Raw genomic sequence first — 72089 nt, 5'->3', positions numbered from 1 at the left:
CTCCCAGTGCTTCACAGATGTTTTCTTATCATGCTACTGAGTGGTTATTTTTCAAGTGACTTCTCAGAGCAGATGTTCTACAGGCACGTGCTCTTTAGCCTTCTGTTGACATTATTTCTCTTATAAAAGAAGTGTTACTGCCACGCTGCTTTTAAAAAAAGGAAAAATAAACCCCAGAACTTCAACTAAACAAACAAATCATTGGGCTTTTTAAATACCTGCTTGATAGTATTATAACACAAACCTGATCAGCCTGGATATTGTAGTTATTGTACATTTCACAAAGTAGCTCTGTCAAAATGTCTCTTGCTCAGAAAGCTCTAGTCCCTATCTAGTTGCAGGACAACTCATTTAACACTTAGCAATAAAGACTACATGAGAAATAAAATGTGGAACACATGTTTACACTTTAGACACATACTATTTCACCACCATATTTTGATTATTTGTTTTAACAGAAAAGTCCCAAAATAAAATATGCATCATTTGGGTTTATGCCAGCAGATGAATTAATTCACACTCAGTGAACCCTGCCTCTGGTCCCTCCACCAAGTTCATGCACTGGGACATGTTCTTTTATTTACTTGGTCCTAGCATCTTTCTATTCCACTTTTAATATGGTGTTTCATTCCAGTTACTAATGCAGATATATTCACTTGCTGCAGTTGTACTCACGTTTTCACAGGGTGCTTGGAGGTGCTGCACTTACACCCAGCTAGTTCTCAGGTCAACGCTTCAAAATTAGCAAGGAAGAACTCATTCCAGAGAAGCATCATTGGAGGCTCAATTTCAAAGAAAAATGTGCAGCAAAGTAGTCATGTGGAAATAAAACTGGGTTGGAGGCACTATCTGCATGGAGAAAATAAACAAATACTGTATGAGTTTGGGAGGTACAACCAGTGGCCAGGTTTCCCCCAGAGAGTATAAAACTGGGATTGCTCTGTGAATTAAAGTTTGGTTTCATGGGAGCTGTGCCAGTTAAAACCAGCTGAAGAGATAGCTCACAGCCCACAGCTTTTGGGTTTGACCAAACTGCACATCCCACTATATGCCCTTGATGTGGAAGCATGGCCTTGAAGAATGAGCACAAGAGCAGAAAATCTTGACTTAAGCCACCTCGTGCCTCTGCTCTAGTTGGCCTTTCTATACAAGGAGTTCATTAAACAATACTTCAAGTGCCTGATTCATCCTCTTTTATGCCAGTGAAATTGTTGGATCCAAACCAGCATAAAACTGGAGCCACACGAGGCTCTATTAAGCCCAAGGATTTTGAAAGGGTTGATTAGCTAATGCTTTTTCAGTTCTTGTTAGTATAAACCACCAAATATGTTTTTCTTGCAGAGACTTTTCTGACTTCCAGAAACTTAGGACGTAGGGCTGGGGGAGAGCGGCAGTGTGACAGTGACAGGTAATCAGCGAATGGGTTTTGAGATAGTCTATCCACCAGGTAGCCTTCTGTAATTCTTTGAGACTTCTGCTCTGAAAGGCAGCTTCAGTCCTGCCCTCATCAGTTTAGGAAAAACAAATCCAACTTTTTCTGTTGACAGTCTCTCCCTCCTTAGCCTAACATCACTCCCTTCTCACTGTCCTACATACCACCAAAACATCTGGGGTGGTGGCCTGTGCCAGAACTCACACCAAGTTGTCCAGTTGGCCAGATGTCTCCAAGGATAGGACAAATGCCTCGTATCAGATGTCTCTCCATCCCACTAATAGTTTTGCTACACTAAGAAAATAGTGCAATGGTTTAAAAAAAAAAAAAAACCACCCCAAAACACAACAGTGGGATATAAGCAGTTTGGAAGCCAAGGTGAGGACAGAAAGAAAAAAAAGGCTAAATATAGTTGTGTGCATGCATGCATGCGTGTATTTACACACATACAGACACACAAACCATATATAACATTTTCTCAAAATACATAAGATGGCCGAGAAATTTCAAGGGTGAGCACAGAATATTACCAGAAAGCTAAAAGAAATAAAGTAGCTGACTTTGAAAAGAGTGGAAGGTACTTCTGATTGGATTTCTACTAACTGTGGGAAAGCTACTAGGGGAAAAGTGGGAAATGTTTAAGCAACTGTTGGAAAGAGTGCAGTTGAAATTCTTCCCACTTCAATCTAAACAGGGAAAAGTGCAACATAGGCCATTGTGGTTAGGTAAGGAATGAAATGCAAAGAGTTTTACAAGCAAAGAGCTGAAAGCTTTTAAAAAAGATAAACAAATCTGGTGCAGAGGATTTGGAGGCACTGTATGTAAAAATAAGCAGAAGTGAGTTAAAGGATCAAATTAAAGGAGCAAATGGAATTACTGAATGCTAAACTACATAATATTTCAACTGACAACAACGGGCTCTTTAGACATATTCACATTAAAGAAAAAGGAAAATATAATAGTGGTCTCCTAAAAATGCACAAAAAATGAGAAACAGGGACAAAGGAAATGGTCTAATAACAGTATAGAGAAGGAAGGGAAAAAACAAGGATTATATTACTGTTCCTGATTTAGAGCCCAGTCCTACAGGAATCGAAACGCACCTCTTCACTCTTTTAGGGGCAGGTCTTCATCTGCACCAGGTGGAGGCCAAGACATAAAAGGCAGGACAAAGTGCACCACTTTGTCCACCTTTTCTCCCAATTGTGACTATAGGGCTGCTTCAGGCTGCTGTGCTTGTAAGAGGAGGCATGAAACTCCTGCAAATTTTTGCCTGGCTACAGTGATCCTAAAGGCACCTTTCTGGTATTTGTGAATCACTGGGAGTTAGCTGTGTTCTGACCACTTTCTAAATTCAGCCCAACTTGATGCCAGATAGCAAGGCACTATAAAGCCATTGTAACAATGCTTTAACACCCTTTACTCCAGAGAAATCCTAATGCAGCTCAGCAACACTTATGTAACTCCCTACCTATTTTGTTTACCCCTTGTGTCCGTGAAAGGAAAAATGGATGCTAAGCTTTGAGACAATATTAAATCTCAGTATAACATAACAGGCTGTGAAGAGCTATGAACGACAGTCAGATAGTCCGCAGCCTGCAATTTTTGAACATGGAAGACTTACTTGCTTTACATGGCTCTCTTCTGTCATATGGACCTTCAAAGCAAGGCACTTATGCAGAGGAGGATTTACGGAGGGAGTGGGTTAGGAAGGCTATACCCCCCTTTGCATCAATATATGCTCATGCTGTTTGATGAAGAGAGGCACTGCACTGCAGTGGATAAACCAGTATTTTTCTTTCAAGCTCTCTCTCCCCATCTGGCTCCACACCTGTTATGTGTTAAGCTTATTTTCAGTGACGATGAAAAACATTTAGGATGACCTAAAAAATGTGTACAAAATAATGAAGGAAGTGATAATGATGCACATGGTAAAATATCCTCCCATCCAAGGGGCCCAACAGCCATGAAATGTGGCAGAAGCATTCTAAACATAAACACGAATAAAATCCAGTAAGAACCTTTTTCACGAAGATAAATAAACACCTGGAGTAAGTGGTCACACTGGGCAATAAAAACAAATTGCAACAGTGATTTAAGTATTTTCATACTGCAAATAAAAATATAAAACACTGGAAAGCAGGAATGAACTAATGTAACAAGAAAATAAAAAGACGACACTTGGACATGTCCATGTGCAGGCTGCATATGGAATAAAAGCAACTGTAAAAGAGCAACTGTTTATTCTTATTAGACTTATCATTACTTTATTCATTCTTCTGACACCAAATGTATGTGAAGCCAAAGCCAGATACTTACAGTGGAATTGTAAGTACAAACATGCTTACAAGGTTTGCAAGAACAAATCCTCATTTCTTATTTTGAGCTATCACTGTTGAAGATGTTGGCACTGACATGATATTATGCCTGACCACTCACGGAGGATGTTAACCTTTCGGGAGTAAGACCACTGTTACCAAGAATATTTCCTGCTTTGAAAAACCCACCTGACCTCTCAAACTGATTTGCTCTATTTAAAGTTAGCCCTGAACCTGAACCCCAAATCCAAAACCTTAAAGGTATGGTCCTGTCCCTAGATTTGAAACTTAGACCCTTATCTGGGCCTGGTTCTCAATTGCTTTATTGGTACCACATTCATTTACACTTACTGAGTGTGTGGTTCTCTATGTTTATTCCCTAAAGACGAGCTGAAAAAGTACACATACCCTGTGCCCCAAATACGTACGTTTTGACACAGCCTTTGAAAGTAGTGTTAAATCTTTCATATCGTTAAAAATATGGAAGTACATTCAATTTCTTCCTCAACAGCTCTACTCTCTCTCGGTTCTGCTAATTTTTGCCCTAAGGCACAGTGCTCACATGTTCGGATACTGCCCAAACATGCTGGACGACAACCCTCTGTTTGCACACAGGACAGCTCTCAGTCCAAGTTTCTCTTCTCAGTCCTCAGAAGATGTTTTCATGTTGTTCTCAGCGGACTGTGTCTCGGGGCAAGAAGCAACATGGTTTCATCATTGCTTTGCTCGGATGATTGGCAATTACCACCCACTATGGATATGGGGGTTTGTGCTGTGTTTTGGTCCAAGTGTGCTGCAGCTCTTGCCCCATATCCCACAGCCACACCAGCAGAAGATGGTGATGGCTGTCACTCCCCATTGTCCTCTGCCAGCTTGGAAACCAGCCACTGAGAAGCTGCACTTCATTACTGCTGCTGGACAGTGCTGAGCCGCATCTGCGTACAGTGATTAATTCAATGAGTTTGGCATGCAGAAAAGAAATGTCTCAAAATTGCATTATTCCAGTGAAAACACCTGGATACCCTTAGGAAACAAATATAACAAAACTAGTATTGAGAAAAAAGAATCACTAGGAATTTTAAAAGGGGGAAATAATTTGAAGTCACAGCTTTTATGTATCAGAACCAGCTTGGTAAAACAGATCCTTTTGTAGTGTTATCAAATGCTCTAGCACATGGATGACATGCAAACTGCAGGTTTCCCATTCTACTAAAATACTAGGGCAGGACTTCATTCACTGAAGGGTTTGCTTTAATATTAAAAATTTTGATAGGTGTTTTCTATGCCACTACAAAACAAAACCATATCAAAAGGAGTTATACTTGTATGCCACATAAATTAGATCAAAATCCACAATTTTGACTCACGGTCAGTAACGCCTCTCTCCTCCTTCCTCCCCCAGCTTTTTGACATGGGAAGGCACTGGAGAATTTGAGCATCACTCAGTTTTCTTGCTTCTCCTTTAATAAAATATAGTAAAATTGAAAGCTTTAGTAAATCCACACACCCCACCCTCATGTATCAAAAGGCTGAAAGGTACTGGTAAAACTCAGAAGCCAGGGTGTCTAAATCAGTAACTCTTCTACATCATCATCACAAAGGCTCTAAGATTAAGCGACTTCAGCTGATTCAAAAGTGTCATAGCGGCCCAGATTTTTGGCACCTGTCTAAAACTGAAGTTCAGAATTAGAAATGGTCATACAATGCAAGAATCAGCAAAACAGCTTTGCCTAGCAGTCCCATTTAGTATTTCAAATAGTTACCATTCAGAATGGCAGTGACCAGGACAGAGAGGAGTAGATGAGAATTTCACCAAAAAACCTACTCAATAGGATTTCATTTGTTGTTTTAATTAAAAAGAATAAAACCCTGCATTCCTAAGCATTGGCACCAGATACATAACAATTGCATGTACTCTGAGATTCCTGCTATGTATCTCTGTTACTGATTTGAGGACAATACAACCTAATTTCAGTAGTCTGAGCTAATCAAACCAGGGTGAGAGGGGCAAGTGTTCCCAGTACTTTTCTGTTGAAATCTCTCATGGCCCATTCTATTAAAAGAAAGTGAGATTCCTTTTAAATCTATAATTTCTGTATTCAGTCATTAGACCTAAGTTCATATATGACCTCACAGAACAAAAGAAAGGGAATGTGATGATGTGACAAAGGTATTTATTTTCCACGCTCCATTGCTATGAAGTCCTATCTTCTCAAGCTCACTGCCTATAACATCAATTTAAATGAGATATAACAGGACAATTCATTCTCATTCTGCAGCTTTCACCTGGCTTGCAAAATCCTTTCAGTACTTCTAATTCCTTATTTGCTTTTCTGAACTACTTTTTCAATTCACTGGTGTGATGGAAAGAGCATCTTCTTCATACCAATGGTCTCTAGACCATTTCTCCACACTCACAAATTAAATAGGATCAACCATCTTTGATAAAAATACAAGGGTTCAAAACCCACAGTATTTCTTTAACTGAAGTACAAGAACAATTTGGACTTACAGTCACTGCGACAGCATACCAAAGGTGTTATGTGTACATATAAAATACACCAGAATCTGAGTTGCACCAATCTTGCCTACACAATTGTACCTACGTCTATAGATGATAAATGCTGGCACCATGTTACAGACCTCAGGACTTTTTCATTCGCTGTATCTGAAGAACAAAACATGATATAAAAGCCATATCATGATTAGTAACCAAAGCTAAGCTCAAATCCTTACAGAATCCAAGCTGCTGTTTGAGCACTTGTAAATTAGTATTTGCTTGTTCAAGATCTTACTGCAATATTTTGGATGAGACTCTTCAGTATAAAATACTGATTTTGTTTATTATAAAAGACGACCATGACAGAAATCTCTTACCTGATCCTGTACTGAACTTTTGCTTAACTTAAACAAAACTTAGATAGCAGCCACTTTTGCTTCCACAGTATCTCTAATAAATAAATACGTTCATTTGAAAAAACTTCACCCCAAGTTTGTCTTGGTCCTCTTCTTAAAAAAAAGGTGTATTTTTTCTTCCTGACCTCTTGCCTAGCAAAGACAGATAGGTTGTGTGCAGAGTTTATTACGAGATTGATCAAGATAATTGAGGTATAATTTTCTCAGCTATTTCTGTCATCATTTTTAAAGGCAGAGATGATTATGTTTCTCTTTCACCCATCTGGGAAAACACTGTGTTCTCATGTAATTTGAACGTTTCAGCAAGGATGTGAGACCATCTTTTTGGATGTAGCTAATAGCTCTGCCATTAGGCCATCCTCCCTCAAGACTTCATTTTTCTTATTAATAATTGTCAACACTATCTCTTTTTCAGAAACAACCAACCACACCTAAGTCTTCTCTTCCTCTCTGGCACAACACCAGCCAATACTAAGTCCAAAATGTGGCTATGGTTCTGAAGATCCTTAAAGATTCACTTGATCCTTATGAAAATCTTCATAGACAATCCCTTTTCTACAGCACACTTTTTCTTTTTAAGAATGATTATTGAATATTTATGTGAAAACAACCTTCTTTTTTTTTTTTTAAGGTCACCTCAGAATAAAACTCCAAGTCCCATATTTTTGCTGGAGTGACCATACACAAAATTCTCTTCTCATTTATGCCAATCTTACAGTGCCATAATTTAAGTGAATTACTCTTAATTGCATCTAACCTTTCAGAGAACAAGATCCTGACTGTCTGCTTTGTTATTTTTAATTCGATCATTTTTTCCCTCTGTGCTATTCTGTTTCTGGTAACTGTGATATCAGTTACCACAAGAAGCATTCCTGTTGTGAAGTACATTTTTTTTGATCCAGTATTAGATAATTTTCCGGATCTGTAATTATAACACTCTGTTTCACTGTGATCACTTATATTTCAATCTATTTTAACCACCAGTTTTTTACCCAGGAATTTTATATCAGTCACCTCCAGTCCTTAATGCTTGATAAGGTTAAGACTTCAAGTCAAAGTTTTTGCCTCTGCTTACCATTAAGGTAAAACCAAGACATCAAATAGGTTAACAACACATGCATGAGTGTATATTATTGTGTATATAGTTTGTACTAGTGGTTTGAACCCTGAGTTTGTTATTTTTCTAGAACTGACAGTGATAAAACGTTCCTACTGGATTTAAAACCAGTGATTTCCAAGTACGTTTGTGACATAAGCATATCTAAGCTTCAGTGTCCACACCATATCTAAGCATCTGTGTCCACATTAAACATTCTCGTTTATATATATACACAGAAACTTTGATGTACCTTGTGCACCAAATCCAGTCATTTTATAAACATAAGCAAATACAGTTGCTTGCTCTGCATTTGACTTAGAGGAATAATATTAATAAATTTATACTGTTCCAGCTTACTCTTTAACAAGTTTTTTTCTCTACTACCAAAATTAAGGCATTTGAACTAAATTGTTGTGTGAAAATAATTACAAAACTAAAAAATAAAATCAAATTAAATGGTAAACTTTGAAAATTTGGATCATAATGGTGGCTTTTAGTTAAGCAGCACTTTTTTCAGGACTGTCAAAATCTCTTTTAAAATGAATCGCAAATTATTCACTATCTATCTGGAAAAGTTCAAAGCACTTCAACATTTTACCCAAGAGTTTGCCTGTTCTGACTGGCAGCAAAATAAATATGATGGGTGGTCTGTTTAAGGCACCTGTCCAAGCCCAATCACATTACATTTTCATAGTATCAACATTTGAAAACACTATAGCTGTTGCATCAACAAAAGTGCATGGGAATATCTCCAAAGCAGATGGCAACTAGCACATCACAAAAACATGCAGATTCTTGAGCCAATTTATATAGCAAAACAGCATCTACCACAGAGCAAAGGGAAGAATAATTAGCATATTCAAATGTTCAGAACTTCCCAACATCACATGGCTTATGCTAAGGACCATGAAAAGTAATTGCTCTCACGTAATACTGGCTTTCATTTGGATAGGACCAACTTACAGCAGGGTTTATTCAACTGAGTAATTCCCTTTGAATCTGAAAGAATACACAATTCATTTGAAAATACTGGCTAAATTTTGCATAACAGAAATCACAGAAATCCAGACAAGGATCTTCTTAATTCAAACACTTAAGTATTTGGTGTCAGTTCTTTTAAAGCAGTATGGTTCTAATGTCATTGATGTATCAAATTTTACTGTAATTCACAGGTATCTAATAAAGGCCACATTTCAAGATAACAATGAGCAATCTGCACCTATATAATACATAATGCTTCATGATAGATTTGTACACATACTGCAGGCCTAGGCCTCTCTGCAATTGTTTCTGAAAACACTGATTATGTTACACAAATGCAACATACATGTTTCACGTTGTCTGAAAATCTAATTATTTAATTTTCTACATCATTCTCTCTGTGTTAATTCACTCAGAATGGAGTCATCCAGTTATCCACAGGTGGCCCGGTTTTGCAGTTTTCACATGTGTGAGAATTCATTCAGATATGTAATAGAAAAACTGCTCTACAGCTAGGTTTAGAGCAGATCCAACACCCCAGTGGGTAACCTTTCTACAGTGACCTGTTCATATTTTTCATACTCTAATTCCATAGTTCCTCTCCTGCAGGAAACAAAACAAATCCTTGTTATTGCTAGCTTGATGGTGCTGATTTTAAAAATGTAGGTACACTTCATATATGACAGAACTGGGTCATAACTATTTTGTTGTCACTCAGCCATCACACTCCCAACTACGAGAGTTTTCGGATCCAAACTGGGACCCAGTTAGACTTCTGAGAGACATAATTTTCAGTGGCCTGCTAATAATGGTATGGCCATGACCTGGATTCCAACAACACAAAACCAAAGTAGAAACTTAGGATGTGCTTAATCTCACCTAACTTGAGATGTCCGGACTTCAGATGGATAGAGCTGAGCCCATAGCCAGAGGCACCCTTTACAGACCATAGAGAAGACCCATTGCCTCTGTTGACTAGAGAAAAGGGCCAAAGCTACAGACCCAGAAAGATACCTGCGCCCTTAAAGTCCAATTAAACAAAATAGTAAGGACCAACCATATATCTTTTCCTTAGTACATACAAAAAATAGTACATCTAGAACTTATTATTAGAGATTGTAGAACTACTCTTTTGGGACATATTTAATTTTAGAAAAATAAATAAAACATAACAAATGTATATATGATAGTCACTCTGCACATTGGTTTTATATTCAATCATAAATTTATATGTAGGAAAAATGTATTGATGGATATCATATGTCCTTATACCATATCTGGTCTATGATGAAAAAGATACACCACAGTGTTTTATCTTAAGGCATCACAAATGCTATCTTAAAAGCTTGGAGTACATTTTTGCACCATTCAGCTTACCTCAATATTAATATTATGTATATATGTATATACATGTGTATATACATGTATATACACGTTGGATTTTCTGTTTTGGAAGAATTTGGTGCACCTACACTAAAATACTTTTAATACATAGCACAATCAATTTAAAGAAATGGGGTTTCCATTAATCCACTGTCTGAAAGTGGAACTATCTATCTTTAGGACACCCTCTGATTTCCAGTCTTCCAAAGGTCTTGGTGGTTGATCTTGTCAAATAGTCACAACATTGTACTGGAAATGGGAACAAGATACTCATTTTCCCAAATGAAATGCTATAAATTTAGGCCAATATAAACCTGTCAGAATTCTCCCTCTATAAGTTTCACACCAGGGTGTGGTGCTGCACAGCTGAGGAGCTGAGCTAATAAGTGTTGAAAAATGAAAAATGCTGCTTTATGGCATCACGTAAATTGGCACCAAAAAAAATGCTTGCACCTACGCCCCAGCTTTGACAAATAAATGCCAAAATGTGGGAGCCATCCAAACAAAGTCCCACTGGTATGAAAGCAGGAGGAAAGCAACAAATAGGTCTGTCAGGGACTTCTCTATTATATGTTTCCAGCGTTGATATAAATTTCTACATTTTACCTGCTCAGGCTCAGAAGGGGTAAATTAACCAAAACCAATGTGAACACAGATACTTTCTACTTGCAGATTAAAAAAGCAATTTCTGCCATTTCCATGTTCTAATGTCATTACAGGGTTGTGAGTCCAAAAGCTGGGTTCAGCTTATCTTTGGGTCAACCAGAGGGAGCTACTCCAGACTGACAGTAATGTAACCAAAACCAGATTTTAGCATTAAGAAAGCAAATTTAGATTTTGTTGTGACTGTATACAGTCTTGCCAATACATTCATATGAGCAAAGCCCTCTTTCAGACTTCCAGTTGATACTTTTGTACTCCAAATCGACACGAGATACTTTGGTTGGAGAGAGCTTGCTACCACAGCTATGTTATTTGAGAGTGCGGTATGTTTAACACACCCGATTCATGTACACATGAATGCAGAACAGGGCAGCACTGATCTGGGCATGCTCATTTATGAACTCCAGTGCAGTAATCTCACTCGAGCGCTCCTGTTAATTTCAAGAATTCATAATTCATAAATCAGAACTTAAAAAAAAAGTCAAAATTATGAGAGTTTTAAAATAGGAATCTTGGAGAGTTTTTCTTGTATGTCTGGATTTTAAGGTTCATGTTGTCACAGCTTCTTCCTCAATTCAGAGTGCTTATGTCCTTTTAAAGCAACAAGAACCTGAGATTCATATTCAGTAACATATATGCAAGAACACTGGTCCTCAAGAGAAATACCAAAACACAGAACGAAATCACAAGGTGTAACAAACTTGCCAGATACACAGTTTAAATTGACGAAGGATCCTTCATTCTGAGTCCAGAAATTTTACTGAAGACTGTAATAATATTGTGTACCAACAGCTTCTCACAGGCAAAGCTCCAATGGAGCCAAACCCTCCCATGGCACTTCAAACTTCCCCTAAAAGTCCTGAACACGCATCTCCCATGGCCAAGGTGAATTCACTACCCAGGGTAAGCATCTTTGAAATACTCTCTGATACATAAACGTGCTTTCCAAGCAACTGTCAAGTCAATGTAAAAGCAGTCATACCAGTTAGCAGCCATAGCTCTAATCACCAATGTATTAAATAAAAGGCAGACACCACCAGTCCACATATTAATAGAAAGCAGCTTCACTATTTGCTGAGAATACTGTTAATGTTTTTTTGGTAAGCCCTGAGCATGTCTGCGAGATTCCTTGGGGAATTCTGGTTGAGGAACACCTCTCCAGGCTCCAGCAGTCTATAAGCTGAACATGATGGGCCAAGGAGCTTGCCTGGGAGATGCCTGCAGATGCAGCAGCTGAGTGGACGTCCAAATGACTCAGAAGCAGCAAGGCTGCTGCAAAGAACAAGCAAAGGAAACACACAGGCACCAGTAACGTAGCCAAGCCTGGATTTGTTTTGGCAGGCTGTTGGCTAGCTGCAGGCTCAGATTTCTGAAGAAGGGAACTGCCTCCTGTTGTCCCTGGGACTGTGCCCTCATTTGTTTTTAAAGAAATTGGATGGCATGCAGTAAATATCTGGCTCCTGCTAGGAAAATTATCTCACAAGACCCTAAATACCAATTATCTCTAGGGCCAAAAAGAACACGATTTGTTTATTTATTACTTGTTTACCTTGCTGTGGTAACTAGAAACATTGGGTCCAGATCCCATTGTGCCAGACAGCATTCAGATGTAGAATGCAACTTGCTTTTCTCTTTGTGGACTGTTTTCCCCTACCAAACTCCATGGCAAATCATATCTGTGATGCACAATATGAGGGATGTAGCCTAGCCAGGGAAGTTTTTTTTCTAGTAAGGAACAGGAGAACTCAGCACCAACATATATTTCTGACTGGACAGGAAAACAACTTTTCAAAATCTACATATTTTGAACGTTGCTCATTTGCTAAAACCTCTTTTTTTAATTAAAAAATATGAATGGAAATACATTTTTCATTTGGCTTGGAGAGGGCATCAATAGCTTAGCATGACAAATGGACCACTAGGCTGTGTGCCTGAATAGCAACTTCTATGGCACTTCCTACCTCTACTGCAGCACTTGCACAGAGAACTGTTTACAAGAACTTTTTAGAATAAACTATGCTGAGATGTACACTGAAAGGGGAGACCTAAAAAATCCACATTCCATATAAATTCTGTGTCAAAGCACTGCCATTAATTTCAAATGAATGAAACCACCTGCAAATTTGAGGATAGTTGCTTATTTTTATCAGATTACAATAACTGGCATGATGGTCTTAAAAATAGTGGATAGACCCTTCAGCCTGTAAAAAACTGGGAGGATAGGAGGGGGAGGTGATGTACAAAACAGTCAAAGAGATTCAGCATTTAACTTTACTGCCTAAATAATGAAGAAAGCAAGTATAGGATGGCTATCACTCAGGCAATAAAGACTAGGTGTTACTGATGTGATTTTCTGATATGGTGACGATAATGTCATGATACCGAGAAAGAAATAAAGGGGGTGTGTGGAAAGATCCAAATACTTGATATTTTTATTTCCATGCCAAAATCCTTGCTTCTGTCAAAATCACCTAAATGTAAATATAATCAGCTTGAAATCAGATATACTTCTTTGTAAGCATCGATGAAGCATCTGTGGGTTAACTCACCTACTAAAAAACCCCAACAGTAACCATACAATACCTACAAACTATTTTTCAATGAGGGGTGCAAGAGCCTTAGCTCTGCTTATACAGTTATAGCAGTGTTTCTGGATGTTATATAAGTACATATGCTGGACATAAAAATTACTCTGCAACGTACTGTTTTCAGCTAAAGTTAATTTTAAAGTGCAAAGCCATTTTAAATGAGAAAAATATCAAAATGGTTGCAAGTAAATTAAACGCTTCTGGTTTCTTCTGAATAGAGTCAGTGTGAGAGAACAGAGTCAGAACAAGAGAGCGCTGTGAGAAAGAGCCTATCATATGGAACAAAATGCTGCTCACACTTAACATTTACTTTCTTTAGAAAACTTAACTATGGCCACATATTTACATTTATGTATTTATTTAACATTTAAGTCAAAATTTAATCTATTTATTTCATTAAGCCCAGAAAAAAAATTAAAAAGAGAAGCAATTTCAACAGAATATGTTTTTAAGGGTGTGGGAGGACATTTTATTGATGCTGTGAAATGTAATAAATTCCTTTTGGAGATGTTACATGTCAGCAGTGAAAGACTTGTAAAACACCATAAGCATCAGAGCTTAAGCATATGTTAGTTTAACAAAATTTGCAAGCTATTTTCATACTGCCTATAATTTTCTACAGTTATTAACATATTAACATACAGTTATTAACATACTGTTAATTCATTCAGGATAGTGCTTTCAGTTAGTAAGGCTAGGTTTTAGCAGCAGCCATGATTTTCATGGTTTTCATGGGTTACATCTGTCTGCTTCATAGGCTTCACGGGTTTGGCCCGGGGAAATAGTTGTAACACTTTCCTAAGTTCTTACTCCAAGCAAGAGTAAGAGTAACTCCTTCCCCTCCTTCTTTGGGTAGAAGGCAAAACTGGCAGGGGAGGGGACTCTATCATCCCTCTAACAACAGAAAACTCCCAGAAATTAAAGAATTGTCTCCTGGCCATTTCTGAGCACTTGATTCAGATCTGTCACAGTTAGAAGGGTTTTTTCTCCCTGTGTTTTTTTTTAATGTCATTAAAATACATTTTTAATATCATTAACATTAAAGATAATTAATATACTTTAAAAGACCCCAAGAAAAGGTTTTCCTCTGGTATAAATAACAAGTTATTACCATAAATTTGTTGTCATCAGAATTATAACTCACCTCTCTTCCATTTACGTTTGTTCAGAGCTCCTATTCTCTCTCAAGTTTCTATGTAGCTGTCTATTTTGTCTTTAATTTTTTAAAAATATCGGTCTTTCCCCTGAAGCCCTGGAGTCCTCTCCACTCAGGGAAAGGTAAAGATAGCCCTTTGCTTGTTTTTTAATGGAAAAGAAGGAATGAATCTTATGCCTTGACTGTTTCCCTTTAAAAAAAAAAAACACCACACAAAATCCTCCAAACCTAGAGTACTATTTTTGCACGGTCTGCTATTTTATCCTTTGTTTTGTTCCTGGCATCAAGCTTTATTTGTTGGCACAAGGAAATCTTGTACCTCCAAGCTTGTAACTCAGGGCAGGGAATGACAAACCATAAGCTTTAAAAAGGCTTGATCGTCGTTTGTTGCCATAACCGTGCAGAAGAGTTATTCCAAAGCCACACATCACCTTTGTTCAGTGATCCTTCACATACAATAGCCCTCAAAAATTACTATGCTCATGAACAACGGCAATGTAAATTAAAATATTACAAATAAGTATAATTAAATGAGTGACTATGTCCTACAATCATGATTATACTTTGCTGCTAAACTAATTTAAAAAAAAAAAAAAGCCTTGGTGTCTCAAATACCACACTTATTTTTGTATCCTGCAAGTCAAGTGAAAAGTAAGGCAAGACTCGGCTCTTAGGCATTGGCAATACTGACTCGTTCATGGAGACACTACTTTGCTGAGATTTTGTATTCTTGAACTGGGCAACTGAGACTGTAGGAAAATTTTAGCTATCTCTTTCATCACTCCCCACCATGCAATTTTCTTATTTCCCCAGCTATCAGATTTTTTTTCCTTCTATTTACCTCTTGGACCTGCTGCAGAATAAAGAGACAGCTGCATACGTTTTGAAGGGGCATCACAACACACCATTTGTCAGTCTACGTTTAACTGGTGCCCTAAGATTTCACGGCCTAAATATATAGGAAAATAGTAGTCAGGACAGTAATTTGAACAGAAATACAAGCACAGCATGCTCTTCATATTACACACACACTGATGTTTCATCTACTTAACCCACAGGCCATTCTGAAGGTAGTAACATGCTACCTCAAGAGGCTAAGGTTTCATTACATTTTTAAGGACTAACAGGTGTGCCCCTATGGTTTGCCAAAATATTTCATGATGAACTGCAAAACTAATCTGTAAACTTGCTGCTCGCACTGCACCTGGCTAGTGAAATGGCAATAGCGGAGTTTATGCCTGGTCATCCTTGTTCCACTGCCGCAGACCTCAAAGCACCAACGCAGGTGCTTAATCTACACATCACTAGAAAAACAAACAAAAAAAAAAAGTGTTATGAACTTGAAAGTGTGTTGGTTACCTGCAAGTGCAAAAGCAAGCTCCTACTCCTTATCCCCCTACAGAAACTACAAAGAGCATCTGAGCAGTTGTGCTCAGACGTGGATTAAGGTCAGACAAGCTCTCAGATGTCTACTGGACCTTTGTAACATTGGTCCTTGCGGGCCCTTCCCTTTCTGAAGGGCCCCGGAGGAGCCATCAGAGGCCCCGGCCTCGCCTCAGGTCGCCTGCCAGCCGGGCCTTTACGCTTGAGAGCGTGCACCTGGTGAGGCTTCAGCCTAACCGCCTTCCCCAACACGTACAGCAACATGGAAAGGGCAACCCCCCTTTTACTGCTTGATCCCCGGTTCGCCTAAATGGCATTTCTGTGGACAGGGCCTGTAGAGAGATGGCATTTTCTATAAATAGATTTTAGTAACGGGGCATGGCGTTTAAAGCGAGAACTTTTCTGGTCTGGGGCTGGGAGAGCTGCTGCTGGGGCAGTAGTGCCTGAGGAGAGCGGGAGGGGGGACGGGACACGACACACGGCTCCACGGTACGAGGAGGCGGGAGCGGCCCGCAGCACCCGCCCGGCCCGGCGGCGGGGCCCTGCGGCCGCGGGGCCGCCTCTGCGCCGGCGCGGTGGGCCGCGCTACCGGCAGGGCCGGGCCGGGCCGGGAGGAGGAGGAGGAGGAGAGCAGCAGGCATGGCGGCGCCCGCAGCGCTGCAGAGGAGCGTGGTGTCCCCCGCGGGCAGGCACACCGCCTCCCTCATCTTCCTGCACGGCTCAGGTGGCTCCTTTCCCCCTCCTTCTCTCCCCTGCTACCCCGCGGTGGGGCCGGGGCGCGGGGCAGGGGCTCGCTGGGCGTCGCTCCCCGCTGGGGAAGGGCGCAGCGGTGTCGCCCGGGGGAGGCCGCCCTTCGACCGCGGGGCCAGGGGCGGCTGCCGCCGCCTCCTCCTCCCCCTGCGCGGCGGGGCCCTCCCGGGAGCGCGGCGGCGGGGAGAGGCAGGGCCGGCCCCTTCAGGCCGCGGCGGCCCGGCGCTGCGTGAGGGGCCCTGCGGGACGGACCCGCTGCCACGGCAGCCGCCAGGCTCGGCGTGGCTGGAAAGCGAGGAGAAGGGGTGTGAGGCGGCCCTGCCCCTGCGGCTCTGGCCTCCTCTGGCCTCCCCTGCGGGGCCTGCGGCGCTGGCCGGCAAGGAGGAGCCTCGGCGGGCAAAGCGGTGTGCCTGGACTGGGGATAGCGTTTGGGCTTTCCTGGGGCTGAGGTGGGTCCGTGGGGTGTGTTTTAGGGACGGTGCTGTTATACACCAGCCTGCCTTTCTTCGCCATGAGAACGCACACGTTCCAGAAGATAGTCTCCTAATCCATCCACGCTAAGGGTAGCCACATGCGAAGGACGATTTTCCATATTTAAAAGGGCTCTTGGCGTTTTTAGGATCAGACCGAGAGTATTGTTTGTCACCTTTTCAAAGGCAGTGTTAACAGACTGGCTTCTGTCCGTTCAGAAGGGTCCTAGCCATGTCCAAACTGACCTCATGGCCACCATCTGCAGAAGGTAGTTACCTGCATCAGTGACCAGTCTGAGGGCAGGAGGGCAGTGTGTGTTTTATTGCCTTTTTTTTTTTCCTAAAGTTTATTTCCAACCTGCTAAATAACAACAACAAAGTCCACAGGACTTGAAGAAAAAAAACCCAGTAATCATAGGTCTTTATTAGATCAAGGCCTTGGGAATCAGTTCTGTTGAGCTGTCCACGTGCATATGGCAGTGTGCTCAACTCTTTCAGTGTCTTTTTCCTAGTTTTGCTTTTAGCTGATGCTTCTACTTAGTTTAACAAAGATATACATGCTTATTAAATTAGTTTCGTTTTTATAGTGTAGTTTAGTTTTTCACAAATTCTGTGAGTTAAAGAGTGAAAGAGAGTTCATAAGATGTGTTCAGCCCTCTTGTTAATGCTAATGCTTTAATGCTCAAGGAAATAATTTTCTCTCGTGTTGGAGGAGTAAGGGAAGATTATGGTTAGAGGTTGATTCCACATGTGGTTAAAGTACTCTGCAATTTTTCATTTTTGATATGATTTCATTCATAGTTTGCAATGGGGAAGTACAAGGGTGCTTTTATTTGGTTTTGTTTAGCAGTTCCACAGAATAGAATTTAAAACAGAAGTAGCCACAGTGCCGTTGCTGTGGGCTGGCCTGTAAACCTGAATTGGTGCCTTCTGTACGGCGCTTGTGATGGAAAGTGGCAGTCAAATGGCGTGAATCCATTTTGTTCATAATGCTTGCTCCAGACAGTGGAGAATGTAAATGCAAATGGCATAGAATAATATTAGAAAATTCCCAGTACTGTACATCAAATCTAGGTAGAGGATCCATTTGGTAGCTCAGCAGGAAGGGCAAATGGACATAACAAATGTGTAATGATTTTTTAGACTTAGGTTTACAACCTTGCATGCTACATGTTGTTAAGTTTAAACTTTGCACAGAAAGAAAATTTTCAGTTTCATTCAAGCTATGTTTGAAAGGAAAATAATTCATATTTTACTTGAAGGCTGTGGAAGATAATATTGCTGCCATCAGTCTATTTCAGGTTTGGAAACAGACTCAAGGAAGCAAACAATGCACAGATAATTCTGCTTTGAGTCTGTAGTGTTCAGAACAACATATAATGCTAAAATCTAAGAACAGCCTGAAAGACAAACATTTCAGAAGGTTGTTGGGGTTTTTTTGGTGTCACAGTCTCCTCCCTTTCTCCCTGCCCTTCTTACCAAATCAAAATGCATTACCTCTGCATGCACGTGCTCACAGCGGTTGCAGAGCATTTGGACCATGGGGACTCTTGACACACACAAAAGGTCATCATTAAATTTTCTTTTACTTAATGAGTTTTCTATGAACTTGTCGTTGACAAACTAGCTTCATTAACTGTAAATGTTTCTGTTGATCTCGGCAAAGCTTAAGAAATGTGAATAAATAATAAAAGATGTGTCCTGTACCATTAAGGTTTGTAAAGACCTAAGTAAGTCCCAATTCTGTAAGCATTCAGATAGTTGCTTAGGTTGACCTACCTGAAGGTTGGTCCTGTGCAAGTATTTGCAAAGCCTAGACTTTTGCTTTCCAATTAAAAAAAAGAGGAGTGTAGAAAAACAAATGTTTATTCAAGCCTCCTTAAGATACCTTGTTCATAAATTAGGTGACAGCAACCATGAGGTAACCCTTGCACGTCAAGGGTGTCTATTAATAAGCAGACGTGTGTTTGGACTTCAGACCATGCTACTCATGTAAGCAAAGTGCTCATGGGAATGCGTTCTGAAGCATCCAGTTAGAGATGTAACTTTGATTTTACTGTTTAACATAGCACAGAATAAGATTTGTGTCAGTTTTGCAATCCTGTTGCTTATTTGCCACTTAGAGTATTTAGGCCAAACAGAGAGAACTTCATGGTTATGCCACTTGAACTCAACAGAAAAAAAAATGCTGGATTTGGATCCTTTTGGCTTCCATTTTAATTCTGAAGATGCATTAATTTTTTGTGTAAATAAAGATCACTGAATTTGGAGTGCTAAAGCAAGAGCAAATCTTCTCCATTGGGGAATTGTAGTCATTGTAACAATAAATTAGTATATTCATGTGATGTTGTTCAGATGAACCCATGTAACATGGCAGTAAGCCTGGCTTAGGGTTTTTATTTTTTTCCCCCCTTCTGGTTTGGCCATTTTACTGAGAAGAATAGAGTGAGTTCTAAAGTCAAACTGACCAATGCGAAATAAAGTAATAGAGAATACTGTTAACTCAGGTTAGCAGTTTGAGTTGATAATATGTGGGAGCCTCGACTTCAAACAAGGCTGAAGTCCTACGGCATAAGTGGCAGTAGTGAAATTCCAGTTTGCTGAATCCACACCAGATTTTTAGGTTGAACATTACTACATGTTGTATTACTGCCTAATATAAACCATATTCCTTGATGGGCCAGTTTCCTCAAGCTTGAAGCACTGTTTAACTCTTGTGGAGACGTGTGTGCACACTGTTCAGAGAGGTGGCAGTGAAGTTATAGTACCAGTGACACAAAGACAAGCTCTAGAAAACTGTGTGGTATATATATATATATTTGTTTGAAAGGACCACGTGATGTCTGCATAAGAGTTCATCCTGTATATCTGTTCATGGCACTTCAGTCTGCAGGGGTTTTGGCTATAGGCTGAGTTGATAAGACTAGGAAGAAACACATTGAGAGTCAGATCTCAACTAGCTTTCAAATGGAACTGTGGGATTAAGGTTTTTGAGGAGCCTGCCAGATATTTTAACCCAAACTCATCTCTTGAGCACTTTTACAAAATGCTGGGGGTGTTTGACTGATACTTCCTTTAAAGCCTGTGTGTAATATTAGCACAATTAAATGTGAAGATCCTTTTTATTGCTCTTGACTAAGTTTTGAAGTGGGTTAATATAAAATTCTGTAGTAAAAGTAATTGTCTTTTCTAAGGGGAGCAGCAGGTATTTTATCTCACTTTTTATGATGTTCATCAGTATTTTTTGTTTATCGCTGTTCTTGGCCAGTAAGGTAAGTTGCAAGTAAGAGGTAAGGCCTTGTGCCTGATTAGGAGGTACTTAAGCCATTGGATGTAGTAAAGTATATATTAAACTTATGCTGTGGGACTTCTTAAGTAGTCTGTTTCTAGGAAGTTTTGAGTCCATCTTCATTGGAAGGGGGATTGAGGTTATCCTAGAAAGTTGGTTTTTAGCATTTTGGAAGATTGTGATTTAGAAATCAGGTCAATCTAGTATAAATATATTTGACATTGTATAGTTTTCATTCTAAATGCACAGAATAATTCTTGTTGTACTCTTCTGTGTGATACAGGTGATACTGGCCAAGGAGCAAGAACATGGATAAAACAAATTTTGAATCAAGACATGGCTTTCCAGCATATAAAAGTAATTTACCCAACAGCTCCTGCCAGGTATTGTTTAATATATGTTAACTGTAGGATTCAATTACTCTATTCCAGTACTGTAGAATATGCTTGTGAATATTGGTACAGACTGTCATAACACTTCCTTCTTCTTTCTCATGTATATGCCTTTTGGCAAAACCGGAGCTCAACATTGCATTGCTTCCCAGGGACTGTGAGTGTAAGTGGTTAAGACTTCACAGAAGTCACAGTCTCTAATTCAAATGCAGGTATTGTCCTCATAGTATCTTTCCGTCTCCTTGATACAAGTACAAGAAGATACTCCATGTGTGTTGTAATGGCATTACAGAGCAATATTCTGGATCACAATCCTACCTCTACTAGCTCCCTTGAATTAACAATTAACCACTAAAATATTCTGTTGTATTTAATGCCAGGTTTCAGTTCTGAAGGTGGTCGGTCTTTTTCGCAAGTAGGATGTGAAAGATCTTGAGCTGCTAGAGAAAGGACTGAGAATTTAAAATTACACGTTTCTCCTAGTTTGAATCCTAACCCTACTGTTTCAAAGAGAATTGAGTTCAGCATTCACTGTAGGCACAAATCTCATTATGAAATGACACTGTGTGTTCAGTGGTAGACTGGAAATATAGACAATAATATTTACCCCTTGGAATTTGAAAGTTAATGAGGTCAAACCTAAAGACTAAAAGTTGGACACCTACCTCCACATTTAGCCATCTAAAGACATGGCCTTATATTTCAGAGGTGTTTAATTTTTCTTAATATAAATTCATTTTTAAGGTGTCTGTGGCTCTAAGTTAGGAAAATGTTTCCTTGAAAGGTAACGGGGCTTAAGTTTCTTTCTGAATTTGTGCGTAAGTGTGGATGAATGCTGAAAGGAAAAGGAAATTGTGACGTTCTACACGGACTTTCGAGGTACAGAGGTTTGAAAGTCAAAAAATTTTTTGGAGGCTATAAACAAGTATAATAACGGATTTTGTCTGGCACTCACTAATACGTGAAAAAAAACTTTCCTTGACCATGTATTTTTATGATCTACTTAGCAGGAAAAGCAATTGAGAGATTGCAGTGTGAATGTACTCACTGTGTTACAGAAGAATCAAGCTTGTGAGTGGAAGTCTTTGAAGCAACATGTTTTGGGTTAGTAGGTACTGAATATGATATTCTGTAAATAATGTGCTCATTACTTCATTGATGACAGGCTAAAGTGATGCTAGAGTTATCAGTGGCACATCACACATACTGATGGGCTCCATTTCTTCCCTATCAACATAGCAGGTACTGCAGAAATGCAGGAGGTTTTGCTTCCCTATGTGATTATCTTTCTTCACATGTTATGTGCAGCCAGAGCACCTCAGACCATGTCTATTAGGCCAGTGCTTCACTTTTCCATCCCACTGCACTGCTGGGGTCCAATCCTTTTCTCATTTGTTTTCATTTCTTTGGATAACTACAGATGTAAACTATGTATAAATGATTAACCAGCAAGATCTCCTGACTCAAATGAGTGGTGTTTATGGGGAATTTGTTTTTATCTTAAGACTTTGGATTTCAGTACTTCGGTAAACAGATGGGAAGAAAGATAGTGTCGTAATTAAAAGATGTGAATAGAGTTAATTCCACTTTCTTTTTTAAATTGAGGTTACTCTTGTTCTTCTCTAGGGCAGGTAGAGGTCATGCATGAGTGGATTCAGAAGTGTTTTTTAGCAAAACCAAAAAGTTGTATATTCAAAGAATAAAAAATACCCACACTGTTTGTCTTTGACTAGCAATATGAAATATGCTCAGGAATATTAGTGTACAGCCCTCTGTTGCTGATAAGCATCATTAGCTGACATAGTGAAATAAAATAGATGCCCTTAAGTACAAATGTTTGCCACTGTTTGCAGCAATGCTGAAGTGAAGTTTGTGAAGATGTGTTAGTGGTTGAAACTGAAATTAACAGAAGCCTTTACAGACCCATTTCATGTTGGTTTGGTATTCAAGTCCAAAACGCTATGCTTTTTGAAACGTTTCTGATGGTTGCTCTCCTTTCTTCCACAGGAAGGAGAAACAAGGCCTAGAACATCCAAACTTGAATGGCAGAGATTAAAATAATTGTATCTGCATTAGGAACTTGAATATACAGTCTGATTTTATGTGTGTGTATGTATATATGTTTTGATAAGGGTTCCAAATGCTTCTGGCATCAGTGGGAATTCAGCATCCTTGATAACGAGACCTGAAGATAGATGGTTACAGGTGTGCAGATATGCTGAAGAAGGTTCTGATCTAGCCTTTGATTATGTAGAGATGAGCAATATGCTGATGGAAAGCTATGCTGATGCAAGTGAGAATCTCTGTGGGTGGCACAACCTGCTACTGCATTGTCAGTTATAGGAGCAGATTGCAAAGCTTGCTAGCAGGTTTTTACACTGATGATGAAAGCAAAGAAAAGCTTGAAGTTAGGCAAGACCATACTAGGATAGCTTGGCTAATACGCTCTTCTGGCAAAATACTGTTAATGTGGATGTAGTTCATACTCTATAAACTCCTGTCTTTTCCAACATAACTTGCCGCATACACATTGAATGCTCTCCATCAAAGTAGTTATGCCAGTAAAAGCAGGTTTGATGATATAACTGCAATGCTAGAGGCTTTGGCAGGATAAACTGTAGGTCAGGAATAGCTCTTCATGTTTTTGATGAGTATAATTCTGCTGATAGATAGATCTATAGATTTGGCCTTATGCATTCTTCACCTCTATTAAATAGAGTTCTGAAAAGCAGTGGAATTTGTGTTTTTCAAGGAAACATTGACTTTTTTTTTTTGTGGAGGGTAGATGCGGTTTATGTTTACATTTTGTTTAGATTTTATCCCAGGCACTGAAACATACATATTTTTCATTTACTACAACATCAGAGGTTCAGACATGTTTTGATTCAAGAATCGATGTGTTTGAAAATTATTTTGGAAAACCAGCCCAGCATATATCTAGAAGAATTCTAAAACAAGTTCTCTGGCTTTATTAGCATTGATTTCGGCAGACACTAGAGTGGATACTTCCATTTTGCATGTAAAAACAATAGAACGTTACTGAACTGCGTTTTATAAAACTGTTTCTTACTGTTCTCTATAGGTCTCTGTAAAAAGTTACACTTTTGAAAAAAGATTTTACTTTTTTTAATAGTTTTTATAATGTGCAGGGTCTGTGTAGAGAATGATCACCAGATGTCCCCTGGACAGGTAGTGTTTGCAGTATTTTGTCACACTCATCCCCCATCACTTTGGAAAGTCTTCTGAGTCTCATTATTTGCTTGTTTCCTGAGCAAAAATAACAGAATGTAGATAGTGCAATTTACTATTAAAAAAGAAAAGCTTGCAAAATCTGTAAGTAAAATGCTTATGGTAAAAAGCGTGCTTAGATAAAAAGGGAAAAATACGTGGATTTGAAGTCTCAAGATTTGATGTAGTGAGAGCAGTGGCACCTGAATTTGGAATAAGTTTGGAAAGTAAATGCAAGTAGCTGGGGTGTGCAAATTTTGCTCTACAAATGAAAATTTTTAGACATTGCTTAGAGAAGTTTTGGTTTTTCTCTGTAATGTAGGCAACTGGGATACTTAAAGCAAGTTCTCTACTCATTTTTAAGAGGTGGTTCTTCTAACTTTGTCTAGCTTTCTTTCAAGATCAGTGCTTCTGTACATAGATTAAACTTGTTAAATGCAACAGAATTCTATTTCCTCTCCCTTGTAATGTTAATGTATATCTTTAATTAAAAAAAGAAGCTCAAATTGTAGCCCTAGCAGCTGATGCAATCCCTAAAGCCACGTCTACAGTAATAGTTTTAAAGGAAAGGGTTTCCTTTTTCCTTTTTTATTTGGGTCAGGATGGCTACAGCTTTAAATACTGTTTCAGCTGCTACAACTGTGACTTAAACTTTAGGTTTCTATTGAGTTTCTAAATCAGAACTGAATACCACCCAATTTAACCTTTTTTTTTTTTTTAATAGAAAGTGATAGTTTAAATTGGCATTGCAGGAGCTAACGTGGTAAAGTTAAAACCATTTAGGCTCCACTTGTTTTAATAAGTATACCTTACCTTCTATAATTCCCTTAAAAATCTAGGTCAAAGATTCTTTGCGTTGTCTAGCATTCCATTCTGACAGTCCTTCTCTTTTGCAAGTCAGAAAGTAAACTATAAATATTTCTTGGGCTATTTTGTGGATCTTTTTGACACTCACTCAACATACCTTTCTGTGGCCAATAAGTCAGTCTCTATGCAGAGTTTGTTGTCTGGTGGGGTTTGTTTTGGTTATTTCCAACCCCCCCCCGCCCCACCCTCCTAATTTCCCTTGTCTCTATGTATGTGGCTGGTAAGGACTGCCTAGCATTATATGGTCTGGTACTCCATCCTTTCACCTAAGTTCACATCTTTGCTCAGCTCATGGGTGGAAATTAGTTTCATCTCATCGTAGTCCCTATTTGGCTATATTGCAAAACCACCAGACACTTTGGCACCGTTCAGCTACATTGGCAGTCTCTACTTGTGAGAGGCCTAGGATTGGAAAAGCAGCAGGGGTACTGCAGGTCAGACTTCAGATGGATTGGCAGAGCCGTGTAGGGGACCATGCACAGTGCCTATCGTACTATGTTTGGCTCAAGCAAATGTTATTAATCCTTCACTTTTGTAAGCTCTAACCTCATTCATAAATTTAACACAAAGAAGTCTTTTTAGAGGTGAAAGTTTGAGGGACAAATGGAAAGGGTTTTGGTTGGTATCATGGGGTGGTTCTTTCATCATCTGATGAAAGTAGAAATTTAACATATTTTGTGTAATAATGATGGAAGCATGCTTGGATAAATATAATATTTTCCTTTTATTTCTCCTCTTGCATTAGGTGAGGAAAACATATGGATATGCATACATGCAATGCTTACATCACATACTAAATACCATGTGGAATGCAATGAAGACTTCTCAGAGATACTTTAGTCATGCTTTGGGAAAACAAAGTAGAACATGATGGCAATAATCTTGGATTTCTATTCTGTTCAACTACATCTCGCTCTCAGACATAGTTTCTCTTGGTTTTTCTTCTCTCAACTGATTTCCAATACAGAAGAGTTGGAGACAGTGGTTTTTATATGGCCCCTCCAGCAAGCAGTTGTGGGGTTCTAGGTTATGTGTTGTTCTGTGCTCTTGCTTTACAGTTTTTTCAGGGGTTTCTGTGCTTAGCTAGTGTTGTTGATCCATCCTCGGTATTGTTTGCCACCAGCTTGTGAAAGATACCACTCTGAATCTGAGAGTGTCTTTCAAACCTCATAACGGAGAACTGATTCATATTGGACCCTGGTTTGCCTCTTGACACTTTCTTTCAATGAATTAATAAAGCAGCCACTATTAGCTAGTTGCTGGGGGATTGGAAGTGTCTAGAAAAGGTCATTTACGGTCTTTTCGACCATAACATTATTGCTGTTTCTCTGATAGTACAAATCCCCACAATTTACACCCAACCCACCCACCACCCTCCCTCCCCAAAAAAACAACCCAACCCAACAAACCAGCAGAAACAAACTCGGAATTTGACCTGCTGAGTTTTATGTCAGCTTCTGTTGTGGCTTCCTTTGAATAAAATTTGTCCCAAGTAACAAAAGCTGTCAACATAGTATTTCTTTAGGTAACCATTCTGTACTGGCTCAGTTAGCTCTCATTGCAGGCAGTATGCATCCAAAATGACTCTACCAAAAGCATTTGCATGTGGTTGAGTGAACAGGCACAGCCTATTCTGTGGAACAGGCAAAATTACTCCTCATGGATATCACTCTTGCCCTCTTTTAAATTTTTATTTTAAGTATACGTCCAAGTTTAAGCTGTTTGAATTTCTGACACATCTTATGCTGTGTTACCATACCGCAAAGCTTCGTTTTTAAGATGTGTTGAACCTCAGTTTTAACATAAGATATACTTTGGACTAGAACTTTTAATTATACTTCTGGTATAGGTGGATTCTCTGCCTTTCCCCCCTCTTCTTTGAAAATGCACTTTCTGCTTCAAGCAGACAGTGGGAAGTAAAAAGCAGAATTATGAACCAGATTTTCTGTTGCGCTGTGCTAGTATCAGCACTGAGATTATGCTAGCAGAGAATTTGCGACTGGGGAAGTAACTTTGCTTTCATTGGAAAAACCTGCTATCAGCTTTAAGAGAGTCAAGACCGGCTTCTAGAACTTAAGCAGTCTGGCAGCATGCTCTGTAGATTTTATCGAAGGGATGCGTAGACTTAAAAAAGACAACATTACAATGTCTCATGCAACTCTGACTCTTAACTGAGAGGAGACGGGTTTGGGAAAGAAGCAAAAGTGAGGATTTCAAAAATTTTGATCTTTTTCTTTCTTTGAATCTTGAAGCCTAACTTCAGGATAAATTCCCAGTTCTGTCTGACGTCTCAGAAAGTTCTGTCTGGAACTTCAGGAAAGCTGTAAGACAGCTCCAGTGGTCTGGGTTTTATGTGAGTGCATTAGCAAGGTGATCATAGTGCTGAGTGTGAAGGCAGTGATACGATTGCACATCAGGAGAAAGAGTTGGGGGAAGAATATTTACTATTTACCAATGTGCTGTGTGCTACTTTTACGTTTCTTATTTAAAGCAGCTAGTAGCTACTGGTTTGTCTTTTGACTTAAAATGTTGGACAAGGACAGTGATTTGTTGGAGAATGAACAAAAACACCTGTAGTTTTATGTGAATTGCTATGCAAATAGCATCATTTTTGAGATAGGATTTGTCATGAATCTGAATTTGAACCTTGTGTAGCATCATTTAGTTGCTCTCCATGTCTGTTAACTTAAGATAATTTCAAACTATTTAGTGCAGTTCTAAATGGCATTTAAGAAGATCTAGAGTATATAATCCATGTTCCAGAAAGGTGGAAAAAGATAGTGTTACTGCTTCCTGCTTTCATTATATTTTAATCGTTAGTATATAACTGACATTAGCAGAAGCTAACCTATCGTCAGTTTGTGAAAACTTGCATGATCTGTATTACTTTGAAACTTTGCAGTGAAATCAACAGTGAAAATTACTTCTGTCTGAATACATGTTTAAAAGATTGAAAGGATGATAAATACTTAGAGATATTACATGATGTATTTTCCTTTTCAGAGATTCAAATGTTAGGTGTGTAGGATCTTCTTGAAACTGCAGTCTCATGCAAGAAGGGTGTGTGTGAGAAAACAGTTCTAGATCAATGCAAACCCTTAAAAAAATAAGACCTATAAAGTAATCAGAACACATGGTCTAGAGTGATTTGAGGATATTGGGAAACATTTTAAAGATTCTTTTCCTCAGGGTGCCTGCAGTTTCTTAAATGCTGTTTGATATTAGCCATGTCTCCTTTATGTCGTCTTTTCTCTTTATTTTTAAATGTTAAGAGTTAGTTCAATTTGTAGGAAATTGTGTTCCAAATGTCTTTTAAAAATGGGTACAAGTTTGGAAGTTGGATATACCCAGAGAGAGGGTTCTTGGTTCTTGATTCTCGTCTTCTTATACAGATTTGAATCTTTTATGTGCTCCAGAGCAAGCAAAACATCCCCCCTGCCTTTAAAACTGAACAAACAACAACAAAAAAATCCCACACAACTTGGGCAGGCTATATATTTTCATTCCGAGTTTCAACATCATGTTTTAGAGACATGGAGCTTTATTATCATTTAAAAAAGAGAATAAAGAAAGTGAGGCACGAGGAAAAAATCATCAGGACTATTGTTACGAGTTTTGATTAAACTTAGGAAAGCAAAAAATCCAAACTTAAAGCTGACCATTTGGTCTGACAGTGTCCTTAACTGACCATGTTGATCTTACCAGATGGAGTTTTCACTCCACTTTGTATTTCTTTGCTTTTGTGTATTTCAGTCCAGCCTCGTGTCACTGTAGCATAGGGATTTTTAAAATTTTTTTCTTTTGTGGTTTAATTGTATGAAAAAATTTTGTTCTGTATTCTTGGAGCTGTACAGATGGTTCCATGCCAAACATATTTGTTTACCGTGGTAATGTCTGAGTTGTAGTGTGCCAGCTAATAAAGGGATTTATTTAAGGAACAAGGTGAATGACTAAAACAGATGTGCCAGTTGGGTGAACCATTAAAAGAATCTTACTTCTCAGCTTTATGTAAAGGTTATTTTTAATGCATTTCTGAGAAATCAAAAGTGGTTGCAAGGATGTTTTTGAGACAGCTGAAAGCATCTTGTCCGTTTGCTTGGGGGTCTTTTCCTGTGGAGTTAAGACACATTAGTCTTTTCATCTACCTTATTGAAGAATTTGCAAAGACAGCAGGTAAAAGTCCTGAGTTTTGATGTCTGATCAAGTGTTATAATCTCACCGTGGATTTTGTCCTCTTTATAAATTGTATGATTCTGTCAATCTGTTTTAATATTTCTGTAATGTAGAACAAATATGTGTCTTCATTCCATGGAAATTCTGGGTCAACCTGCTGTAATAATACAAAAACCTTACACATCTTTTCTCACACAAATATCAGGTACTCTGGTTTTACTAGAAAATGAAGCACTCTGGTCATTAAGCATTTTAACCAGGACTGATGTAAAAGTGGTTGAGAGAGAAGCTAAAATTGTGAATTAAATGCTGTTTTCCCAAGCACTTAGTCTGTTGCACATCACATTGCCCAAGTGGCTTCCAGAAACTCCACTGATTCTGCTGTTGTTGATATTTTTGACTGGAATGTCTCCTCTTAGAAATTTACTTTTGTCTATTAGAGAGTTATAATTTTGTTTCTTAGGCATTGACCAATTCATTTGGGAAGACTCCTGGAGACAGTGGTAATAGTAAAGAGAAGTTTAAAAAAAAACAAAAAAACAAACCACACCATTTTAATAACATTCTTTAAACTTAAACTTAGCTTTAACTTGTTGAGTGTACAAAATATTTCCCCTGAATAGCCTTTACTTTAGGAGTTACCTTTTTTTAATAGACAAGTAAGGGCTAACTTGAAAAAAAAGAATTTGTTAATTCTGGTGCTTAAGTATGTGGTTTATTTTGAATTAAGCAATTGAGGGGCTACTTAAGGCACACACTGTACTAAACTTGACCACATACTTGTATGACATTTTGAATAACAGTAGATTGTTGTGGGTTTTAGATACTTGTTCCTGCAGCTGTGCTCAAAAAGATGAAACAGTGTAGTCTGTCTGTACCTATCTGTTGCTGCTTGTTGCCTCTTTCTTTATATTTGGCTTAGCAGCTTTTAAGTCACGGACTTCAATTGTTTCATATTCATGCCACTGGGCAGGAGAAAATCTGTCTTCTCTCATTTTTGACTTGTGTGACTGAGTGATGGAAATAGTATACTGCATCTTGTATGCTCGTATTAGTGGCAGTATTTCTGGTTTAGAAATAGCCATTTACATATGTGAAACCTCTCTGGTATTAATAAAGGCAGAATTTGTTCCTTCATTAAGAATAATTGAAATACTGGCTTTCTCATTTTAGGTTAGCTGTGTTTTTGTTTAATCCTAGTACTGAAAAAAATCCAGAGAGAGCACAGAAGTCGATGTTAGCATCTTCAGTGGGTTCCCATCTAGACAAATTTATCAAAGGTTGTCTGTTTATAGGCAACGATTGTAATCTGATCTGAGCTTAAGTAAAAATGAAAAATGTGCCCCCTCATTAAAAATTGCAATTAAGGATTTTTAAGGGGCTTGGTTTTGAGATGAAGCGTCGATCTCAAAGCAGTATGTTTGGTATTAAATTCTAGAGCCATTGCAAGGCAATTAGGTCACCTTTCTTGGGATTTCAGGGCTCTATTCATCATCTTTATTTAAAAACAAAGAAAAGGCTGCTTTGAATTGTAGCTTCCTTGATTATCTGAGGTTTGGGCAGCATGTTAAAGTACTTAAAATACTAATCTGACAACACAGTGTTATGGGGGGAAGTATCATTATGTCTCTAATTTGTGTCTGTGCACCAATCCAATAAGCAACATGGCATTTCTTTCAGTTATTTTCATGAGATACCTGCCCCATTAACGTGAGGATGGCTGTATTTATTTAAGAAAAAGAAAAATTGACAGAATAAATTTTTGTAAATACCTAGAGGTTCATGATACCCATTTCCTGTCAATTTCAGCAAGAATGAGACAACTGAATCCCTTAAAGTTAGCTCCTGCAAAGCTGTCTTGTTTAGCAGTTACTTCAGATAGTCCTATTCCAAGGTGGATTTCAACCCTAACTTTGTTTAGGATTAAGAACCTCTTGACAGGGTTTGGATTTAAAATGTTTAGCTGACCTGATCAACCTTGACATTGAACTGACTGAAACTTGCATTTTATACAGCTTCCAAATGCTGTCTTCATTCTTGAAGGACAGTGTTTTGAATGCAAGGAAATGCAGTGTGACTGGATGTGTGTTGAGTTAGACCTGAAAGAGTTTCCTTCTCTCCTTTGCTGGAGAGAAACGGAATTGTTTTTATTTATCAAGTATGCTGAAGGCTTTTGATCTCATGCTTGGTTAATATTTGTTTTCTTTCCTTCCACCTCTCCAGGCCTTATACACCTATGAAAGGAGCCTTTTCCAATGTGTGGTTTGACAGACATAAGATCTCTAATGATTGTCCAGAACACATTGAAAGTATTGATTCTATGTGCCAGGTTCTTACAGACTTGATCAACGATGAGATTAAAAATGGCATTGCAAAGAACAGGATACTAATAGGTAAGAAAGACTTATATTTAATGTGCTTATTTTAATCTTTTTTAATTGTTAAGAGGTCATCTACTTTGAATTTACTCCATCCTGAAAGCTTGTGAGCATGCCTTGCAGCTGCTGAACAGCCCCTTCAGCAGCCAATCTGCAAGAATATTAAATCATTATTTAAACCTGTATCAAGTGGAGAATGTGGCTAACTGCAAGCAGTGTCCTCAAAAATCATAGAATCATAGAATCATTTAGGTTGGAAAAGACCTTTAGGATCATCCAGTCCAACCATTAACCTACACTACCAAGTCCACTCTAAACCAATCAAGGGTAGACTAGACTAAACTATGTCCCAAAGTGCCACATCTGCCTGGTTTTTGAACACTTCCAGGGATGGTGACTCCACCACCTCTCTGGGCAGCCTGTTCTAATGCTTGACTACCCTTTCCGTGAAGAAATTTCTCCTAATTTCCAGCCTAAACCTCCCCTGGCGCAGCTTGAGCCCATTTCCTCTCATTCTATCGCTAACTACATGGGAGAAGAGACCAACACCCACCTCACTACAACCTCCTTTCAGGTAGTTGTAGAGAGCGATAAGGTCTCCCCTCAGCCTCCTTTTCTCCAGACTAAACAACCCCAGTTCCCTCAGCCGCTCCTCATAAGACCTGTGCTCTAGACCCTTCACCAGCCTTGTTGCCCTTCTCTGAACACGCTCCAGCACCTCAATGTCTTTCTTGTAGTGACGGGCCCAAAACTGGACACAGTATTCGAGGTGCGGCATCACCAGCACTGAGTGCAGGGGAACAATCACCTCCCTGCTCCTGCTGGCCACACTATTCCTGATACAAGCCGGGATGCTGTTGGCCTTCTTGGCCACCTGGGCACACTGCTGGCTCATGTTCAGCCGGCTGTCGACCAACACCCCCAGGTCCTTTTTGGCCAGGCAGCTTTCCAGCCACTCTTCCCCAAGCCTGTAGCGTTGCATGGGGTTGTTGTGACCGAAGTGCAGGACCCAGCACTTGGCCTTGTTAAACCTCATCCAGTTCACCTCGGCCCATCGATCCAGCCTGTCCAGGTCCCTCTGCAGGGCCATCCTACCCTCCAGCAGATTGACACTCCCACCCAGTGTGGTGTCGTCTGCAAACTTACTGAGGGTGCACTCAATCCCCTCATCCAGATCATCGATAAAGATATTAAACAAGGCTGGCCCCAAAACAGAGCTCTGGGGAACACCGCTCGTGACCGGCTGCCAACTGGACTTAACTCCATTAACCACAACTCTCTGGGCTCGGCCACCCAACCAGTTTTTTACCCAGTGAAGACTACGCCCGTCCAAGCCATGAGCTGCCAGCTTCCCAAGGAGAATATTATGGGAGACAGAGTCAAAAGCTTTGCTGACGTCCAGGTAAATGACATCCACAGCCTTTCCATCATCTACCAGGCGGGTCACCAGGTCATAAAAGGAGATGAGGTTGGTCAAGCAGGACCTGCCTTTCATGAACCCATGCTGGCTGGGCCTGATCCCCTGGTCGACCTGCACTTGCCTGTTGAGTTCACTCAATATGAACCCCTCCATAATCTTTCCCGGCACCGAGGTCAGGCTGACAGGCCTGTAGTTTCCCGGGTCCTCCTTCCGGCCCTTGTTGTAGATGGGCGTCACATTGGCAAGCCTCCAGTTACCAGGAACCTCCCCTGTTAACCAGGACTGCTGATAGAAGATGGAAAGTGGCTTAGCAAGCTCCTCTGCCAGCTCCCTCAGTACTCTCGGGTGGATCCCATCTGGCCCCATAGACTTGTGAGCATCCAGGTGGCATAGCAGGTTGTTAACTGCTTCCTCCTGGACTATGAGGGCTCCATTCTGGTCCCCATCCCTATCTTCTAGCTCAGGGGCCTGAGTACCCTGGGGATGACTGGTCTGGCTGTTAAACACAGAGGCAAAGAAGGCGTTAAATACCTCAGCCTTTTCCTTGTCCTTGGTGACAATGTTCCCCCCCACATCCAGCAAGGGATGGCGATCCTCCTTGGCTCTCCGTTTATTGCTGATGTGACTTAAAACTGTTTTTATTGTAAATAGTAATTTGCAATCATTATTTAAAATACAGGGTAGCAGTGATTTACTTTAAAAAGTATATATTTGTACTATTTCCTTTTAGCCCTTTTCAAGGAATGGAGAACATACTTTCCCAAAATGATTTGTATTTTGGAGAGTGGAGTTGTAGCGTATAAATAATCGTGAGCTTTTCCTTACTGCTCTAATCATTTTGGGTTAATTCATGGGGAAGAGATTCGCATGTTACACATCACTAAAGATTGACACTTGATAACAAATGAAATATTAGCTGTCATAGTTCATATGTGTCTGTCTTCCTGCCCCTCTTAATTTCCACAAATTTCCAGTAACTTTCAGAGTACTTCTGTGAAACAGATAGTGGGATTTTGAGGTACAGGAGTTGAGGGAATGGAGTAACCTTTGTCAGAGCGGGAATGAGAATTCACGAGTCCTTGGCTCCATGTCCCATCCCTAGACCACAAACTATTTCAGGTTGGGGAAAAATCTCTCAATGTGGGAACTTATAAATTTATGGCCAACTGAGTCATGCCATCAAAATCCTGTGCGGTGGAGCCACTGCCATTCAGCCTACATGTTTTCTTGGTCCAGCCCCATGTTGCTCTTTGAAGGCCTCTGTTTACTTTCCCTTTCTGGCTCATTGCCCTGGCTGCAGAATGCATTGTTTTGGATGGCTGTCAGCACAGTCTCTTTGATCTGTCTTTCCTGTGTTATACCTGCTGGCTTGGAAACAGCTGAAGAAGCGCAGGTGCTTTTCTGTAGGGTGAGCTGGGAGATGTTCTGTGTACAGATCCATCTTGCTACTAGGCTTTTGTCTGTTCTCTGTAGCCTTCAAAATCAGATCTAGTGAGACTGCAGAGCATGAAAGTTGTTTTACAAGTTATAAGCCAAGTAAGGAAGTTGGTATGCACCAATTGCTTCAGCCTGTAGATTCTTTGGAAGTCCCCGTGTCTGTGTATTTGCATTCCTTATCTGTAAATCAGAAATAATTATACTTATTTTCTCACTCCGAGAGCTTTGATTTCAGGCTTCTAGAGTAAGGCACTGTTTCCTTGCCTCTGTTACAGAGACTACATGCATGCATTCTCACAGTTGAATCTAATATTCATGTAACAAACAAAATAAAGCAGCCCTGAATTAGGTCCATCCAAAGTGCAGAAGGGGACCCATGTAGATGCATGAGAAATTTGCTAGTGGAACATGAATTGTGTCACTTGTGCCAGCACAACATTAAGTGTTCTTCCATGAGGGCTTTCTGTCTTCTCTGCACTGGTTTGGATGATTAACGAGTGTGTGATGCAGTGGAGAATGAAGCTTAGAGATCCTGTAAGGTTTCTGTGCATAAAGGTTGGGTTTAGTATCAGTCTAGGTCGGCCTAATGTGACATACTTAGTTGTTTTAGATGGGACTTTGTGCAAATAATTGCCTGTCTTCTGGCATTGTCTCTTACAGGAAATCAGAAATTCTGTAAAGGCACCTGGCAGCTTTATAATATTGTTGATCAAAAGAGAATATGATGCCAGGGTTTGGTTATGAAGATATAGTCAGTATGTCTGCACCAAACTGTAGCCTCCACTGGAAAAGTAAGAAATGGGTGGCCTGAAATTTTTCCAAGTTAGGGAAAGATTGGTGTGCAGGAGAGAATGAAAGATACAGTCACTTGCTTAGAATGTTGAAGAACTAAATCATGTCAGATCTTGTTAGATTTCTCTTTGAAAAAGTCAGGAACATCCATCTGGTACAAGAAGAGGAGGCTTGAGGTGACGAGTGGGGAGCAGAAAGTGGATTTGTGAGTACTGGCGTGATAGAGTTGGAGGAGGCAGCCTTCTGGAGGTGACGGGAAAGACTTAGAGCAGAGGAAACCACAGTGAAATGTTGCTGTGGGTATTTCCCCAGTGCATTCAGTGACCTGGTATCATGTTGGAGATCTATAATGGGAATACTGGTATGTATCTTATTATAGAAAATAGAAACAAAATAGTTGAGAGAAGAGACTGGAGGGCTTGGGTGTTTGTGAAGAGCAGTGGGGGCCTTTTCAGGTAGGTCACAGAAGCCAAGAGAGCAGAGCAGTTGCATGAAGAGGGAGTTACATGGAATGAGATGGTTGTTAAAGAGTTAAAGAGAACTGGGTTGTGGGACTGTCTATTTTGTAATGAGTGGGAGTTTTAATGAGTGGAAAGAAAACAAAATGAGTATGAGGTGGGTAACAAGATTGAAGGTTATGGTTTTATATGGAATAGCAGACTAGAAATTACAGGCTGAGGATGAGTGTCAGATATTGTTAGATGAGGGCAAGCGAGGTGTTAGGCAAGCAGGAAGGTGGGTAGCTGCTGACAGCTCAGAGGTGTGGGGTAAGAAGGCAAGATCTGAGGGAGCACTGTGCAACGGAGAGTGAGTGGGAAGAAAGGGGAAGCAGGAGCAGGCTCTCAAGCAGTGGAAAATGAGAAGCCCAACACCTGGTGTTCTGGGGGATGATTCTCCTTCTGGAGCCATTCAAACTTTCCACAAGGCTCAAGATTGTGGGTACAGTAAGATCATTTGTTCTGAAAGAAATTATAGCCTGTGCTGTTTGTTTCGGTAGCACAGTTAGCTCTGAAATCCACAAGTGGCTGCTTGTAGGGCAGAACTCGAAAGCTGGGGGTGGAGTCGAGGTTGTGCAATGCCACTCCTCTTTTTCTATATCAAGAAAAATACTGGTGCAGCCTTGTTTTTAACAGCTGCTCTATGAATCCACTTCTAAAGAATTAAATTACTTAATTCACTGGAGGTAAATAAAGTCTTATTATTAAAACCTCCATATCAGTTCAGTCTAACAACCAGCACACAGTACTACACAGCTCATCTACCCATTCCTATTTCCTGACAGTTTAATGAGTTGCTTTCCTACTAATACAGAAGTCTTTTGAAGGAAGTAGACTTCTGATTCATTAAGGTTTATTTCCCCTGACCTTGAAGGAGGAAGGAAGGGAGACTGACTGCAATATATAATTGTTCAAAAATAATTATATCATCCCCAGAATTTGATAGTGGAAGTCACTTTTTAGCCAAACATTCCTGTTGAGTTACTCTTGCTGGTCTTCCTGGCTAAAGCATTTCTTGCAAATAATCCTGTAAGTAGGTTTATATTGACTTTGGCAATAAAAGAGAATGATAAAATTAGTCAAACTCTGACACTTGGAGCTTTGATAGTATCCCTTCTTAAAAACTGCATGTATTCCTTTTCTATAAATGCCTGAATTCATTGCTAAATTAGGTAAACAAGCAAATAACCACAGTTTGAAATGTGGGACAATCATTTCTTTTTCTTTTTAAAGCTGAGTTGGTTTTAGGTGGTGGTGGTTTTCTTTTGTTTTCTTGTGTGTGTTTGGCTGGGTATTTTTTAACTGCTTCCGTAGTGGTTGTGCACTGTAACTCCACATAGGTGGAAATCATCAAAGATTTCAACAATCTTATTCAGGAATACGTTAGAAGCTCTTGAAAGAAATGGCCACTTCACATTTGGAGCATTCCAGTAGTGCTCATTTTAGTCAACTACACTTCAGTGAAAGGCAGTCTTTTTGTTCTCTTTTTTTTGTTCTTGATTTAGCACTACTTTCCTACTTTTACAACTCCCTTTTTGTGTAGCGGAGAAATGCTGATCCAAGCGTGTTGGTCTCTGCCACCTGTAGTCACTTGTGTAAGCAGCCAGTGAAAATAAACTTTCCATAACAGTCCTGTAGATTTGACTGTATGCCAAAAAACACATGCATGATTCCTGACCCCTTGTTCTGTAACAATAACACAAGACACACAACCACTTTTTGTTTACTGCTAGACTTCTTACATAGCTACTGAACCATGGTGGAAGTAACATGAAAGTTCTGTGCTTCTTGTAAATATTAGCATTTCCATCTCTCTCTGTGTGTGTGAGAATGGGATGGGGAAGAAATATCTTGGCTTTGACATCCCAGAGAAAGAGGATTCTGTAAATACGGGAAGATAAAAAAATCAACAATAAATCGTTAAAACGTTGGGCAAACTACTTCACCTACAGTCTTGGTATTTTACATCTTTGGCTTCTAAGCCTTTTGTTGTCACTGATAGTATCTTGTATCTTCTGTCTTTATTAGGAAAACATTGTCTTTCATTTAGAGGCACTTATTACCTTGCTCTCACAAAGTAAATCCATGGTTTTATATTGCCATTTGTCACTGCAATTCAAATCAGATTTCTCTTTCTGTACCACCCATGATGTGGGTTTGTCATTTATCTAAATTATGTACTGTTAGTCCATCTCTCCCATAATACCAGCAAACATTTCATTAATTTTCAGTGTGTCAGTCCAAATGCAATGTAAATTTATACTTCAGGGAAAATGTTTGCTCCTCTTGTTTGTTTGCACCTGAACTGGCCATTTATTTTTCTTTTGGATCTCTACTACTCTTTTTACTTCCTGATGTGCAAGCAAGAGACATTAATAAATGAGTGTTTCCTTCATAAATCATTCAATAGGAGGTAACAAATGCTAACAATTTTAACCACAGAGTAGGATCCACCACTTGTCACTTTGTTTCCCAGCTCGTGACGGTGTCAGTATTAATGTATCTAGAAACAAGGGTCTTTGAAAGGTGCCACATTCTCAGTTTCGATCTGCGTGGTGAATGACAGGCTTAGCAAACGATAGTGAAGGTTAGGAGTACGTAAGGCTCACAGCAGTAAAACCAAAAATAATTAAATCATGGTATTGTCATCACATATTATCATCAGATAATGGCTTTGGCAAGAAAAGAATTATAAAGGGAATCAAAGTCTGATCAGCCTTAGTAGAAACTCTGCTGAAAACATATGCTTACTCATCTTTAATAAATGCCTGAATTCAATGGCAAATTAAATGGATGGATGGGCTTTTAGAATGCTTGAGAGTCATGTGTAGACATGCCACAGGATGCACATTAACCTGTACTTTCTTCACAGTTGTGCCTGTAGGATCATAGAAGAGCGAGGCTTAACAACATTCGCTCGTCCATCTTCATGTGTCAGTGCAGGTTCAGCTCTATTTAGGCAAATCCTTACCATTGCTTTTCTGACTTGTTCTAAAAGATCTCCATTAATGGCAGGTTCACAGCTTTCCCAGGCAACCTGTTCCTGTGCTTCGCTATTCTTCACTTTAGAGAGCCTATTTGCTAGTTTCTTTTCTGTGATTCAGTTTAAAATCATGAATACCATGAGCATAAAGAATAGGTTATTCTCTTCCTTTTTCCATGTTGTGTGGTTATGCTGACTGTAAAAATGACAGGTAAGTGTTGCAGCAGGGCTGTGCTGTAATCCTCAAAAACAACCAAGAAAACACACTAGGTAAATAAAACAAGCCATAGATTTGATAGAGTAACATTTTAGTAAAAATTGATTTGAGGCTTTTTGTGGATTTTATTTTCCTTCTAGTGCTAAAAATTATGATTCCTTAGGTACACATGTTGGGTTCCCTTCTACTACCCATATCAGTTGAAAATAAAACCATAACTGGTTCTGGTTTTGCTGTGGAATGATACATCAGAAACTGTTGTATACTTGTTTTTACAAGAAAGCAGTAAAACTTATACCACTTAAATATGCATTTCAAAATGTGTTTTGGTCGGTGAGAAAGATAGGAAATTGATTCATGTTCCTAACAAGAGGAAGTGGCTGAGCCAGTCAAGGGAAGTTGCCTTTGTTCTTGTGAAGACTCTCAGTTGCTGAGTAACAAGCAGAATAGAAAGGCTGTCAAAGGTGGAAACCATTCATTGCAGTTCTGCTAGCGTGTAAGGTTAGTGTTTAGTGAAGTTTCATTAATAGATTAAAAGGAGAAAATCGCTTGCTGTGAGGAAATTCACTTGAAACAAAGTACGTGTTTGAGCACTTACACAGGAGCAGTGTTCGGGGAGTTCTGTGGAGAAGGGAATTTGCTGTTCCACTGGCATTTGTAGTCTTCACTGATACTCATATATGAACACTGTTAAATGTATATAATACTTCAATTCATGGATGAAAGGAAGGTCAAAACAGAAAGTCAGCTTCTTTGCAGATGATGTGTAGAACAAGGTTTTGCTGTTACAATTAATAGAAGGTAAATCACAGAAAGTCCCTAGGGAGACCGGAAAGTAAACTGAAATATAGCTTTAGGGAAAAATTCCTGATAATAAACTGATTAAAGTAACTCTTAAGTTGAAATATCTAAAGAAAGGAGAAACTGAGAATAAAAAATGCTGGGAGAATGGAAAGAAAATGAGGCATGAGTATGTAATGTATTGTGATGATAACAGAACGGGCAAAGACAATTTCTAACTCTGCTGGTGTAGCCTTATACAGCAGAAGAGTATTTGTCTCTCGTTGCACTGTGCTGGCACAGGCACTGTACGCTGTAGCATTCATCTCTTGCCACACAAAGCTGTACTGATAAATTTGAAGAAATGCAGAGAAGATGAAGAACTACTAGAGAGAAACTTAGTGAAGAAATACTGCTTAAAATAAACACCCCAAAACCCACCACTACACCCAAGTCGGAATCCTTATCAAAGTCTGGGGCTTAGCTTCTCCTCTTCCTCTTTTGGTTCTGTGCTGTAATGAAGCAGTTTCTACCTCTGCCACTCAAATTCATGCAAGAAAAGCTCAAGGTCTGTCTCTGCAAGGAGCAGAGGATCTGTACTCAGTGCAGATGGCAGAATTCATGAACTAAATGTGGTTAATAACTAAAATAGTTTCCTGTGGCTGTGATTTCTAGTGTGGAAAACAGTTTTGATCATGTTTTAAAACTATGATGGAAAGACCTAAAAAGTGATCTGGCTTGTTTCCTAAGTCCATTATCATTATCTATAACAAACTGACTAAGTCAGATCTATATTACTCAGGAATCAATTAGCAGTGTCAAACTTTTGTTTGTTAGAGAGGTGTTCTTTCTGTAAAGAGAAGGAAAACCTAAAGAGCTTTCTGAACTCAGGAATAGGTCATTACAGGCACTGAAGTGGAGCATAAGGGAGAAGGCAGAGGTTTTAGCATTCTCACATGTATACAGGACACAAGAGAGAGACTAAATAAAGAAACCTTTGTGCTAGATAATAAAGTTAGTCATTTTCTGAGATACAAACCCAAACATTGTTAGACAAAATACAAAGAAATGAATAAAGCTGAAGTTTGACAGTAGGTAAATATTTGGTTTCCTGAACTCAGTATAACGTTGAAGTGTCATCATGGACCAGATTATCATTTCAGACAGATACAAATGAGGAGCAAATTAATATAAATCATTTAGCAGAAGTGAGCTCAAGGTTTTATACAAACACTTCGATATTTAAAGTGCTCCTAAGGCCATTTACAGGCTCTGGAAAGCAGGTTTTATCACTGAAAAATGGCAGCTGTGATGAAGGTTTCTATTTTATTCAAGCAGGAATAAATTACGTATGAGAAATTCAGTCTCTGTTCACTCTGTATTACATCATCATATGCCTGGGGTTACCTTAACATAGTTACAGATGATATTCCGGCAAAGAATGTTTTGTTTTTAGTAAAGTATTGCACGGGAGTTTCCTTCTGATTCGAATTCTTTAATTTGGAAGTGTGATGATCCTGTGATTTCAGCAGATCTTTCTCAACTAGCAAAGCAAGTTACAAGCAGCTTTCTTCTCACTGCAAAGGGGTATTGCCTGGAAACCAGCACTACACAGAGCAGATTTGAGGTCATAAATGTGTACTTGAGTGACCTTTCTTTGCAACTGAAAGAAAAGTGCTTAATTGAGTCTGTTTTGTATGCATTTACCTTTAGGCCTGTGGGTAAACCTCCTTTGTAAGGCAGGAAAGTTAATGCAAATAGTTAGATGCTTTACTGAACTGGTATCCTGAGCATTGTAGACCCAACACTTTTGAACTGTTTTGAAGCATTAATCACAGACTTCTTTAAAAATAGATATAAGGGGAAAAAGGGATAATGAATGTACTTTTTATGTGAAACCTAACTGGCAAATTTTGAACTTCTGTGCACAGCCTTTATACTTCCTGGAAATAGACTGGTCTCAAGCGAAGGGCTTGCTATGTTCTGCCCATCTAAGTTTGAAATGTTGTCATGTCATTTTTCATCTTGATTAACACTCATGACACTATCTGCTTAGCACTGCTGTGAGGTTTACGTATTCTTTATGCCAAGATCACTGGGGTACATAAGCATATTTGTACTTTTGTGTTTTGCTTACATTCTGACTGTCACGTCATACATTCGTTTTGTGTAATATCTGTATCTGCCTCTTATTTTTCCTTAATCCAAAATTTGAATTCTTACAAAAGTTCTTGACTGAGCATGTCTTTTATGTGTTATGTCAAATTTATGCTTATACTGAAATACTTCTTGTAATCGAAAAAAAATTGTCTCCAACTACGAATGCTTATTCAAATTGCTGTTTCTGAAGCATTTACTCTATGGCATTTACTCAGAGATTGTTGTGGTATCAAGTGATAAACTTCAGGTTTTCCCCTGGAAAAACAAATTCAAAGAACTAGTCCTTTGTATTACATTTTCTTATAGTAGTATGAGCCACATAAAAGAACCATTACCTAATATTCTTCTAAACAGAAGGTGACTGCATTGTCAAAGACTGCTGGTGAGTAATTGCAGATAGTGTTGCCAAATTGTGACTAACTGGGTACAAAATTTTAGATTAAATCATTTACAAACTAGTAATGAGTTTTCAATGCAGCTTTTTTTCCTGTATTCTAAAATACTTAAAATGGACTTCATTTTATATGTGGACAAAGTATATCTGTATTTATTTGTAAGCAAATGCAAAATGGTCTCTTAGAGTGCTACTTAAGAGTCTCTTAAGTGCTGTTTTTTGGGCTTGGGGATGACATTCAGAATGATCAAAAGGAAAAGAATGATCAGATTCCACAGAAATCTGAAAGAAGCTTCAGCACAAGATGATGATGTTTACATAGTAACTTTGCACTTTGTGTAGCTGTTGTATTTTATATATTTCCTCAGAAGGCTGTATTTTTCTTTCTCTCTGAATGTGGGGTTAGGGGTGTTGAATTTTTGTGATTAATATGACACTTCTGCAATTTTTTTTATTGTAGAATTCTTTTATATGTGACAAGAGAACATGTCAGGTAGGAAATAGTGATGCAGATGAAAGGCTTGCAGTAGTATTTTCAAAACTGTTATTCTTGTGAAGACAAGTTTATTCAAACTTTCAGGTGATGTGGGCTGTGTGAGGTTTTTAAGATGTGCTCTGAACTTGTTTGCCCACATTCATTCCTACTTTTCGTCAACTACCTTTGTTTCTGAACTGCCACTGGGCACTTAGACATACTGCAGTTAACTTTGAACTGGTTAAAGATTGATTCATAGGGTAAATAGTATGTCCTGGCTTTATTTACCAAAGACAATTATCAGGGTATTATCAGCCTCCTGGGTGCATAGCTAGGGGATCCCAGGTATATGTCCTAGTTTGAGGATACAGCTCTCCTGATTCAATTAAGGACTGTGTTTGAAAAAGAAAAGCAAGACTCCAGTCTTCCACGTTGTGCGGTCTTGCTCTTTCTCCATAAGATCCAAGTTCTGTAAGTTGGAAACCTGCAGTTACTGCTTCTGGTCATAATTGTCTCTTAAGGCTACAAGGTGACAGTAAATAGAAAGAAGAATCAGAAATTCAGTAGAAATTCTGATCAGAAATCAAAAAATAATGTTGTGTGGGAGAATCATAGAATCATAGAATTGTTTAGGTTGGAAAAGACCTTTAAGATCATCCAGTACAACCATTAACCTAAAATTACCAAGTCCACCACTAAACCAACACTTCATGCCTGGATTAGTCTAGTGTTTTCAGGAAAACTTCCTACATGAATCCAGCCAAATCTTCCAGTCATAACATGGGATGGAGTGTGAGCTAGAAGGGCCTCGGATCTGCTGGGACTTGCAGATAAACATGCTGGAGGAGGATTCCCCATTAGGAACAGTCTCACCATGACCCAACTAATATTTACAAAGTGCAGCCTTTTCTGCCTCTGAGCTTGTCTGTGCCAGAGATTTCCTGTGTGGTCCCAGGATCCAGTGAAGTACCAAAGTTGCAGGGTGTCACAGGGCTCAGTTTTGGTGCACTGCTTCCTGCCTGGGTTTTGTTTAGCACCCATGTTAAACTTCAGCATAGCGCAGAAATCAACCCCAGAGGACTTATGTAGCCCTTGCAAAAGAGCCATTCCCATTCTGGAGTTTCATTTTAATTGCTTCAAAAAGATAACAAGCTGAAATGGTTTGGTTATTTTGTCTACTATTTCTGCATTTCTTCTTCAACCCCCAATTTCATGTGTCTTGTGTGAAAAGGTCTGGACTCAGAATTTTGCAACTACTTCACACCAGTTAACTACCTGGCACAGACCAATCGTATCACCAGCACCCGGGATGCTAATGCTGCCCTAAGTAGAGCTGCAGTTATAACCTTTCTGCTGGTTGCTATCTCTGTGCTAGAAGAGATTTCAGCAGTTGGTCATTCTTCACCCTGGTCAATATAACAGCCTGTGTACTGTGTCCTTGTGAAGTAATGCGGTAGTCTGGATTTCTTTCCTAATGAATAAGCATTTGTCATGTAAAAATCATCCCCGAGGAATTACCTAATGTGAGGAATTAGCTCAGCTGAAGAGACGTATGGAACAGAGAAGGCCACTAATTCAGACATACTTTTAGAACTCAGGTGGGGTACACTGCAGTTTTTGCCTATTTATTATATATCCTAAGGTGTAACAACAAAAAACCCTCAACCTCTGTGTACTAGTCTAATGTGGTGAGTGTTCATTGATTATGTACAATAGTGATATGTATCTTTCATGTGTGAATGCTGCTAACCTAGGGGAAAAGTTGAATAAAAAAGCAGGGAGAATGATCTGTTAGTAGAGTTTTGCTTTGTTAATGTTAGAGAATATGTGGCAGTGGTGTTCAACTACCTGGTAGGGACCATACACAAATAGCTTCTGAAGTAATGGCATTTTGGCTGATTGATTTTTTTATTATTATTATTTTTCTCTCTCAGTAATGAATCTTCAACAGTACTTTAGTATCCAACTTGTTAATTGAATCATGCTTTGATTTAAGATCATTGTAACCTTTACGTTACTCAGGATGTTTTTTGATTGCATCATGTATAAAAGAAACAAGTCTGAAGATAAAAATAAATTGGACACTGGGTTACAAAGACATACAGCAAAATCCAATCTTTGTTTCTTTTGTTGCATCCTAGGAGGCTTTTCAATGGGAGGTGGAATGGCAATGCATTTAGCATATAGGTTTCATCGAGATCTGGCAGGAGTCTTTGCTTTGTCTAGTTTTCTCAATAAAGACTCTGCTGTTTACCAGGTAAGTGTGTGGTAGACTTAACAGAAAAACATGATAATTAAAATTGAGTATAGCGTGTTTATTCATCTGAGGCAATTGATGAATATTCTAAACATATGATACTTCCTGGAAATAGATAAGCGGAGTATTAGGGAAGTAAGGCTTTAAAGCTGTCCTTACATGATGTTTTGTTGCTTTTTTGCACAGACAGTACAATTATTTTATTCAAAGTAAGTCAGTGTAGAAGGTAGATTAACAAATGAAATGGTTTGCAAGTTGTCCTTAGAGAGCCTGTGTAAGTGTAATTATTCTTTGAAAATTTGTGATGAATTAAAATACTCATGGGCTCCATCTGCTGTCATGAATGTTTTCTGTTTCTCTTATTTGGAGAGGGATATAGGCCTTAAAGTAAACCCTATTGTTTGTCAAGAGTTAGCACATTGGAATTTGAAGTGCAGTTTTTTCAGTATTCCCTTGTTTGCTTTTGTAAAGATCATACAATATGACTGCTAAAACACAAGTTAATAAAAGAAATGCTATGTAAATTGTCACCATGTAATTGTAACTATTCTTTTAAAAATTTTATTGATGTGTCTGACAGTATTTCTTCTCCATCCTTCTCCATCTAGGCTTTGAAAACAAATGAAAGTGTTCTTCCAGAATTATTTCAGTGTCATGGAACTGCTGATGAACTAGTTTTCTGCTCATGGGGTGAAGAGACCAACAAGATGTTAAAGTCACTGGGAGTATCAACATCACTTCATACTTTTCCAAACCTTAATCATGAGTTAAGCAGAAATGAAATAGAAAAACTAAAAACCTGGATTGTAAAGAAATTACCTGTTGAAGCAGCAAAGACAAACAAATAAAAGAAGATGCAGCTTTCATATACTTCCTGATTTTTGTGGGTTTAAGATCATGCGTGGCATATATATGGGTGTCCCTTCAGTACAGCTCCAGGTAGATGCTGTTATATTCCATAAAGTTCACTTAAGTGGTGAAATGATGGTGCTGACTATTAACACTCATTTTTCTTGTCCAGTTTTTAAATACATATCCACGTCAGTCTATGGAAAATAGTGACTGATAATACTAAAACCATTCCTAAATAATCAAAACAGTATTCAGGAAGCATTGCTCTGAATTTCCCAGGTAACTTTTTTTTTTTTTTTTTTTTTGGTGAGTGTTCTAAGATGGGAAAAATACACCATGGTATGGTTGTCTTTCTAATGGCATTACAGCAGAACAAGGCCAATTATTAAAATAATGGACTTCTACTTGTAGAAATACATGCATATATTCAAGTTAGCTCACTGAGAGGAACCATATTGGCTTCAGTTGGATTCTCAGCATGTGGGAATGAACCTGCATCAAAGCAGAGTTGTATGTCACCTCAAAAAAATAACTGAGGTGTGTGTTACATTTTTAAAAGTCATAAGTAGCTGTGTCTAGCTATTCCACAGGCTCTTGTTATTAGCATTTTCATTGTTTTGTTACTCGGAAGATCTAGCTTTATGTGAGTTGCTTGAGCCCTGTGTAGTTTACAGTGTAGGTTTAAAAAAAAAAAAAAGTGCCATTGTGATTGTTAAGATCTATCCTGTTTTTGAAGAAATCATTCTTTGGGCACTGTTCCCATAGAAACTTATTTTTGCCAACAGTTTTATTTTGGTCTGCAAGATCACTTTTTAAATTAAAAGATGAGGATACTTGACTCCTCTGTGAATATTTAAGAGTTGTAAATAATGACTCTGATATAAAGAAAACTTGTATCCCATTATGTTAATGGTGGATGATTCATCTTTGTGTCAGTTTGATAAATTAACTCAGAGTATAAATATCTATTCTTATGTAATTTTAATGCTTTTTTAATTTCCCCCCCTCTGCCCCACTTTCTCCTCCCCAAATTCAGTAATTTTATTAGCATGACAAGGTATTCAACCTTTTGCCAGAGTCAATACATCCAAGTCTCTTGCTTAATCTTCTCCTTCCCCCTTTTCTGAAGACTGGATCTAGGACACTGTTGTTTGCTCTGTCACAGCAGATTGCTGCCAGTATTGGCTATGACTGCAGGAGTGTCAGCCAACTCTGGGGGACTAAGAGTTTTGTTTGAATCCTCATGCACTGAGACCTAAGCCAGCTTTTACCTATCTTGAAGAATAAGCAAAGGGGAAAAAATGTCACTGTTCAAGTACAAGGCATGTAATTGGCAGTAGCAAGCAACAACTTCCTGTTGCTAAAAATATTTTGCTTTATTTCATTTTGCTAGCATTAGCAAGTCAGCAGTCTGTTCTGAAAAAACAGGATTTTAAATGGCACATGAAAACTCAGCTATTTGAAACAGTAACTGAAAAGCATTTTTTCCTGGTGCCCTAGGCTTCTTAATTACTACGAATTAAATTGAAACAGGTGTGTTCAGAGGCAGCTGAGCTAACATTGCCTTGGCCCAACTCTAATTACAGTCCTTGACAGGTGAAGTTGTAGCATTTTAGGGATAATATATAATTTTGAGTTTTGCACCATTTTCTGCTCTTCCTGCAGTTCCTATCAGGAGGCTGTTTGAACCGCTAATGCAAGGTGGTAATTCATTTTGGTGACAGGTGCATTCAGATGGGAAAGTGGCAGGCTCCTGGCAAGGTGGCTTTTAACAAGGTCAGAGAACAGCACAGAACAGTTGAAATAAGATCATGGAGGGAATAGAAATTATTACCAAGCCAAAACCAATTCTTTCAATTGTTCTTGCAGTCTCAGTAATTGCAAATACAGTGGATACAGAGTTTGGGTTTGTTCCCTTGATATAGGCTGAGAAGCAATTACAAAGGTCTGCATTTCATGACTGTTGTTTAACCCCAGCCAGCAACTAAGCACCACGCAGCCACTCACTCGCTCCCCCTGCCGCGGTGGGATGGGGGAGAGAATCAGAAGAGTAGGAGTGAGAAAACCTCCTGGGTTGAGATAAGAACAGTTTAATAATTGAAATAAAATAAAGTAAAATAGTAGTAGTAATAATAATATACAAAGCAAGTGATGCACAATGCAGTTGCTCACCACCTGCTGACCGATACCCAGCCGGTTTCCAAGCAGTGATCGCTGCCCACTGGCCAACCCCGCTCCAGCTTATATACTGAGCATGACATCATATGGTATGGAATAGCCCTGTGGTCAGTTTGGGTCATCTGTCCTGGTTGTACCCCCTCCCGGTTTCTTGTGCACCTGGCAGAGCATGGGAAGCTGAAAAGCCCTTGACTAGCATAAGCAGTACTGAGCAACAACTAAAACATCAGCGTGTTATCAACATTATTCTCCTACTAAATCCAAAACACAGCACTATGCCAGCTACTAGGAAGATTAACTCTATCCCAGCTGAAACCAGGACAGTGACATTCTTAGAAAACAGTCAAGTCCCCAGTTTGCATCTGTTTTCTTCCATCTTCCTCATGTTGAGTGAAGTGCTAACTAATCAGGAGATGCATTGTGATATAAGATTGGAAATCTGTTAGGTATATGCTGTAAAGGGGTCCCGAATCTCAGTTTTGAGGTCACTTTTGGGATGTTAGAGGACTTCTCACTGGTGTTTTCCTTCAGTCTGCAGGTAGCTACAGTGAGGACAGTCTGACTTTCCTAGCCCATTCACTGAGGATGGTGTGGCTCTGTGTCCCAGATGGTGCCTAGCTCAGGTTGGACAAACAGATTGAAGTTCAGCCCAGAAAAAGTTGGACCGCTGGTTGGTATTGAGAAGCAGCCAGAGGCAATATTAGTCCTTGAAGACAGTGGGTCTGCTGTTAGATCTATAGTCAAATGAAAATTTGAATAGTCAAAATTAGCCCAGAAGTAATCCAGGTAGGTTTTTGACTGACTGGGCTTTTTTGCCCTGGCCCCTTTTTATTACACTTAAAAAAATTCATTTTCAAATTTATATTAGAGCACAAGGCAGGGGTTCCTTTGCCAAAAGGGCATCTCAACAGTGCTTATGGCACTACAGCTCCAGGATCTACCTGTTGATTGCTGGGTGGAGTCTGAAGAACTTCATAGAATGTTTAAGGATCAAAAAGAGTACCCTATTGACTAACTGGTTGCATGTTCTTGGGGCAGAGTTACAGTAGCATGTGCCAGGGCATACAGCGCCCTGAACTGGTATGTCTTATCAGTTGTATCTAGATTTAGATGAAGAGAATGGAAAAGAATGCAACTGTTTTCATTCATCCCTAATCTTTCACTCCTCATGTCTTTAAAGGTGTTTACATATCATATGAAGATGTTAAGGAGATAGATGCCATGTACTCAGGAAAAGCAAACTCAGGGCTCTGTCTCTTTTTTTTTTTTTTTTTTTTGTCTTGTGCATGGGCTTCCTCCTGTTTCTCTCTTACAGATTGAAGGAGAAAAACATATTTAAAGATACAGTCCTGTACATCATTTTAAGGAATAAATTGCAAAATTTCAGTCCCAAGCACTGGATCTGTATCACTTGAGCTACTGAAGATATGAAAACATAAACTAGGAAGAGGGTGGCTCTGTGCTGTGCTGATCCAGAGGAGGCAGGAGCAATTAGTTGGCATGTGGTTTATGTTTGGCATGTAGGTACAAACTTCTAATACTATTTAAAATATAACTAAAATAACTGAGTGAGTAAATCCGTTCAGATTGTTGTTACTTTGTTGGAGCTTTGTACTGTTTTGGTGAAAAACATAATTCAGTAAGCAAAAGAAAACTAGTTTAAATAAAACTTTAACTCTCTTGGGCACAGTTAGTGTGTTCCATACTGCTTCAGAAACAAAGTGCTAGTGTTTGGACTCTCTTTTTTCTAATTTTCAGATATTACACACTTGTATTTCAGATGTTTGAAATTTGTGACTAGATCATTGCTGTGAACTTGGGTGCCTTCTGAGTAATTAATGTGCTAGTACAGACATATGGAGCCAGAGAACAAATGTAAGGCAGAAATCAGCTGATCAATGTGGGAAGCCAGAAGTCATTTGTAACATAATTTTGACATTAAAGTAAGAAGTTCTCTACTTAAATTAATCTCTTCTCATGTTAAATCTTTAACTCTAGCTTTTTTTTAGTAAATCATCTTTAAAGCCATTTAACAAGTCGCTGCAGATGAAGTGAGCCAAGTGGGTGAATGTAACTTGTATTTATAAAGATGAGATCCAGATGGCAAAACACGGAAATGGGAACCTAGTGGACGATGTTAGAATGAAATTTGTTAAGACATGGAGGAAAGCAATAGGAGTTTACTTTCCAGTTCACACACATTCTAGGACAGCTGAGAAGGTTGTTTGGGAGATCTTAAAAGAAAAACCTATTCTGTGAGTTTTCCAACTTGAGTCAACCTTCATTTGTGATGCAGGTGGTTAAAGGTGCTCTAGAGAAAGGAAATACAATTACCAATTCATGTAGTTTCCTACTTTTGTTTGTTTGTTTTCCAAACCTCCTTCCATTATGGGAACCTGATACTGCTACACAGAAGAAACAGCAGCTGGCAGTTCTATGTTAAATACCAGATTGTCTGCTCAAATGTTTTATACACTGCAATGGGACTTAACAGCATCCCGTTCATGTTTTAGTTACCAGCTGATCAGTAGCACTCACCCAGCATGTAGAAGACAAGTGCTTCTCCTGTACAGAGCTGTGAGTGAGAATCTTTACAAATGAGAGCCAGAAGGAAAAGGTGGTGGTTTCCCCACCCCCATTCTGTACTTCAGTGGCTAGTGTTAGCTAAAGATGTGAGACACCTGGGTTTAATTCCTCTGCCCATCTGAGCATGTTCACCTGTGTGCCAGGCCTTAAAATGTTACCTGTATAACCAATTATGTATGTAGTATCCTTTTAGTATAGACTGTGTCATCATTCACTAGAACAGAGAAGGTATTCCAGATTTTCCTTTGCTTAGGTGAGTACCTGCAAAAGACTTATGCTTGTTCTCCATCTCTCTCTCAAGGAGTGTTTAACTGTTGCAGTTGAAGTAGAGAAGACAGAGCATCCTGCATCAGTCTACTGATCACTGGTTTGAGTAATTTCCTGTGAGTGTGGGATACCAACGTGCACCCTCTCAGGCAGTGGTGGGAAATGAGCTTGTTCCCTGTGTCTTGGGTGATCAATGTGTTTACTGAAGAGTTAGATTAAAAAAAAAAAAAAAAATTCAGACGAGCCAGCTGCATGGATCTAGTAAGGCCCCTTATTCCCCAGGGCACAGCGGTGAGCCTGACTATCTTAGCTAACCTGCCATCCTTGAGATAGGTTTTGTGAGTTTGATTTGAAGCACAGAAATTTCACCCTTTTGTTAAGCATGTGAGAGCTATAGACACTGCTTTGGTGAGGAGGCACCTGAAATCTTTTGTGGGTTCATTGTGTAAATCTGTAGGCTCCTTTGAAAATGCAAGCAAAAGTTGGTTGCTTCTTATTAAGGTAAGTTCTCAGAAACAGTTGCATAGTGCATATAAAATATTATTCTTGGATCATTAATTGCTAGTGACCAGGAAGTCAGATTCCTGAGAACAAAGCCAATGAGACTTTGTAACCTGGGCCTTAAAACATAGTGAAGACAGTAAAATAGACCAGAGAGTATACTTACAACTTTTCCATGACTTCACAGGGCCAGTATTTTGTGGTTGGAGGATATGTTGCTCAGGGTTCTTCAAAGTGCTTATTGTTATAAATTAAATGCAACATGAAGGAGTAATAATCTAATACTCTGAAGCTCAGAATAAAACCACAGAAGAATTAATTGGTTGCTTGTGCTCTCTTCGTATAATTAAAGGTGTTTGTCAGAATGTATACTGGTAGACATCAAGCACATCAGATTGTAGTTTGAATTAAAAAAGCCATCAAGAGATGTTACTGTCATGTATACAGTAGATAATTTATAAAAATATGACTTGTGCTGCTTCTTGGCCTTTAAAATGTGCAGAACTAAATCAGACTGCAAGGCTTACCTGCTGTCATAGTTGATTTTAGTGTAAAAAAATCCTTTCTGGAGCATGTTTCAGCCAAATACTGATATTCAAGCATGTGAACAACCTCTGCTGCCTTAGAGCCTATGGTTCCCACTGATGGGTCTACATAGAAAATCTGGCTTCAAAGATGGAGTTTGTTTTGTTTGAGTTTGGAGGGTTTGGGGTGAAGTTCTTAATGTAGCCAAGGTCTTGTGGGGGGCAGCCAAAATAATTATGAACCTTAGTCACAGTAGTATGCCAGAAATGCAAAGGCAGTGATTTAATACTTCCAGAGTAATAAGAATGGTTGAATGCTCAACCATCCTTCCTTCTATGGCTGTGATTTTTAATTGCTAATCTCTAGCCCAGTTAAGGTATGCTTATATCTGAGGAAGGTCTCTCTTTTGGGTTTACTTTTTTATGAAGTGTAAGTGTCGTGGTTTAACCCCAGCTGGCAACCAAGCACCACACAGCCGCATGTTAACATGATACATCATTCTGGCAGCAAACTTCATTTATACTTAAAAGAAAATGGAGCTTCCCTTCATTCTCTTTGCACTGCAGTAATAGTAATGGCTGACTGATGACCTTCTGGGCAAGAACTATTGCGTTAGCATCAATAGGATTTTTCCAAATATGCAATAATTTAAATCAGGTTTATCTGTATACCCATCTTGATTTAAGCCTTGAGCTTTCAGAGAAATTAGTGTTTTTCAGTGTTTCCGCTGAACAGTCTAAATCTGTTAAATAAATGTCTAGTGAGGAGCTCAGGGTTTGGTAATGGGATGAACCCTTTCTTTGGTATGCATCCAGGGTATTTTCCAGTTAGGACTTAACAGGTGGCTGTCGGACTGCCAGCTTTCCTTCCCCACTGGTTTCAGAAGGGAGAGGAAGACTGTTCAGAATTAGGTTCCCTCTCCTGTTTGGGCAGTCAGCCTGTGGAGAAATGTTTGATCCCATGACACATCGCATCAGATTTACACGCAAAACCATGCAGATTTTTCTTTACAGGAAGAGATTGTTGTTCTGTGGACACCAGCAGCACATACAAAGGTGGACTGCCATGTGCTAATTTAAAATAATTTCCTCGGTAATGAACTGGATCAAAAATGAAGGATGGTGCTGCCAGTGTTTTACTGATATGTTGACATATTTTTTGGAAACAATGTGGCCTATGCTTCCGTTTGTATTTATAATTTAGCATGACTCATAACCAGGAGTCAGAACTGTCCTGGTGAAAAGAAAAGAATGGATATTAAGATTACAAGTGCCAAGGCAGATTTTGTATATCGAAAGCTGACAAAAAAGACAATTTGCAGAGGTTTCAGTAAGTGCATCATTAAATCATCCTTGGCTCCTTCTCAGTTGTTTTTTTTTAAAACGATGCTTCTCTAAGCAAAAATATAAACATGTAAAACACTGAAGGTGACTTTCTTGGAAGAACTGGTTTTTCCCCACTAAGGAAATATATTTTTTCTGAAGATGTCCAATTGATTAATGCCAGACCACATGGAATTACTAAGTGAAATCCTCAAGATGTTCTATTGTTTTTATAGCACAACTCAAGTCGCCAGTGTTTTTCTGTATGTGAAAATATTTGGCAGCTTTCTTGACCAGAAAGGCAATGGTATGTGAATTTTGCATTTTATATAAGGAACCTTGGTTTCACATCTAAAATTTAGAGGTTTGACATTCAGCTAAAACAGTGGGTAAGTGATTGCCTTCATAATTTCTGTAAAGTGTCATGAGAAAGGAGAGCCTCGTGTCGTGCTCCACTCCACCAGAACTGGACATACATGTTTGGTTTTCCTGAAGGCATTTTCGGACACAGCAAGCTGTCAAGCCTGGACTTGCCTGTAGTCCTGCTGGCCTCAGCAGCTCTCCCCATGGTCCGTGTGGAGACTTAGGTCTGCTCTCCCAGTGTTAGAAGCAAGTTCCGTCTGTGTAGCGGAACCCCTTATTATGTTTGGCATGAGCAGCACTGAGAAACATACGTATTGTATAAATTCCCTTCTTGAAGCACTACCAGTACTTTGGTTAAGCCACTGTAAAACTACTGGTATGCATTTGTTCATAGTTTGGAAAATACTGTTTTCATTACAGTAAACCAATATAAACATCAGCAATATTCCTATCAAACAAATTAGTTCTCATGTGAAATGTATGGTAAGTAAATTTGTTGTGTAGCTGAATACAGTGTTATTTAATGGAACTTGGTGTGGTGCCAACCAAACATATGGATCTTTAAATGCATTCCCCTTGTGGCTATGTTGAAATCATCCACCAATAACGTGCTGAATTCTCTTCCAGACTTGCAGGCTGGCTGCCCTTATTGTGTGAGGTTTTGAAATGCAACAAATAGTATTGGTGAGGGGAGGAAAATACAGTGCAACAATTTCTGGTTTGTTATTTTTCAAAAAAATTTTGCTTGACTAAAGCTTTTCTCCCCCCCCCCCCTTCATTTTAGCCTGGAAAAGAGTTTTGTTTTATCTTCAAAAGCCATAAAGGTTCTTCGTTCCTTTGAGGACTTTTGTCTCCATTTCTCTTCTATTTCTTTCCTTTTTACCAGGGGAAATTGATAAAAGGGGAAAGTGGAGATAAATGGAAGACAGGGAAATACAGGGAAATATTTTTGTCCTTACCTTTCTACAATATTAAAATTATTATTATAGGAATATATATTTCTGAAAAAATATTTTTTCAGAAAACACTGCCTTCTTTTTTTTTTCTCCTTAGTTGTGAGTCTGTGTTCTTTGACAGGAAGCAGTATTGGGAAAGCTACTTCAGCCATCACATTTTTAACCACAGAACTTTAATGGGCTAACACAGTAGGTTGCATTACACTTGCAGCAGAAGTAATAGCGTAGATCCTTGTCTACCAAACGCTTTTGTGCATACTTACATTGATCGCTGTGTGTAGTAGTATTTGAAACCAGTGTCATCCCCTTCTTGTAGTGAAACAGATACAAAAGTGTCAGAATGTTTTATACAGTGTTCTCCATAGCAGTCAGTGCATTAAGGTGGGCTTAAAAAATTCCTGTGCTGTAATTACCTCAAGTCATTTAAATTTAACTCACTGCAATTTCTTTAAAACCTTCCCTTTGTACTTAATCAAATGCTGAAGTGGTGCTAAGAAGGATGGGCCTCATTTTACTTTGTCAAATTCCCTCCAGTGCTATAACCACAAGTGAGTGTGTTATAATGATTTACATGTATAACATCTGTGTGCGTTGATGTCTCTTGTAGTCGAAATTGTGTTTTGGCTTACTGAGACAATTAAATGGCGCAAATCGTGTTCTGAGATTTGTGCCCGGTGTCATATTCAGAGCTTTGAATGTATTTAGCTTCTGGCTGGCTGGCCAAACCTGGAAAGGTTACCTGACGGTGGCATGCAAAACTTGCAGGCATTCAAAAATAGCTTAACATCCAGCTCCAGGCACTGGATTGAGACCACCTTGGAGGGACTTGGCTTTAGAGAGCAGCAGGAAAATAAAATGTTCTTTCAATAAATAATTAGGAGGACCTGTTAATGCTATATGGAGTAGAGCGGAGTTGTCTGTGCCAGTTCCTTCTGTAAATTGGTGTAGCTCCTTTGGGACGAGTCGAACTGTGCCAATATACATCAGCCAAGGACCTGACATGAGTGGAGTTACTGGGGGTTTGACCCTGTGCCAGCTGAGGAGCTGCTTCTCCTGGATAGTACATCAAGTAGAAGAGGATGTCAAAGGGGCAATTCAGCGGTGTGATTTTTTTTTTTTTTTTTTTTTTTTTAAAGCCTTGAGAAAATGTAGGTGAAATGGTGGCATGATGCTGACAGCTGGAGAGGGGGCACTTGTGTTGCAGTTAATACAGCACCCAGTGGCAAGCTGAAAGATGTTCTTACTCCCTCAAAAACAAAGTTAGGGGCTAATTATAGATCCGTTGATGTAATGGGAACATTCTGACCCACCATTATTATCATAATCATAGTTGTAAGTCTGGTAAATTAAAAGGTCTGTTTTCCTTGCTTTCTGCGTACAAATTCCATTTCATAACACTTTGGGCTATTTCAAGGAGGTTACAAGGGCTCTGAAGGTGATTAAACTTACTCAGTCACCAGCTGCTTGACTTGTTACCCACCCAAGGACTGCTTATAATAGTATTGCTTCATTTTGTTATTTCTCTTGAAAATTTCTTAGCTGAAGGTGAGATATGGTCTAGGGAACCTCAAATGCCAGACTGAAAAATGAGTTCTGTGCAGCTAATACGATGCACTGTGTATTTTGTTAAAATCTTGCGGGGGCGGGGGGAGATAATGAGGCAAGGAAGCAGTCTGTGGGGATTGAGTCTTGTGTGTTGTCCTCCTACAGTGCAGCGTGGAGTAGTGTGTGTACGGTAGCAGTGTGCTTTGTGGGGCACCATCCAGAGCAGGACCAAGAACGGGGGGATCATCTGTGCCCTTCTGTGACTCCACTGTGCTAATCCAAGCTCAGTCATCACATGTTTGCTCACACACAGACTTTGTGTACTTTTTTTACTAGGCGAGTGCACCAAGTCTGTCTGTGACCTTATACTTAGACCCGTGTTTCTACAAGAAAATTGTGGCTTGTGTCTCCGACCATCTCTAGTGGCAATCAACGCCTGAACTGTTTCAAGGCAAAACTAAACTTTCAGTGTAGTCTGTACCATTACAGATAATTTAAGCTGATTTGTCAACTTGCCGTGAAATGGTTTTGAGGTGCTCGCCCTGAGCTCTGTTTGGTCTTATCTGGGAAGAGATACCTTGTCCCTTCCCAAGGCGTTTTCAGATCGGAGCCCAGCTCCTCTCCATGTCCACTTGGTGAGAGCAGTGGGTTCGTCTCAGAGCAGGAGTGTAGAAGGGGCAGGAGCCAAATGCTCAAGAAGTTTATTCTGCCTGCAGGGGTGCGTTTGGCGTATGGATGACAAGGGTGTCGTGTGTCTGGTCAGCATCAGAGTTAACATGAGCCTGTCAACATGCTGTTAACTGGGTTGGCTGTGAGTAGGTTATGATCTTGCCCATTCAGTCAGCAGTAAGCTGAGCTTTACTTGCACAAGCCAGATGCAGAGACAAAACATCTAGGTCTTGAGTGTGTTTGGATCTGGTGCTGCAACCGGAGGTGTACCGAGTGAGGTGCTGTCATAGCAGTATGCGTGGATGAGGAACACAGTCCCAGAGGATTTGACCTTCTAGGAAGAAAAATGACGTGCACTAGTGCTTCTTTTTTTTCTTTTAATTTCTCTTTTTTTTTTTTTTAAGGATCAAAACCAGTGTATAATATGGTGAGCCAGGATAGTATTTGAAGTTGACAGTCAATACTTGGGAAGCAGATGTCAGAGGTATAAGCATGATGCAATCTGATGAGACACGGTTGGAGAGGGTGAGGGAGGACAGCAGAGATGGTGAATAACCTTCAGAGGAAAGACCCTGGGGGCTATAACCTCAGTTCAGAGAAGACGTAATACTTACAGGGGCCAAAGGAGGAGTAGAAAATGTCAGAAGCCTTTGAGAGGAGCAGAAGGTTGTGATCGGTTCCCCAGCCACCACTTGGAGATAAGCTTCTCTTTAGGAAAGAATCAGCAATATTTAAAATGTGTATGATGTGCATAAAATAAAATGCTTTGTCAGCTGATCCCTCAGCCAAATGTAAAACATAGTCGGAAGCTTTTCAAAGCTTCATAATTTTTTAAATTATAAATCAGTGCTTTTACACTGTATTGAAATTACCATAAACTTCCAGCCTTTGCGATAAGCTACCACAGAAAGGACTAGAAGCCAGCAAATATTTCTTGCTAATAATCTCACAAGAAACTCCTAATTCTTTCCCAAAAGACTGAAAAAATTGATTCCCAAATTCTGTTCAAACTGGTGTAGATAACTCTGGTGCTTTGGTTATATAGGGAGTAACTCTAGGTAAAGGTTAGACGATTGCTGGTTAAAAGACACTCAAAATTATGTTAGTTTAGCAAAGTGAAACAAAAGTCACACTGTAAAAAAGAGAAACTGCTCAGTCTAGTTTCTCTGTTCCCAAATAAAATGCGGAAAGTAAACCAACTGCATAAAGGAACAAATGCAGAGCTAAAAACTCGACTTGTCATTTTGTTGCAAATTTCATTCTTTTGTGATGTATTTCATAAAGCTGTAGCTCATATAGAGTTGTGATTATGTGACAATTTTTGCTTATTAGCATATCAAGTTTTTAGTCTGAATTGCAGGTAAGCTGAAAATATGTTCTAAAAACTCTAGAAGTGCAAAGAAAAAGGAAAAAATCCTCCAAATTATCTTTAGTAAAAAAGATAAGGTGGGGTTTTTTTAAGCTGGTCATACAACTTCAGGGTATATATCTGAGTGCTATATTTGAGTAAACTGTATTTGAGTGCTATGTTTCACCACCAACTTCAAAATAATTATCCAACCTCAAGAGGAATATTTGCTAAGTAATATGACCAGGTCAAGATGAAGGTGATTCCACTGCATGACTTCACTGCCATGTGAATTTACAGGCATGTAATTTAAAACTTAATTCTTGCAGATAAACTTATTTTTTTCTTAGTCTTTATGAAGTGAACCTGGAAAGCATCTGATCACCATCCTCCTTACAATTTTTTTTTTCATATTGGGAAACTGTTGCCATTTATCCCTTGATATACTGTTCCTAGATGAAATCTAAGTTCTTCAGTCTTTCCTTATGTCATGTTTTGTAGGTCTGTATAATTTTTATTGTTCTTCTGGGGTTTACTCATTTTTAACACGTGATGCTCAAATTGGGTAGCGTACTCTGGGTGAGACCTTACCATTGCAAAGTTGCACAGAGTAACTACTGCCTGTCTCTTAAGAATGATGTTCACCTTTTTAATGCAAACCAAAAAGACCTTTGCCCTCTTGCAGTGTAACGATACTGATGGCTATTTTGTTTGCCATCTGCTATAACCCCAGGTCCTTCTAAGTTAATCTATGTTTTGTAATAGTACAAAAAGTGACAAAAAAATTATCTCTTTTTTTAACTGAGCTGGCTTAAAAATAAGCAAATCCAATTTAACTCTTCTTCAAAAAAAAAAGGGGGGGGGGAGAATTAGTTTTTGGGTGGAGAGCTTTTATTTCTAATTTCATCCCAAAGCAAATTTTTATGGCTGAGTTATAAACCCCTGAAAATTGCAGTTCATAATGGAAACATTGGCAGACCTTGAACGGCGCCGCTGTAAAGTAGTATGAAGCTTTAAGTTTTTCCACTTTTAGACCTGGAATAAAACTAAATTACAACACTTTCCATACAGGCATTCGATTTTCCCCCCAGTAATTTCTGCTGGATCTGTCCAGTGTTTCCTGACTTCCTATGTTGCCATTGGACTTTTTCCTATTGACTAGGCAGTTCGTTTCATTCAATCGGTAGATGTACCAATGGAGATACTCAAACTAAGTGTTGTTTACTGGGGCAGAGGGTGCTAGGAAATGTAATGCTGGCTTGAGGAAAGTTACAGTGCAGATTTATGGAAGAAATTTACAGCAAATGGGGCTGGAACGAGTGTTATGGGACTCACAAAACACGTGAAATGATAAGAGTCCCTACAATGTTCTGCAGAACAGAAATGTTCTTCTAGACTTGATCCAAACCCACTGACAAAGCGGATGCAAAGGCACTCTAAGAAGAGAATACCAAGATTGTTTTACTTTCCCAAGGCAGGAGAAACAGAGCAGCAATGTGATTTTTCATAGCATTGCAATATACTAGGGTATTCCAACAGGAGCAATTTTATCTGAAAGTGGATGTGAAAGCAAAAGGCAGAATGGAAGTCAGCAAGCGGACAGGGCTTTTTTCTGGAATTATTCCTGGAGTCATTTCTCATACTGGCGCAGGCTGCAGGAAGCCAAAGATCAACATGTGGGTTATTTATAGCCATTTTCTAAATTACTTCAGTGCAAATGATCTGTTGAGCTACTTCAGTCCTTAGGGCAAGAGTTGCAACGCCACTCATTTGGCCCCCATGGTATTCCTCTTACAGATTATGGACCAGGGCATAAGCAAATAACATACCCTTGCTTTTCCATTTTGGGTCCCTCCTTGAAGATGAAATTTTTTGTTTATTATTATTGTTACTGCATCCCGATGGATCTGTGGTGGTTCCTGGCACGAACAACTGAGGGCTATGATATATTCCTAGCTGGTTTGTATTTAGCTGCCTTGTCCAGGCAGTTTTGCCTTCAGCCCTGTGACAACTCCCCAGGCTGTCGAGGCGGCTGGGACTTTGGCATGTGGATGTGCTCACTGTTTCTGGAGTTCTCCATGAGCAGCAGGTAAATTTCTTTGGGCCGTAATAGGAATGATTCTAACACAAGATATGGGAGACAGATGCCTGAAAATTAGCCTTAAGGTCATAGAATAAAAGTGATGTCTATGTCCCCTGGGTGACTGAAAATCATTTCCAAATAGTGCATTAGCTTAGGCTGGATTAGCATTCCCACTGAAGGCTTTATCTATGTCCATACTATTTCTGCATTTGCCTTTTCGTGGATGTAGGATCAAAGCCTGGAGTCCATTGTAGTGAAAAACTCAATTGTTCTTTCCCAGTCAAATGGAAAACTTTGTGCCTCTATGGTGGAATTCTAGTAACGACAGCGAGCAACTAAGAAACTGGGCAACTCTGTTTTTCCTTATTTTCCTCCTTTCTCTACTGCAAAATAAGTGGATTTCAGCATAAAGCATCTCCAAAACACAGACCCTTCTAAAAGGATTTTAGATCTAGAGAGGAGATAAACAACCTCACCCAGACATGGCTGAAGATGGTACCTGTCATTTGTCGGAAGTTATGGTACCTGTAGCTCTTTACTGGATGGAAGCATATGCGAGCTCCATAATCTGCTGCAGAAAAAGTTAGTTCTTTAGCTTTCACTGAGGAGCTGAGCTATTCCGGTTGACTTTGTAGGTGAATTCTAGTAGCTGTATCTGAAAAACTCTGGATAGTGTTGAGCCCCCAGTAAAGACAGTGATAAACTGGGGCAAGTCCAGAGGAGAGCCACCACAATGGTTAGGAAGCTAGAGCATGAGAGATGCTAGGAGTTGCTGAGGGAATAGGGTTTGCTTAGTCTGGAGAAGGCCATAGGCAGTTGAGCGGATCCAGTTGCTGTCTTCTGCTATCCAAAGGGAGCTTTTGGAGGAGACAGGATCAGACTTTCTGAAGGGCACCATGGCAAAGGGACAAGAGGTGATGATCACAAGTTGTAATGAGGGAAATTGTGTTTGGATGTGAGGAATGTATTCTTCATCATGAGAGTGGCTAAACACCATGAAAAATCCCTCCTTGGAGGTTTTCAAACCTCAACTGGACCTGATCTCTCTTTGAACACTTTGAAACTGGCACTACTCTGAGGAGGTTGGAGCAGGTGACCTCCTGAGGTACCTTCCAACCTATTTTTTTCAACGAATCTGAATTCATTTTACCAGAGGTAGCATCAATACGGAAGGAAAAAAAAGAAAAAAAATAAAAGTATCAGAATTGAGGATTTGAGAAACAGGTGTGTGTGTATATATATCTGTATGACCAACTGAGAGGAATAGATTTCCAGCTATTTACTTTCAGTGGTTTAGTTCAGAGTCTGTAAGCGAGAAATCCAGTTACAGGCAGAACTTAATATTTTTAGCTCCTGTTTTTCATTGAAAAAGAGTATATTTCCATTGCAAAGCAGAGAATGACTGTAATGTTCTTAGTACACACTGAAAAGTATCAGTCACATTCTCAAAGTGTGTTTGTGTATGTTGTGTGTATATTAAATATATATAAACTTTGATTTATACATTTTCAGTCAATGTACATAATTTTGCATTTTAAAAATCGTGAGCATGGAGTTGTCATATAGGATGTTTTGGAAAACAGCACGCTCAAAAAATTATAGACGGTTATAAAAAGCTAAGGTGATTTATACTTACACTGACTTTTTTTGTTTCCTTCAGCTGAAGCACAATTGTGGAAAGCAAGAAATGTGAAGAACTGGCCTTTTGCTAATATATCACCTGTGAAGCAATCAAAGTCTTGTCACTTTGCATTAGCTTTACTTTAAAGCTTACTAAAAAGATAGCCTGCCCTGTAAAACAGTCTAACTTGACCAGATGAATGAACAACCAGAGACACAGTAATGGGTGCTCCATGTGCTTGCTCTGGAACCTCTGTTGTGCAGGAAGCCAGGAGGCAGATTTGGGATCGACAACCAGGTCCTCTGTACTCTGGGCTAGTCCAGCTTACTTTTCTCTGTCCTGCTCAGTGCGTTTGTTAATACAAGAACCAAAATCAACCAAAAGCAGATAACCTTGTGTTACAGGATCCTGATTGTTTTTAAACACTGATAAGGGCACTTCGTAAGATCAGCTTTTGATTTGTGGCTGTTTACATTTGGAAGAGACTGAGAGATGCTAATGTCCCTTCTGGCATTTGTAGCTATTTTGCTTTCTGAAGATTTGTGGGTTTTACATGGCATAAGATCAAACAATAACAAAGCTGTGACAGACAGGATTGCTGTTGAGGTACAGAATGAGTCTTTTGGCTCCAAACATGTTGCTTACTTTGCAAGTCAGTGTCTGCTCACTCCAGTGACTCCTTTTGCATAAGGGTCATCACTTCAGATGTAAGATTCTGAAAAAAAATACACAGTTGGCTTGCATCTGTGAGTGGATGAAAGAAGGTTCTGATCTGGGATTTCTTTTCTGCTCAGGTAGGCTTTTTCCTGCACCATAGATGTCCTCACAAGACAAGCAAATATAGTCTCTGTTATTAAGCCAAAACGAGCAGATAAATCTGACAAATTTTGCTTTTCTGCTGTTTTTCTCTTCTTGGTTTATAAAAGGTCACAGTGTGAACCACTTCAATGCCTTCCACTGTTTTCTTTTACATTTTATAGTGCTTGCATGATCTCAGTGAGGGAGCATATTTATTGTGCATGCCATTCAATTTAGATTCAGCTGCAGCACATGATTACAGCAACTTAGAGGAAAAAACTGGAAAATAAGTCCCTGATGTAAAACTGGTAACTGAGCCAAAACAGTAGTGCCAGTTATTTCAATGCCTCACACAGTGATTTACGAATTCACTGCAAACACATTTAACGATTTATTGAGACAACTGTGCATATTCACCCGCTCTCTCAAAACCTTGGATGCAAACTTCTTTTGATGATAATTTTTCCTTTTAATATTTTAGAGAGGCATTAGAAGGTGACAGTAGGGAAAGCTTGTGTTTGAATCATTCTTTTCAGTGCCACCCCGGAGTTTACCCCTTCAGTCTCCACTGTATTATTTTATTTGGGAAAATATATGCAATGTCTTATGGAAGAATGAATACCTACAGGACTGATCTGAATCCTATAGATATTTAGTAAGTTGACACATCACCCATTCTTTGTGTATTGCACGTGCATGCGCATACATGGCTCTTTTAGGCTGCTGAAGAGTGTGAGAAGCAATTTGTAGCTGGCATCACTGGTTGTCTTCCAACCTTTGCCTGCTTGTTCCTCATTTACACAGATTAAACCTGCAGGACTTACAAGGAAGGAGGATGGAGGGTTGCAAGTAAGGACAAAATAATTTTTAGGAAATATCTGCCAACTTCCTGACCTTATAGTAGTTCAGACACAGATAGGTTCCTTTTATTTTAGGCAAGCATTTACTTAGCTTTGTAATAGTTTCTATCGCAAGCCTCTTGTCCAAGAAAGGTATTTCCAAGTCGTGCTTGTGTTGATGGTAAATGCAGAAGCTCTGTCAAACTTTCAAACCATGTATGAGACACCAAAATACCATTTTACTAGAGAATATTACAGCTGCTGTCTTCCTAGTAAACCTGCAGCAAGGAACAACTAAATGCCACCTACAAAAAGTTTTAAAGGTAAATGGAGTCAATGAAAGCTCCAGGTTATTGCTTTATGTTCAGTTTAGAGGCTGAGAGATGCAATAGCTCTGATTTTTTTGATCCAGTAAGGTCCCATCCCACAACCTTATCTATATGATGGTAAGGTAACGCAGAGCAAAGTGCCACCACAAAGTAGGTAGTAAGAGCTGTCTAAGGGTTGCAGGAGGAGGTTGGAAGTAAAGAGGTGTTTTTCACATAGTGTGGAAGCTTGATCTTTGTCATCCCATCTGGCTGGTTACCTGCAAATAAGGTAGATGCTGTTATAAACACTCCAGAAGATATTCTCAATTTTTGTAAATGTTCAGTGGGGCTTGGGTGGTAAACAGCAGTAGAAAAGATCCCTTTACTCTCACTGCATACATACTGCATGTGTCTAGGGCTCAAGTATCTCAATCCTGTTGCGTATCTATTTTTAAAAGCTATATTTTTTTATAACTTACATACAGAGTCTCCAATGCACATTTATGTGCTACAGTGAGGTCATTTTTCTGGATAATTGGGAAAGTTAAGTAATTGCTTGAAAAAGTAAACATTTCTTTTAACTTCCATGAAGCAAGTCTTAGAGCTGTTTGATACCTATACTCCTGAAATTAAACAGTGGTTTACATCAACATGAAATCCGTCTTGAGCTATCCTATGATGTCATGTGGCACTGCCAGGGCACATGCAGGCTACTTCAATACCCTTCATTCATGATGGGGAGCCTCATTGTGATTTCACTTTTCCCTTAGACGGCAAAAGGCAATATATAAAATGTGGTATCCATATGATTTGTGTGTATTTGTAGCATACCTGTTGACAGCTTAAGACACCAGTGGGACAGACTGGCAGATTTTTCTCTCTCTCTTTTATTGCTTTTATGCTCTCCAAAGCATGACCTTGTGGCTTTAAAGTAATTTACCTGTTGGCATACTCACATGGCAGCAAGATACTCTGAAACAGCGCCCCCCCCCTTTTTTTTTTTTTGTGATTGTTGTATTTATTCAGGACCAAACAGAATGATCTTGGTCTGTGTCTAGGCATCCTTATTTTATGTGGTTTAGGGTCATATTTTCCCATTTCAGCCCTGCTGGTGATTGCAGCTTTTATGCTGATAGGCCCAGCTTTCTCTGGGGCACTTTAGTGCCTTCTTCAGTAGAATTTCTCATAAAAGTTTCCTAATTTATCAGTCTCTGGATAGCATTTAACTATAAGATCAAGATTTGTCCTTGCATGTCAGAAACGTTGATTCTGGGATTACTGCTTCTAATGTAGTCACAACCTAATTGCTTCTTTGCTTCCACCAACTCTTTGTAGTTTTTACTATGTTAATATCATTTGCCAAACTCTTAGGCCCATGCTTCATCAGACAAGACTCCTCTTTTTGTCATTTCACAATTTGATGACCCAAACTCTGACTGGGATTTCAGTTAATTATTTCTACTATGGTTATTCCCAGTAAACAATAGTAGTAAAGTCACTGAGACACAAATGAATTTGGGTAGCAAAAAGCCAAATGCCAGTTTGATAAGAGAAGGGCAAAGTTTATGATCTGAAGATGAAAAGAAATGAACAGATTTTAAATTTTGTTGCAATAAAGATGGGTGCACTGCACAGGAAAAAGGGAATAATCTGGTCTCAGAGGCTGAGATTCAGCATAATGGAGTAGACAGTGGAGCCCTCAGTTACAGTATGAAGGCTGAGAACAAATAAAAGAGTTGGGGGGTTTTGACGGTGTGGAAAAATAGGAAATCCAGGATGACTTACCACAAAGGCCAGTGAAGGGGAACTATGGCAGCTGAGCTTGAGTAGTCGTTCTTGACAATAGGGAGCAAAAAGCAAGAGAAGAAACAGAAAACAAGTGCCAGAAGTGGATCCTCAGAAGTCACTGATAAACTCAGCCCTCCGGTGGGTGGTTAGATACCCTGTAATACTTCAGAGGATGCTGACAGGTCCATCAACTCCTTAATCTCTTTGATTAGTTCTGAATACTTCTTAGGTTAATGTTTGGAAGCTTTGACTTCATTTGAATTCTTCTTGAAAAGCCTGGATGTAATAGACAGTTGTTGATTTGTATGCTTGGTGCAGCTTCAATTACATTCTCCAAGGGAATCAGAACCTCCCAGGATTTCAACAAGTCTGAGTGGATCTCTCTGCTGGTAATAGAAATCAGTCATCTTAATTTTGTTTTTCTGAAATACCAGAAATATCTGCTATAGGCTAAATAATCTTCTGTTGCCCTTGGAACTAGCTGATTGCACACATCAGTTTTCAACCCCTGCATGGGTTTATCTTTCAAACCTATACATTCCCTCAGAAACATTAATTAGATTTGCCGCTGTACCTTACCATACTTCTGTAACTATTTGGTATGATGCAGAAAAAAAAGTCGTTTCTAGCTCATTGCTTCAGGAAATGAGTGCATAATAAGCTCACAGCTGTTAAACTATAGTCAGCTTCTTCTGACACTTAGTGGCACAGTCAGCATTATTATGAATTGGAATGGGGCAGTACAGAAAATAAAATTATGTGATTGCTAAGGGCTCTGGTTTTTAAACAGATTTACACATAAGGAGTGCAAGCTGCCAAATAGTGTCTTAAGAATTTGACCGAAAAATATTTTGAATAAGAGAGTCAGAAAATGTCACCACAGATGTATAACAATTTTTTGGAGAGCTGTAGAAAAGCAGAAAGTATAAATGCCCCAATTTCCCAAAACAGAGTTACACAGTCTTTGAGGTCTCTGGAGTGAATCAACAAAGAAAAACAATTAAGATGAATTCTGCATTCAGTTAGAGGTCAAGCTGTGCAACATCTATGAATACTGTACCCTTCTACTTCCAGGTGACAGCTAGATTTCTCAGTTTGCAAGAGTGAGAAAAAAAAAAGAAGAATATCATATACTTAGTGACCTATTGTCAGATAAAGACTGAAGCCTTCAAAGTGCTGCCAGCCCCTGAACGCTAGCTGTTAGCCCAGTTGTGTGCAAGTGCTGTCTTTGGTGCATATCAGTAAATGGGGCAACGGAGTTATACATAGCAATGGACTCATTAGCTTGGGGGGTTTATTTATGTACTTTATTTTGCACAGTAAAATGTGTAATAAGAGAAAGCATTCAAATTAGTATGCTATTTAGAGGGGGTGTTGCACTGACAGCCTGAGAAAAGAAAGTCCTCCAATTTATTCACAAAATAATCACTATAAATGAACTATAAATTTATGTGTGCTCTCTCTAGCTGCATTATTTGCTTACTGCTGGAATCTCACTTTTTTATAGCTTTGGGTCAGCATGAAGCAATTGTTTGTTCTCTTTGTCATCAGTCTTATAAATGTAAGCCAAACACATGGTTTAAGTGTAGGACTTCTCTAGCAAAGAAAGAAATTAGAATTAGTTCTAATTAATTGCCACAGCCATGTTACCAACAGATCTACAGGGCTGAAATCTTTTACCAGCAGTTAGCACTAGTGGGGTAGCTCTCAGGGTTGGATGATTTCTTCTTTGCTTGACCAAAACCAATTTTAATTTTAACCTATTGAATGGTTTTACTGGGGAACAATACTTTAAAACAAAAACACACTCATCCACTTACGATAAACCTTCAAAGCGGTGAGGTCTGTGGAACAGGATCTTCTAGGTTAACTAGTCATGCTCCTTTCTATCATGAAGTTATGGTGCAACATATATATTTTAAAAGAAAACATTGACAACCACAGAAGCATCACCATAGCCCATATGGTGGTGGTGATGATGATCTTCATACTGAATGTGCATCTCATTATTTTCCCCTCATTCCAGGGATGAATAGGGCCTGCATTTTAAAAATGGCCAGAGAAGGCTTACTTCCATTTGGTATGTGTCCTTTTACCTCCTTATTTCATCAAGGGGCAAGTTCAGACATGGGCTTAGCCATGTTTGATTTTTACTTTCATTTCTCTTCCATTTCAGTGTGTGATAGTCTGTTTTGTGTTAAAGTTTATGATTGAAAGTCTGTGCTTTGTGCTTTCGAAAGTCTGTGCTTTGTGCTTTCCTCAAGGACAAATGGAAGTCACAAAGGACTCTTTAGCAAGTACTTCAATATCTTGGTTGGAAATGTGAAGTTTTGAAACTTATGAAAAGTTTCCTGTGTTGAAATGGCTCTCTAGGAAAACAATGGAGGTCAAAACAGCAGAGTAGAAATCCATGGCTTCTGAGGCTTTGATGCACTAAATTAGAAAAGAGGGGGACAAAGGGCAAGAGGCTTTAAAAAAAAAAGTTACAAACGATCAAGAAATATAGTTTGATCTATTTTCAAGCCTCCTCTGAGATGGATGGCTCCATGAGAATAAAGATGAAGATAAACCAGGACCAATAAAGATGTTTAAAACATCTTTTGCATAGTAATGACTGCAATTACAAGTCATACCTGTGTGTATTTTCTATTTCTACACATGTAAAAGTGTGTTCATAATCCATCTGTTCATTCAGACACCAATCAAACCTGACTTACAAACTGACCAAGCAGTTTTCAAAAATCTGTGTTCATGGGCAGCAGGGAGCCAAATAGAAAACTTAGGATTTTTTTTTAACAGGTTAGGGTTTTTTTATCCTACAGCCATTAGAAGAGTGTTAACAAAGCATTTATTACAGCACTTATGGGTATATTTAACTTAGGGGCAATATGTAATTTTCTTTTCAAAAGAAATCACAGAACAAATTATCTTCCAGATGATGTTCTAGCTAATTTCTAATCAGACCCCTCCAAATATTTGTATAGTTCATTTAAAGACCCAGAGTTAACCTAATCTTGAGGGAAACTGTGCTAGCGCTCTCAGCACAGAACAGTTTGCTCATTAACAATTACAGTCTTTGAAGAACAGCCATATCCTGACTCAGCAGTCAGTTCACTGATCAAAATATGAATGTGTGTCTCTCTGGGTAGCCCCCCAGCTGCGCAGGCTGCCTGCAGAAGAAGCTGCCTCAGGTGCTTTGTAACCACATTTGCAAACTTCTCCAATTGCAGAAATCTTGGTACAGGAGGGGAGTAAGTACCTGAAGTCAGGTGCAGAATTCATTACCTTGAAGTTTGGTTGCTTTGCCCTGCCCTCATTATAGGTGAGCAATTTGATTTTTTCCATGTTTTTGATCCCAAAGAAGGCAGGAAGATTTAGAAAACATCCAAGTACTTCACTATGAATATTTTTGAATGCAGGTTTTCTTTTCAGAAGTGCTTTTGGTTTTCTTTCACTTTTTGAAGTGCAGATTATTTTTACATTCCTTTTTAAGTTGCTAGCCACTTTTCGTGACTAACTCATTATCAAGGTTCAGTTACAAATTTACCTCAGCTCTTAGGAAAATAATGTCTTAAAAACTTAGCCAAAAAATGAAGCAATGCACCTTGCTCTTTGTGTGAACAAAATGTTCTCAGTTGAACATGGATTATTTTTATGAATCTTATTTTTTAAACAAAATTAAGAAAGATATTAGTGTTTGCTTGGAATCTCTTTGCTTTTTAACTCTTTTTGTCTTAAGTTCAGCTGCTGACCTAAGAGAGCTGGATGAAGAATGGATTTTTGGCTATTATTGTGCAACTACTTTAACTCAGATGAATCCCTGAACAAGTTCCAAACAATTCTGCTGTTGGAGCATTGCGGAATCAGTAAGCAAAACTTGCCTTCCAACTCCTGTCCCCAGCTAGATGATGGGTAAAACTGAAAATAAGTATTAAGTTGCTTAAGATCAAGTAGTTAATCAGTTAAATACAGGTCTGATTAGAACAATGCCCATTTAATCTTATACAAATAATTTTCAATAAAGTAGGGATTCACATTTCTAAAATTTCCTAGAATGTAAGGAACTGGTTGATAACCTCTAAACTTTTTGGGGAAGTTTTCAGCTTTTCTTGTTTCACTGGACTTCAGTAAGAGAAGGAACACCACCATTGTGAAGGGTGCTGGTGAGATAGCATCAAAACTGCACTACACAGCTCTGGTCATCTGTGCTCTGGAAAGATTAACTAAATTAAAGCATGCGTCTCCCGTGAAGGGAGGGTAAACACTTGGTTGTCCACCACAGAAAAATGAGAAAGATGACTGATCCGTGTGAGCCAGTCATGGGGATTAAGGGGAAAGGAAAGAATTACTTAAACTAAAAGATACTCTTGGCCCATGAACAAATGAGCTTGAACAATTCATGAATAAATGAAGCTTTCAGAAGAAGCTTAAGTACAGGGTCTGGAACAGTCTTGTAGTCAGGAGAAATGGGTGAAACACTGACCTGTTTTCAGTTGGAGCATGGTTAGTTACAAAAGGAGCTTGTATAATGCAGTTATTGAGTAGCCCAAGGAGCCCAGGAGGTCCCTCCCCAGCCTGTGGTCCTGTATTACAGGGAGCACAAAAACAATGGCAGTGTCCTAACGGGGGTATCCATGACTATTGCTTTCCTCAATGTTCTGATTGCATTTCATATGCAACTTCATTCTTCTTTGATTAAACAAAAATCAAATTAACAAAATCCCTGCACTTGAAAGATTTTGACTGTAAAATATTTGAATAAGGGAGCAAGAAAAAACTATTTGTTGAAAGAAGAAAAAAAAACACAGTAGAGCTGTCTCTTTTCCCTCTTAAGTTTTTCTGTTCCATGTGCATGTTTGTAATCTCGCCAAGAGCCTGTGTTGTTGGCCAAGTGTTCTCAGTTTTTAGTAAGGTGAAATAAAAAAAAAAGAGGCGTCAAATATATTTGCATAATCTAGCTTTTTTAGACATTCCAATTTTTTGAGAATGTGACATTAAAACTTTCTACTCTGATTTTGATGACTAAAATTAAATTTGCATTGTGGATGACAATCATTTCCATCTAGTATTGCAGGTGCATTCTGTCTAATGATCCTAATCCACTTTCTCATTGGATAAATGGCAGGATCACAAATTCAGTTCTCCGCAAAATGCTAATTAACAGCCTTCAAAGCAATTTTAGCTGAAGCCAAGCATTATTTGGGCACAGGCAAGGATTAATAGGCACAGCTTTTTGTCTACAGCAATAAAGTCATTCAGGGAAGATCAGAAATACAGTAGATTAGCGTCTCCATTATGTGCCTGCCTCCTTTCTGAAAAAAACTCCGGTCAAGGCAATAAAACAGGCTTCAGTCCCCATCGCTGTTGAGCTGAAGGCCATGTCAGAGCACATATGTCAGCTCTCCAAAGCAGTAACAACACATTAGCTCATTAGTAGCTTCATACAAAACAGATCTGGAGTGCCTCGGTGAATAGTATATAGTTGCCTTTGTGTAGCCGGGATTTTGACAAAGCACTACAAAGTGTTTCTTAAGCTCTAAGGAGGAGTGAGACAGAGAAGAGACAATAAAACATGTGGTATATCCAGTTATTACCATAAACCTTCTTCCCTGATTAAATCTCTAAAAAATCCATAAAGTCTTAAAGACAGGCACCCATATGTTTAGTTCAGTGATTTGAAGTAAAAAAAAATGTAAAAGCACTGCATCTCACTTTTCTAATTCCCTTAGGCCTTAGGGGCTGAAATCACATTAGATTTCTGTGAAACTGAGGTTTTTAAGTGTCACTATCCTTTTTAAAAACAATGGGATTTTAACACAGTCAATTTAAAATAAATAAAGGTGAAAATTTTCAGTGCAAAATTTCACCCTGCTATCCACAGAAGGTAGGAAATTTGGGTTGAGGCAGAGACACAGGTATTTTGCTTATTACAAAATAGTTTGAGAACTTCTATGTGGAGAGCCAACTGATCCAGGTTTTATGGATTAAATTTTATGTTTAATCATCAAGAGAGACAGAAATAGTAGGATCCTAATGAAACTTTCTTTCAGAGAAAGGCACTTCGGCAAAACATACTCAGACAAGTCTGCATCTTTAGACAAGCATCTAAAAACCTTTGAAATTTAACTCTAATATATTAAAAATCTAATTCCCATCAGACACTATGTATTTCCATGAAAATCTAGCATTAATTTTCTGTATGACCAGAAAGCCAGATGCTTGCCACCTTCCTCAGAAGACATACCTCCCTTTGGCACAAAACATATTTGCTGCAAGCATGTATTTAATGCTGCAAACAAATGTTGTAGCTGTCACAAAGTATGATTTAAAAAAAAAAAAAAAGCAACATCACTTTCACGGAAATTTGACAGCCTTGGCAGGAGTTTAATTGTAAAATGCTGCTGGTAAAGAAAAATCCATTTGGGTGATACACACTGTAAAACATCCACCTCATGGAGTACTCTCAAAATGTAAAGGCTGAAACTGATCAGGGTAATATAGCACTATGAGAGAGAATGAGCACTATGTAAGAGAATTCTCTTACAATAAAAAAAGTTTAAAAAATAACGTTCATTTACTTTGGTTTGCCCTGTCTTCTCAGCTGTGCTTTAAGGATAGTGACTGAAAGGAATTATTTACTGTGAACAGGTACAATGTTGACA

The 72089-nt window shown here is 39.1% G+C and overlaps 1 protein-coding gene across 1 annotated transcript; it reads left to right on the top strand.

The window, feature by feature from the left end:
- The first annotated feature begins 16558 nt into the window (after positions 1–16558).
- On the top strand, positions 16559–45780 carry LYPLAL1 (lysophospholipase like 1). Its single transcript, XM_075708090.1, has 5 exons — positions 16559–16643; positions 20712–20811; positions 31312–31481; positions 44763–44878; positions 45487–45780. Exons 1-5 carry the CDS (start codon positions 16559–16561, stop codon positions 45724–45726), a joined length of 711 nt encoding a protein of 236 aa, XP_075564205.1. The 3' UTR covers positions 45727–45780.
- Positions 45781–72089: the final 26309 nt, after the last annotated feature.

The sequence above is a fragment of the Pelecanus crispus genome, chromosome 3 (assembly GCF_030463565.1).
Source record: "Pelecanus crispus isolate bPelCri1 chromosome 3, bPelCri1.pri, whole genome shotgun sequence".
NCBI classification, from domain to species: Eukaryota; Metazoa; Chordata; class Aves; order Pelecaniformes; family Pelecanidae; genus Pelecanus; species Pelecanus crispus.
The sequence above is the reverse complement of the archived record's forward strand: the minus strand, read 5'-3'. Positions and strand labels throughout refer to the sequence as shown.

What these genes read in the sequence shown, in the direction of transcription:
- LYPLAL1 (XM_075708090.1), top strand. Translation starts at nt 16,559, where the DNA reads ATGGCGGCGCCCGCAGCGCTGCAGAGGAGCGTGGTGTCCCCCGCGGGC. An exon ending in CATCTTCCTGCACGGCTCAG is followed by an intron (nt 16,644 to 20,711) that starts GTGGCTCCTTTC and finishes TGTGTGATACAG; the next exon opens with GTGATACTGGCCAAGGAGCA. An exon ending in TACCCAACAGCTCCTGCCAG is followed by an intron (nt 20,812 to 31,311) that starts GTATTGTTTAAT and finishes CCACCTCTCCAG; the next exon opens with GCCTTATACACCTATGAAAG.